This window comes from Xylocopa sonorina, chromosome 8 (assembly GCF_050948175.1).
Source record: "Xylocopa sonorina isolate GNS202 chromosome 8, iyXylSono1_principal, whole genome shotgun sequence".
In the NCBI taxonomy this organism is placed as follows: Eukaryota; Metazoa; Arthropoda; class Insecta; order Hymenoptera; family Apidae; genus Xylocopa; species Xylocopa sonorina.
Window position 1 is genome coordinate 7,605,955 of NC_135200.1, and position 72,089 is coordinate 7,678,043.

Consider the following 72,089-nt stretch of genomic DNA (forward strand, 5'->3'; position numbering starts at 1 on the left):
ATCGGTAAATTTCAAGTAGAAATTACGATGGAAAAGCGGTGGTTGCAGTCGTTGAGCTGATTAATCTAAATTTGATGATGTTTACGTATACGTTTTATGCTTTATGGAGCGCACGAATGTTTGCACTAATTATTATACATGAAAAACTGTTCGCTGCGAAGGAAAATCCCAGCCGTAAGCCTGCGAATAAATGGAAAAGCCGATAGTGGTGAAAAATGCAATTTTTCACGGAAGACGCATACCATTCTTCACCGTTTTGCAAGATTAAAGTCTCTTCCGTTTCTTTTTTCTTCTATTTCCCTCAGCCCCGTGTCAAATAGCTTCCTCGAAGGGAGAAAAATATTCACACTTTCGAATCACGTTTCCAAGTTACGATATAAAAATAAACTGTTCCTTTGAAATCAAATTTTCGGTTCGAGGAGTCACCGAAAAAATACTTGGAGAATTCTACAATAAATTCTTCTCTCTTTATTCTCAAGAAGCTTTCGCTGTAAATTTCAGACGCGAGACGAACAGACTTTTGAGTACGAATCGCGAACCGATTTTTCATCTCGATCGAATGTTTACACCGCGAGAAGTCGCTGGAGGGATCGATCCTCGTTGCCATCGCGAACCAGCCACCCCTTTGCGCCAGAGACGATTCTCAGAGCGCGTCGCGAGGGGTTGGCGGGCGAGCAAAATCAATCTTTTAGAAACGTCTCGCGTTTTTATTCGTTTATTCAGGCTGGCACGGGGCGCCGGTGTATCGAGAGGGAAACGGAAGTCTCGCGCAGACGGAGCGCTGGGTGGTCCCGCTAGGAACTTCCGCTAACGTCTAAGAGTCGCTTGATCAGCGTAAATTCGATTCTCTCGATAAAAATATCTCTCTAACTGGACGGACGGTCGTGTCTGCGTGAAATGTATCGCGTTGTTAAAATTGAAGTCGTGCCATTATTATGCCTCGCCTTTTTTTCAGAACGCTGGATGCTTTGTGAGAGAACGTTGCGATTTTTTAATTCTCGAAATTACGTTTTAATTAATGTTGCAATGGATCTGCGTTCTTACTGGTTCCAATTGATTAATTTGAAATTATTTACTTATGAAATGGTTATTTGTTAATGATTTTATGTACAGATAGATATAGAGTTTGGTGAGTTGTTTTAGTATTTGTACCGATATTTTTAATTCGCATATTATGTGCGATTGAGGCAGTGTATATTTCATTAATTATTATTAAGAGATCATTTGTTATGAGATTATGTTATCTCAATACATATAATTGTATTTACTTTTCATCTGCTAGATCGATTAATACGTTATGGTTATAATACGTTTCAAATTTATTCGAACTTCAATCTCTGCTCTCTTCATACTCTGCACTTTTTCATAATTTTCTGAAATCAAAAAGAAAAGTAACCAGAGCTTAAATTAAAGCCTACGCGCATAAGTTCGAGGGACCATAATGGCGCCTTTTCCCCAGCCACGCGAACATTCCGCACGGCGAAGTAAACGATGACAACGCACCTGTCTCTAGCCAGAAACTAAAACACGATTCTGCAATTCGAAGCAGACGCGTTCCATCTTCTTGCTGCGATGCGAAATGATGGGTCGCCCGTGACGCGGAACGACAGAACGGAAGTCACAGACGCGGCATCCGTCAGTGGCTTGGTCGGTTGAGTATCCTAGAGCGGATCGTTCGCGGCTTATTAGCCTCTGTTCCGTTTCTGTCAGGCCAGGAATGGGACCGCCGTCGTGTGATAAATTATACGGGATTTCGAAAATCGCATTCATCAGCTGCGCTGCGTACTCAGACACGTCGATGATGCAAGCCCCGAATTAATATTCCTGTTTCAATTGCAACTCGTAAACCTCCTCCGTAACACTGACGCGAGTCCTCGTATCTTAGCGATAGTTTCCATTGCTAACATTCGAAGATGCTAGAAACTGTTGCCAACGTCTATCATCGACAGAAAATAACTATTTCAATGGAAAGCTCGAGAGAAACGTGGATTTCTCAAAATTTTAAATTTTGTGTTATAAATTTACCCTACGTAATCACTAATTTATTCTGATCTAATCATCAATTCCGATTGATATCCTGATCTCGCAATATCCCTCTCAGAGAAGACATCCAAGCGCCAAAGGGTTAATAAATAAACCAGTACAGTTAATTCCAATGATTCCAACCCGCATCTCATCTTCCACCACAAATACGATAAGAACCAACGACGAGCATCGCAGAAAATAAGAGGGAGGGCGAAAGATCACGGTGCGACGTCGAAATTTGAAATTATTCGGCGGGTAATGACAGCAATCTAAGAAGATGGAACATTCGAATTGGCGGCCACGGAAATTAGGGGGTTGTTGGGACCGGTACAAGGGAAGGGTAGCATCTGGAGTTGACGTTTCGTCAATACTGGAGGGAAGAGCTACGGGTTCCACGGCTCCTTCGTCGCTGGGGGAAAGTGAGAAGGAGCCAGGTGACAACAGGGCTGGAGGAAGAGGAGCAGAGGGCGACGGGGCCCGTAAATCGGATAGTAAAGGGGCGTTGCGTACACGCGAGCCAAGCGCGCGGCCATCCCATTTCGGCTGAGGATGTCGCGTGATTTATAGGCGGCTGCCGCGGGTAATCACGCGGCGATCGCCGTTTATAATTCATCCTCGATTGCCTCCGCCGCTTAATCCTTTCTCAGCTGCCTGTAATCGATGAAATACGAACAAGAAAATTGAAAGTCCCCGCTTATCGGGCTTAACGAGGTGGAGGTATTACTTTTCGATTTAGAAGCGAGTCTTATTTTCGCGATACGTGTCTTGCGAACGGATCTGAATAAATTTCGATCGACCCGGATAATACGGAATGTCGTTTCGTTTCGCTCAACGTTGCGAGATGCATATATGCATTTTAAGTAAATATTTTAATTACATCTCGCAACTGTTTTCTGATAAATGAATATCGAGGCGCGCCGAGGCAAATGTTTACTGGGCAATTGAGCACGATATAAAGCTACACGCGATTGTACATTTTCTGTCTCTCTCTCTCTCTCTCTCTCTCTCTCGCTCGCTCGTTTAGCTCTGTTTGTTGTCATTTAAAAATCAATTTCTCGATTGCGAGGGAAAAGTGTGCAATTATTTTTTTAATATCGCGAATGACGCATCTGCGCGATCGTCGATCAGACATATTCCCCAGTAGGATACACAGTAACAGTGTACATGACAATTAATGGAAATTCTGTTTAATATCGCGGTTGTCTTGAAATATTTATCAGAACCAAACAAATTTCATTCTCACCTCCACGCGTTTGAACAAAGGTGAATATACTTCATCGAGCTATCATCGTTACAATTAATCCTTCGCATGTAACTAAATAATTCAAAGTTTAACGCGTGTCGTTATTCAAACGTCACTTATATCCTTTTAATATTACAAATATTGGCTGTATTATTTATTATTCCTCCAAAAACGGATATTTTCGCACCAGACAACGTAATATCAATTCGTCGCTGAAATCCGCGTGCACAATCGCTCGAAAGATTACTGCTGTCGCTTTCGTCCGCGCGAACCAGCAGTTTCGTCCAACCAGGGAGCGTGCACGGTACAGCCATTACAATCGGCCACTAACGACACGCGGTTTCTCTCATCGACGCGATTTACCCGCGTAACCGTTTCATTAAGCCCGGTTGGTCCAAGTCGCGCCACGCGTCTACCTCGCGCGCTCGTAATCGCAACCCCCTTGATGGGATTTCGCCTCGCGCGTCTTCGAAATCGGCTCGAAATAGTTGCAACATGTCACCACGAAATTATTAACGCTATTTACTGTGTCATCCCAGCAGTATGGCGCGATTTTTTCTGACTCGCGCGAAGTAATCGCAACCCCCTCGATAGAATTGTGCCTGGCGCACCCTTCGCGGAGGATCTTCGAAATAGTTGCAACATGTCACCACGAAGTCATTAACGCCATTTACTGTGTCATCCCAGCAGTATGGCGCGATTTTTCCTGACTCGCGCGAAATAATCGCAACCCTCTCGATAGAATCTCATCTGGGGCACCCTTTGCGGAGGATCTTCGAAATCGACTCGAAATCGTTGCAACTTGTCACCACGAAATTACGAGCCCGATTTACTGTGTCATTGTAGCAGCGTGGCGCGATTTTTTCTGACTCGCGCGAAATAATCGCAACGCCCTCGATAGAATTTCGTCTGGTGCACCCTCCGCAGAGCATCTTCAAAATTTGGCTCGAAATCAGCTCGAAATCGTTGCAACGTGTCACCACAAAACTATAAACGCGATTTACCATGCCATCTCGGCAATGTGGCGCGATCTTTTCTGACTTTCTTCGAAAACGATACGAGCTACCACCACGGAAGTCCGCTGTCGCGGCACTGACTCGCCAGAGGGGCGTAAACCCTCTTCGACCGATCGATCGTTCGGAGGCACGCTCGCCAGTTTTGGGAGGACTCAGCTCGGGAGGCGACGACCGAGAATACTAATTGCACTGGTGAAGAACTTGGGACCAACGTGTCCGAACATTTTTATGAGGAAAAGTTGAGGGTGCAAGCACTTTTGGGGGACTTCTGTTCGATTGTATTTAGTTTTTTAATTGGGGCGTTTGGAAGAACCGAAAAGAGATTACTGTCGATGGCCGCGGTTCTGGTTAAGTGTTTTGTATGGAAATACAATTTTATGAGACAAATTCGAAACTGGATTGTATATTATAATTTTTAATTGTAACGAAGTTTCATTGGAAAAATGTACTTATTTTATCCTTATGTAGGAATTCTATTGGCAAATACTATTATTTCTTTTCGAAATTCATCGTTAGAAGAAATAAATAGTTACGTCCAACTAATCTTCAAATTCAGATATCTTTTAGAACAAATTTTATCAAATATTTTACATTAATCAGTACATAGCAAAGAAGCAACCCCTTCAATTATAACATCCATCGCGAAGCACGCTTAGAATATTCTTCAAGTAGGAGAATTTTATTATAAACCTTGAGAGTCGTCTGTTTTCATCGGTGTTTCGTATTCCAAGTGGAGAAACACTAGGAAATTCGAGCTGGTTACCCGTGGAAGGAGGCGAGAGGGCCCCGGTATTCGTAATTCAAACGCGCGACGGGGCGGAGGAGTCGGTGAAATAATGTTAGAAAATAAATTCAAGCCCCGGTTATTGTCCAAAGCGGAAAAAGTATGTGGCACGTGGCACATTCCAGTCTGGACTATCTCTCGAGCGGGGATCTCCGTGGGCATTATCCCTCTCATAATTTCGCAGCCAGCTTACACGAGCTTAACTCCCCGGCGCCGTAACCGCGCGTCTACGCGTTTTTCGCTCGACCTCGCAGCTATTTCCCGCGCCCGCCAACCCCCAGCTCCGCCCTCTCATAAACTTAACATAAGGGTTAAGTCTTAACGCGGGCCCCAACCCTCTCTGTTGGCTCCTCTCGTTCCTTTTGTGGCGCGCGCGCGCGTACCCCGTCAAAGGGTCTATATACGTACTTACTTTCCGCTCGTTATTACGCGAAATTACGCGGGGGCTCTGACGTGTAATTTCTCTTTCGACGGACCTTTCGGAAACGCGAGCCGCATTGTTGTACGCGGGGGTGTTCGACCGTGGACGACGAACTCTGAGGGGTTACAGTCACATTCGCGAAACGATCCTCTTGCAGTTGGTCTACGTTTTACTGTCTTGATTAAGGGGTGCGCGTGGTCGTGGATGATCGAACGAAGGTCGAGCAAATTGATTGCTCGTTATTAACCCTTTGGAGCGCTTGTGAGAAAATTTGATTGCTGCGAATGGAGCGTATTACTGAGTAGGTGATGCTGAGGTACGGAATGGTACGAAGTATGTCGTGAAGTATTGTTGATGTTAGCGTCTTCTCGCGATCTGCGAGGGTTATTGAAAAAAAATTCAATACTTTAACACTCAACATATTACCAGAAAGGAAGAAATTGAGTATTTCCCTGTGAGCTATTAAAATTAAACTTAACAAAATTATTCTGGATTTATAAATTCGTTTAAAGGTTCTAATCATCAGTGTTATAAATTTTCGAGACATATATAAATTTTCGACAATACGAGACACTTGGCCCACAGACTGTCGCCATTTCAACGTTATTTCTAATTCTTCTCAATTTCTCCACTCCCCGAAACGATCTTTCTCCATTCACTCTCTAGAAACGTATAAACTTCCACTTTGGGGTGTTCGATGGAAACGGGGACGAATAATTGGTACCGCGTGGCGCCTCTGAGGAACGATCAAACCGTGCGATCGGAATGGAACGCGCGCACAATTCGTGGAAATCGCTCGCTCCTTCCACGGAATTGTTCGCCGCGCGCGTACCACGTAAAGCAAAGAAACAGCCGGGAGAAATGTGCCTCGTGACGTCACATCCGGCGTTCGCCGGATTTTTATCGCGGCTCCATTACTGTTCCACCGCGTTCGAGCCTCCGCGCGCGAGTCGTGTCGTTTTTCAATAAAATTATTCCACCCCAGATACAGGGGAAGTAACGCGCGTTCTTAAACCGCACTTTGCTCTGCGACTTTTTTCTCTCTTTTTTTATTGAAAGATTTCACCCCTCGAAAAAGCGTTTTAAATCGCATTCGAACGACGGCCGCAGGTATGGAAATCTCGCTAGAGCCAACCATCTTGAAACACGCGATCGAAGACGGGGCAATGGTGGACGTTAATGTCGTTCGTTTGATATTCGCTCGCGATTATTTGTACCGCTGTAATTTCTCACATTCGATGCTAATTTTAACTGTTGCTTTATTTTTCGTTACCTCCTTGCTTTACCTCGTGACTGGATCTGAATTTAAAGCAAAAAGTGGAATCGATTCAAGAAATTCTTGTTTCATTAAAACATAGGTTTTATTGCTTGTACGAATTACTGAGAAACGTGAAGTCTAAGGGAAGTCTTATCGACACGATAAGAGTCTTCGTTGCGATGAGCAGTAGCGATTAAACGCAACACCTGTTGAAGAGCATCGTTTATAGTTTCGTTTGAAATCTTGGCGATTGCGTCCGTGCGAAGATCGCGACTTCCGCTACCGTGATTTATTCTTCCATCGCGTATCAGCTGACTTTTATTTATTACACGGTTTTACTTAGTACACTGGTCTCTCGAGTGCTCATAATAGCGGCAAATTGCATCGTTCATGGCGTGTAACTTCATCGCCTCGGAGATCGTGGATTCGGAGAAACGTAATTGCTCGAGGTGGGATTCAACTTGCCCTTTCACGGTGGGGGCGCGGTCTATCGCAAGGAGCAAGCCTGAATGCAACCATGATTTATGACCCCGCGGTCGGCTGGGATCGCTATAAATGCAAGAACATCGCCTGGATAGCGTTCCCGGCGATATCTACAATGAGATACTAAAAACTTGGGTATATACGGTGTAATTGCTCGAAGAAAGGGCTCGTTTATTTCGCTGAAATATGATAACCGTTAAGTACTATATCCGGACATAAACTTGCCGAGTGTGAGCACAGGTTTAGATGGTTGATGGGGCTTTCGCGGTGAAACTACGGCTCGCAGATTCGCTTCTTTCTGTAGCTAAGAATTATTCGAATTACTCTCAGCGTTTCACTTAATTCAGCGATCAGATTAAGTAGACGCATGTAGTTGTTTTGCATGATTACGTAGGTTGTAAAAACAAGTAAGGTTCTTTAGAAACATTTAACTAAATTAAATACTCTCCTTCTTAATATTTTCTCATTTTGTAATCTTTTTTGTTCGAATTCTTTCTTGCTAAAATTTCGCATTCTTCTTCTGTCTCCTCTTTTTCTTTAATAGTCTGCTCGCATCATCTGTCAATAAGTAGACACTACGAATAAATTGCTGTGATACATGGAAACTACGCTATACGAAACTCAAAAGTGACTAAAATATAAATCAGTTTAACTCATGCTACATTATATAAAAATTGCGCTCTCACAGTACCAAGTAATGAGATAAATTCATTAAAAGGACTGTCGCAATTTTATCTTCGCGTTAACGAAAACCACGTTACAAGAAGGGTTGAAAACCACAATAAAAAAAAAATTGTACCACATTACAGAATGATTCACTGTAATACATCGCACATAACTTCAACAATACATCGAACTAAAACCTCGCTTCACATAACAACAACAACCATACCCAACAACGAAGAACAAAACGACGTACACCTGCACCGCAAAAGGCGAGTTGGCCGGCACGAAGCGTTATTGGGCGAAAGAAAAGACCACTCGATGCCTGCTCATTACGCGGCTCATGAAACACCCTTTGTACAGGCGGCCAGGCTCGAGCTCCCCGGTGTATTTTAGCGGAGATTTCCGGTAGACGCGTCCGCGTCCCGCCAGCCCCTATCCAGCCGCCTCGTTATGTATTTTATCCAGCGGCAGTGGAGCCCGCAAACGATTTCCTTGGTAAGTGGCAATTTGCATAAACGAACACCCGGAACGTATTCCTGTCCGCGGCCGCCCCGCGATTCGTCATCTCGGAACCACGGCTTTCCTCCACCGTAACGTCGTTACATCATCCCCTGAGCGCACGATGGCGCGAGTGAAATACTCGCGGACTACGCGTCCGCCGATTTCCTGCGATTCGCGCCAGCTCGTTGATCTCGTAAAACCATACTTGCGATTCGAGCACGGACATTTTTTTTAATTCGAGATACTACTCGTATCTGAGAACGGTGATTTATTTTTATCGACCCATGTGATCGATTGATGCTATTTTATGGGGGTGGTTTGAATCTTTTCGTGTAAGATAATATCGAGTTATTTGTATTTCGTGAATTGAGTTGTGTAATAATGAAGTTTCAATTAAGTGAGAATTAAGGGATGTTCTTCGATTTTATATTTTTATTTGATGTACGTTTCGAGATTAAATGGATCGCGTTGGGTTCGTTTTCGTAAATGGAACGACGCGTCCGTTCGTCGGGGAATAAACGGTTGAATAGCTTTGTCCTTTAAGTACGTATCCGCGGTGTTCGAAAATCGATAAATTTCATTTCGAGCACGTCGAGTATTAACATGCGCCGGCGATTAAATCACCGATTGGAACTCGATAAGTAACGCACTCGCCGGCCGTTTCACACCTGTTAATAAAGCATAAAGAGCCCTCCCGGGTCGGCAATTAAAACTCATTTCTCGGCCAATTACTAATTCCGCGTTTGTCGATAATGCAAATATGGAAATAACGGCCGTTGAACGCGGGACACGCGCCACGGTGCGTCAACGTTGAACCGCGCATACGTTACGCGAAGAAAGTACCAGCGGAGTGAGACAGAACGAACAGCTCGTTTAATTTTTCGCGTATTTTCCGTGGATTTCGGCTGTCAACGAGAGAAGCGATTTCGCGAAATCGAAACGGGACGACGCCTGGGAACAATTCGATGGTAATTACGTTTCAAGCTTTCGAATTATGGGACGCGTGCGCGGATGCAATAATTTTAATCGAATCAAAAATTCGATTATTTACGAACGTAATAAGAAATTGATAATCTCGATGATACTCAGATTTACGACCCGAAAATTCCCTACTTTATCCTCGCAATTAATATCCACAATAATACCAGAATAATTAAAACACATTATTTACCATATTCTTCTCGTAAATACTATATATCGCAACCCCGTCACAAGCTTGCACCCTCAAGAATCGCGAACCCAAAGCAGATCTTTTATTCAGACTCCGTATATCCGCTTGTGTTTAGAAAAGTAACGAACCTGCATAAACATCCACCCGGGAGTCCTGCGTAATTAACCATCCCTTATTTACATCGTTAGCGTAACGCGCAGAGAAAATCCTCCGCCTCAATTACGACCATTTTGCCCGGATCCAGCTCGACGGACGAGCGGCAGAATTTTTTTCCGAACTCCACATCATGCGAAGGCCATAATTGTCCCGTTATTAGTCTCGAACGGTAACCTGCACCGCGCTCCAGGCGAATTTCTCCTCTCCTTTCTCTCCCTCTCTCTCTTCCTCTTTTTTTTTTATTCCACGTCCCAACCCCACGTTCGCCAACGGGCAGCAATTAAGTTCCGCGATCAATGGAACAAGTGTACCGCGTGAAACGCGCAAAACGATCTAATTATCATTACACTGAAAATCCGCTATCTCTGTTTCCATAGTTCCCATTCAACGGCACTAATTACCGGTGATTCAGCCGCGCGTTATGCCATCGTTAGAAAGGTAACGCGCGGCAGAGAGGGTTGAAGGCGTCGGAGGGGGTGGCGGGTTGCCCTCTCGCGGGTCGTCGACGCTAGACGCGCGCCATTTTGACAATGAGACGCGGAAGAACGCGGATAATGGGCCGTCGAGCTGCTTTTTTCGTAGCCGTGCGATCGGGAACGATCGATTAACAACGGACGCGCCTCTGTGTCACGGCGTCCCCTTTCTAGCCGTGAAATGGGGGATCCATAAATTCTCGCGTTCCACGTCGAGGCGCGGAATCAATTTTCTTCTTGATGGACAACTACGTTCGCTGGTCCGCTTGGTTTTTCTTTGTTCGTCTTATCTTCCTTGTGTTTCGTTTTTCTTACTGCCTCCGGGGTGCAGCTTGATAGTTGGAAGGGTTGCGAGAGGGTGGGTGATTCTGGATTGTTGAGGATTTAGGTAGATCGATGCTGTTGTCGTGTTACTTAAGTGCGATATGAGCGAGATTTATATTTGCATCGCGTTGTAATTTAAGGTAAAGAAAATAGAATAGCTTGCATAGTGTAGAATGTGAACGATTCTGTTTTGTAAGCAATTTCTGTTCAGAGTGACTGCGTGCGACTAGGTTCGGGAGGTCGAGGTGTGAAAGAAGTGTGATTCGAAAAAAATAAGTGAAAAATTAAATATTTAGCGAGTAGCAATAGAAAATAAATCAAGGAGTATTTAGCGAACAGTGAACGAGTTAGAGTAGAGCGTCCAGTAACCAAGTATATTAGTTAATAAAGTACACATTTATTTATTAGCAACATCAAAGATCAATTTCTTCTCGAAACAGCCAAACTGAGATTTTCCTACAATTCTTAGAGCTCGTCCAGGATCGCAAAAACTAATCCTACGACAGTTAAGAAAGAAAAGAAATGCATACGTAAGTCAGTTGGAGAACTGACGTTTCACGCGATTGGAACTACAGGTTTATTAACCCCTCGAGTGCCATCGAGATGTTAATATCCATTGAAAGGGATCGCCGGACATAATAAATGGAAAGGCTCTGTAACACTGGGACACCGTGATACGGTTTAACGCACCCCCTTGAACGCGTTTCATGAATTACCCGGGGAGGACAATTATTATCGGGCCACGGGGACAAAGGGTTAGGATCTCGCCGTGTACCTTTGTCCTCCGACGCGGGCAGACGTCCCTTTAAGGGGTCACGAGCGATGGCCCTTCGTCGCGGCTGAACAAAAAACCGATTTGCATCGCATAAAAGAGCGGCTTGATGGAGGGCGCAAATAGTGTAAGATAAAAGCCGCCGTTAGCGAGGCTAGAGACAAGTTCGCCTCGACGATTGTCGGAGAATGGAATTTTCTCCGACAATTATACGACCCTTTCCTCTACGAAACGGTCTTCCTCTCGACTGTCCACGGTTACCTTCTTCGTCTTCTCGTAAACACTTATCGAATTCCAGCTGAAGAAGTTAGGGGTGAGTGATGTATCTTTTTCTCTCGTGGAACTACTGATGTCCACGCGAGTCACGCGTCGAGAAAGTTGTGATTGCGATCCTAATATATCTTTTCGTGATCATCTAGCTAGGTTCTGGTCTCGCATAACTCTTTAACGCGTTATTGTTTTATCGTAGCGACGCTTCGTTTGCAATCGTTGTAACTTTGTAGGCTGATCGTATAAATGTAGGAATTCGTAAGATTGTCACGTTGAAAAATCAGTTGAAATATATTTGTAGCCTATTGAGAAGTCTTGGAATACGAGAAAAGTAGATTGCGAACTATTGGATTGACGATCATCCATTTAAGTAGTAGGTGCCACTAGTAATGGCCAATAATTCACGCGCCTTCTGAAGTAAAACTCAATCGTAACTCATTAATTTAAGCTCCATAAATGTAAATTGTAACAAAGTCTCAGAGTTAGTAAACATAGTTGTTTACAAGTAGCAGTTGAAAGACTATTCTTTAAAATAAATTTCAAATAAAATGCTTAAAACGGTAACAAGTTGTTGGTAACGAAATTAAAAAATAATCCGGAATGCAAAGGGTTAACTCGTCAGTACGCATAGACAGTGATCATAAATCAGTGTATCTTTAAGCCAATTTCACAAGTACCTAAATACAACTGGTGAACAGAAATTTATTGTAAACACTTTCTTCATCCGTTCGACTTGTTGGAATTATTCGATAAAGTGGTTCATCGAAAATTCTTTCTCCCGTTGAAATAACTCACGATCAGAATTCCATCGATCGTCCATCCAGTGGTCCAGCAAAATACTCGGTGACACGGATAGCATGCAACGGAATTGGGAGAGTTTCCTATACGCCTGCTGTACTTTTCTGCGCCGGTTGGAAGTCCGAACAATACAGTCTATGACTCCTTAACTACGAGAAACGGTTCAAACTTGCATATCGCGTTTAAAGTTTCGCTCAAGTAATTGAGAATTCCCCGGGAAAACTCGTGCATCACGGAGGAAAGGGGCCGTGCAATTGTCGGTTCCTGCAGCGGGCAAGATTTTTCCGCGACCAACTTGCTCGACGCGAACACGAAGATCCGTGTACTCCTTTTGTCGTATTACCAACAGTGTTACCACCTCGTGTAAATTCTATTTCTGCGCAAACTCTAGAAGAATCAAATTCGAGACATCTTATGTAATCGATCTCCAACGGATTACTTCGAGGCGACAATAAACTAAATTTCAACGAGGAATAAAATTCAATGTCCGCTGTTAAATTCGCCAAAACTTTCCATTAAGAAAGCGTCGTGTCCATTCGCGAAGCTTATGAAAAATCCCACCCTCGAGTCGCTTCGTGAGTTACTCTCGTGTCGAGCATCGATTTCTTCGTTGGCAACACGACGCCCCTGATAATAGGACTGTCTCTTTAACCTTTTTTTTTTCGACTCGACCAGGCAATCGCCTATCCCTTCGTTCCTCTCCCTGCTGAATAAGCCGAACAGAGGCGAAGTTAAATAATGACTCTGAGAACAGGACACGCTTGCTCAGCCACGCCTTCGAATAAGATAACGTAGTTGAGCGATGAGCCAATAATTTCGGATTGCCCCGCGAGAGGATTGTTCGTCGCCCTTCGCGGATGGCGGACCGTGACGGGGGCCATTTCTTTGAGAATCCGTCTGCGCGACGTTCCACCCTTTCGACGAGGAGACGTTTTGTGATACGTGCTCGCTCAGCTGCTTCGAGTCAACGAGATTCGTCCATCCTCGTTAGATCGAGGCGAGGAATGACTCTCGTCAAGGACGACGTTACCATTTCCACTGTCGATGGTGAACGAAATCGATCTGTTTCGAAGCGGTGCGTGGAGAAGGGTTGGCTGGAATTGTTATTGACAGAGTGTTTCTGATTTGAAACATTGCGCGATGGTTCGATGTGTGAAATTGTAATGGGGAGATCGAGGGTTTTGTAATATTTTTTTTACAGTAAAGATTTGTTTAATAACGAAGAAAGTGAATTTTGTTAAGGTTTTGAAGCTTATCAGATATTCGATAATGTTTAATTTAAGTTTGAGTAATACATTTAACTTTATTTTTGGGGGGATTCTAAAATTCTACCCGACACTTTCTAGTTACGCGAAAGTTTTATTAGCCTGTCAAGAGTTTCGAATTTCTTAAATAAAGATCCACCTCTCGCTGCGACTATAAGAACCAACAGCAAGAAAGGGACAAGGTACAAATAAACTTTCCAAGTATCTTTCGCAAGTGGCATAAAAATGTTCGTTATTACCTCTGTTCCTCAAAAAGAGCGCGTTATTTCCGCGGCTGGAACGCGCGATGCACACGCGCGCGTTACACCGTTTCATATTGTGTATTTCCCGAACACGGCGAAGCCAAAAACGTACTTACGTTAGTGGACTTTTCTTGTACACCCCGGTCGTCATAAATATTCACGTGAAATACGATAACAAGAAAAAACGCGAGCAGTCCGACCAATATAGCACTTTCGTACGCATTATCCCCCTCGCGCGATATTTATCCGACGCCGCCTCTCGCCTTCGCCGCGAGGCATAAATCCACCCCTCTCCGCGACTAAATAATACGAGACTCGACAGTGTGGCTCGACAAAGTGCGAAAATCGATTCCCCGCCCCGCACCACGAATGAAAACTTCCGGCGTTTAAAGAGCCTCATTATTTTCCTGTCAGAAGCGATCGTTTCTAGTCGAATTCGACCACCCCCTCTCGCTCTCTCACCACTCTTCACCCCTTCCATGGTCCTCATCGACGCGACGCCTCGGTTGATCGAGGGGCCAGAATCGACGAAGGTGGACGAGATTGATAAATTATCGGCTTTGAAAAATGCAAAACCGATACCCGCGCGCTCGTGCGCGCGCTAGGGTGAGTGCGAGCGGGGGTTGGAGCGCCCATGGGAGCACCCATCGCCCGGCGTATGTACGCGCGAGGCGAACTCGTGTACCCCGCATAAATTCCGACACGCTGCCGCGTCGGCTGTCATACGGAGGCCCGCTGAAAAACTGCAGGCTGTATCGCGAGTGCGTTCTTCATTTTTGCCCGCCACGCCGCCGGGTGATTAAATGCCGGCCGACTTCGAGCCCGCTGACAGTGCTGCCTGGCCACCGTGAATTTTAATGTTATTGCCGAATTCTTGTTATTTTCTGCACACGTCCACGGGGGATGGGGGTTGCTACGTAAACTGGGGCACGTCGCTAGTTCTACTAGCGATACTTGCAGGTAGTATCTGTATCTGACGAGTAGTGTTAGCGTTTCATTGGCAGCCATAGCGAGGATCGCGATTCAGTTTCGATTATTAGCGAAGCGCTATGGTCGTGTGGTTTTTAGTCAATAATTTCCTTCACTTTTACTTGCGATTTAAGATCAATTTTGATTCGCGATTCTCTTCTTTCTTGGATAGTTTGTATGCATCGTAATGCGATACCTCGCGAGTGTTTATCTTGCGGGGAATCCAAAATCCGTCGATATCGGATCAAACTAGTTTCATTCAAGCTTTAAGCCTCTCCGTAGGTACTATGGCTTGGCTATATTTGGTTAGTTTGAAGCTAGCGAACTCGAGGAAGCTGTTTCAATCGACTGATCTCAATCAATATTTGATCGAATTAATCGAAGGTTGATAGTGTACTAATTTTTGGTACTAACTGATGGTTTGCAAATAGTTGCATACTATCCATGTTAAGATTATTTAGCTGACGTGTAAATGCAACGTGTCAATATCTTACTGTCAATGGACTCATCAGTAAGGCTGTCCCAATAGATTCGTGCCACAGACGCGGGGGATGTTGAAGACAAGTCGAAACTTATGTTTTGCAGCATCCAAGCTGAAAACTGAGCGCTTACGAGGATTCCTAAATGTAGTGTCCCTCTAATGGCAAGTGTTAAAAATCTGACACAGTACTGAAGCAATTAGCATCCCTCGTAGCCACAAGAAACACAAGTTGCATTTGTACTAAATTTTGAAAACCACCCCGATTAGAAAAAGAAAGAGGAATATCTCGAAACTCGAAGTGAAACGTTCGCGTCGCAGCTGAAAATAATATCGAAGCCATCGAAACGCGTCGTTACCAAGGCAAAGCTAATCAAGACGAAAGGAAATGGAAATGTTCGAACGGTCGAAATGGCGCCCAAAACGTCCCTCCACGGCTAGCGCCCGGTTAATTCGTGGCTCGCGTTGATTATTGTCATAAACAGGATTCCGAACGTTCGCAATCCCCGGCGGGATTTCAGCCGGGACGATAAAACTTTGGCAACGGCTGGCGAAAAAGAAAGGAGAGGCAAGAAGTTAATTAAACGCGGGGATGGCCACGGTGGTGCGCGTACGCGCGCGTCCACGATCGAGAGCTCAAGGATAAGCTGATTTATAAAAACGACGCCGCGCGCCCTATGTTGTTAATGGCCCCGCGTAATTTGTATAAATCGTCGGGCGATTTACGGCTTCCCGTTGGCACGCGGTTCTCGAGAACGGTTTATTTAATCGAACGAGGGCGCATTTTTCCCGCGCCCTCTTTCGTTCTTCCTCCCCTTCTTTTCTCTTCGACAGCCACGTATTAAACTGTTCAGTGAAAGCTGCAATTTTTATTTTAGAAGAATTTTAAACAATTAAAAAACCCAATAATTATTTCAATGCATTCTTTACACCTCGCGTTACAATAATTATTTATTTATCCTATGAGAAGTTCAACTTTTATCGCGCGAAGTCGACGAAAGAAACGAAATAGGTGAAAAGAAATTTGTTCGTTGATCTTTCCTCTGGTTACAGCAAATTTGTTCGAGCGAGGCAAAAATGGAGCAAAAATGGAGCAAGCTGCGTAAATAGGGCGCGCTGCGTGCACATCCGGTACGCGGGCCATTGAGATATCAAAGAGAAAGTTGGCGAGGCTTCATCGATACCGCTCTTCCGTATCGTCGCTGCATTATGAACGTATCACGGGCATGTCGAGGCCCGCGGCTTCAAAAGACACTGACAACGAGCTTCTTTCAACCGGCGAACGGGCCGATACGTCGAAAGGGAACGCGGCGAAGATCATTTATTGTTTCCGGGGGTGGTGGATCCGCGAGCGCGTACGCGATTCGAACGCGCTCGATGGTAATCGATAACGGCTTTGCGCGGCAATTTATGTGACCCCGACATTTTCGAGCGAAACCAGTCCGCGAAAATGAAAAATCCGTGATACGACCGTGAACGATCATCGCGTATCTATGACGTGACTGTAATCGAAAGACAGAATCGGATCGATGAGACTTTCCATCGCGTGAAATACCAAATCTTGTGAATTTTGGATTTCTATTTTCATTGTTTAGCTTTTGAAGCAATATGTGCTAGGTCATATTCAACAAAAAACAGTCCATTACTAGTATTAAATGCATCATCCCCTTTCACAGAGCATAAAATACGAAATCTTGTAAATCTCAAATTTCTATTTTAATTATCCAGCTTTTGAAACGATATACACTAGTTTATATTCAACAAAAAACAGTCCATTCCCAGTATTAAACGCATCATCCCCTTTTACAGAGCATGAAATACGAAATCTTGTAAATTTCAAGTTTCTATTTTGATTATTTAGCTTTCGGAACAATATACACTAGTTTATATTCAACAAAAAACAGTCCATTTCTAGAGTGAAACGAAGCATCCCTTAACATACCATCCCCTCTACAGATCGCGAACAAAACGCGATAAAAAGAACACGAATAACATTTGGAACTTTCCACGATTCTAAACGCGAGAGGGAGAAAAGGGTGGCTCGAAACGTCCCCGTTAAAAATGTCGTTACCTCGTCGACTGGACTTTCCGCGAGATTCGCGTCACGCCCAGAGCACAAGGGGTTGGTTTCGTTTCGACCGCGCAGTTAGCAGCCGCCACGTTCGACGGCGATAAACGAATCGGACGAAACGCCTCGTAATTCGATTTAGCCATCCTGTGCTCGATGAAACGGTTCCACCTCTCGTCTTTCCATCGCGACGTGTTCCCACGGGTTACGCGCCACGCAACGTCGAGGCTCTGCTCCTCGTAATTCATCGTAACGGGCTACCAGAGGAGATAATAACTCTAAAACTGGCGCTCGTGACATCGAGCGACCGGTTCCACCCGCGATTTCGAGCTAATTTTGATAAACACCGGCTGAGTGTATCCCAGCGATAACAGGGGTTGATCCGCGCACCCTTTATTACACGGATTGATCGCGTTCCAGTCGTTCGCTCGCTGATATCGACGAACGAATTATGCGGACTGATTCCTCGAATGCTTCATTGTCAGAATGTTTCGAGTTTGTTTAAAAATGCATCGTTGGTTCTGTAACTCGTTTCGATGGACTGCTTTCAATCAATTAAATTATCGTGTATTTTCAAACGCAGTTAGATGCATCTTTCTTAACGTTGAGTCAATTGTAAGAACTTTTTAAGGACTCTTCATTTGAATTTTAAAATGTACGTGTGCCTTCATTTCGTGTAACTGTTGATTACCCTAAAATCCAGGCTTTCACGTGAATCTGGAAACAAAACTTGAATTTCAATTAACCTCGCATCTAATTACTTGACATATTTAATACATGCATGATGATTTTTATCGAATTTCATTTCAACGCTTCTCGAAACGAATTCAATCCAAGCAAGCATTCGAATATTAAATACACTCGCGTGAAACACATTCGTACAGAAATTCGTCAGAAATTGCACGCTCAGTCCAAGCCTATAAACGGTTTACCAAATTCGCACGTTCGATTCGTGGAACCGTGGCATAATTAACGAGCAGCGGTGAACGAGTCGCGTAAACGAACTACTTGCGAAGTCAGCGAGTTCCAGGCAGGCTGTTTCAAGTCACCCCGTCAGTCGCAGGTGGAATCTTAAAAGGCTCGAGCCAAGGTTGCGTATCGCTGGTACGCAGCGGCGGGTCAAACGTCGCCCTCGGTCGGTTTAATTTGGGGCAACGCGAGCGAATGGTCTCGTAACACCCGTAGCGAAGTGGAGTGTCCTCGTAAACCGAGAAGAGCTCGGCTGGCCAATACGCGAGTGTCCTGCGATCGAAACCATCCCTGGCACGGCTGCTCATTAAAATAGTTCAACTCTATTACGGACTGGCAACCCTCTCTAGCGTCTAATGTAACACACCGTGCGATATATTCGCACCTTGTGCTCGAACTCTTTCTCCACGATGCTTCTCATCGAGTCGAATATATTTTTCTGTATGAAATATCTCTTTACTTCACCATAAGTTGCTCTCCAACGTTATATGAAGATTTACGTTACATTAAATTAGTAGAATTCGTTGAAACGCTCACAGATGCAATAGCTCAACTATCACCCTCTTGAAACCAAGAACTGTTTATCAATTAAAAAACCAGTGAATTTATTCCAATTTGTCTTCGTTTTTATTAACAAACATCGAATCATTTATTTCCAACTAAGAGCGGCGAGAAGAACCGGAAACACGCCTGCTGTAAATTAACCATTACATGACTGTAACGCGTTTACAAAAATCTGTTCAGCAAATTTCAGATTTAAATGTAGAAATCCTTCCTGCATCGAAAGTCACTTATCCAAATCGAGGCTTAGATTATGCGATATACAAAACTCGAACCCTCGTTCTAGCAGCCGTCAGAGTCGCGCAGAAGTCGAGGATCGCACGGGGGCGCAATAACACGGATACCGCCGCGATTACACGCGATATCGTAAAACTCTGGAACAGGAGGCGAGGCGGTAGTAGCCGCGGTGGTGTCGAAACGCGTCGCGACGCTCGACAGGGACGGTTTTGTCGCGATGGAGGAACCCAAAAACGCACCCCCGCGCGATAGCCGTCGGTGGTGTTCGCGCTTGGCCTCTGGCCGCAACGAAAAACCGACACGCCGCGCGAAACCGGTCGAAACGACGGGACCAAACGCGGCCACGGCTGATAACGACCATTCGGGGGCCACGAAAATAAAAACAGCGGCGAGGACGACGCCGCAGAATGCACCGCGAGCCACTTTCAGCTGTCTCCGGCACGCGAGCACCCGCGAAAACCACGGCGCCCTGTCGCGCTACCACCTTCTCGCCTGCGACTCGCCAGGTCGCGCCGTTTGCGCCGGAAGGAGCCCCGATTTATGCCCCGTTACGACCACCCCCCGTGGAAACCGCGAGCGCGATAAATGCGCGCGGCTTTCGAGTGCCTTGAACGTCACCTCGACGCTGGATTAAGGCGAGCATCGAGCACGCGAGGCGCGGGGCTGTTTGGTACTTTGCGAGGGGTGAGCTTTGGAGGCGCTTGGTATCATTTTGAAAGGTGAATTTTTACACACTTTCACGTAAATGACGGTTATAGCCGTCGTGAATATCTTAATCAATAAAAAAAGAACAGCGTTAGTATATGTGATAATTTTCATTAGAAACACGCAAACAATCGAAAAAAAGAAATGTGTTTCTGAGGGCGATCGTAAAGCCAAAAATGTGCGTCAAAGTGTGAAGTATGTAGGAAGAGAATGTATTTTGTGATTTACTTTATTTGTATCAGAGGAAGTTGTGACTTCGATGTTTGTTCTTGATAGGTTTGTCATCGGAAATGTTAAACGGAAAATTAAAATTCGTTATCGAAGAACGCATAGAGGAATGGAATTTTTTACATAAATCGTAATTCATAGTGTTTACTTTGCTTTCGATATTATTAAATCGCGTGACCATAAGACATTAGCAAAAATCTGTTCGGCGAATTTCAGATTTGAATGGAAAATCATTCCTACATCGAGAGCGACTTATACGCGAATCGAGGCTTAGATTATGCTAGGATTTATGTCTTAAAGCCTCTCGAAAGCCAGATCGCACGAAAGGAAAGGAATGTAAATACTCTCTCTCTCTTTCTCTCTCTCTCTCTCTCTCTCTCTCTCTGGTTGTTCCCCAAAACATGCAAATCTTTTCGAGGGATGTAGGTAATATTATTTCAACTCCGCGGATAGTCGCTTGAGATTCGCTAACTTTCACGAGTTCCCGCGGACTCTTTGAAAAAGTTTAATCGCCGTTCCGCGCCGCCATTCCCTATGCTCTTTCAGCGCGGCTGCTTTCCAGATATTCCCCGAGCCTTCGAGATTTAAGTCGGCCCAGGCTTGTCGAGTATGTCCTTGCGATTGTTATTTCAAGACCGTCCGAGGCAATCGTTATTCGTGTTATTTCAGGACCTCTCCCTGGTTCCTGGTCCCCGTCTTCCTACGAAATCTCACGATATTTCCACGGCTCTAGCCTTTGCGACCAGAGACACCCCGCGTTTTAAAATTAAACTCCGATAAACGCGCCTATTATCCTACTGTAAATTATTCATTTCTTACCGCCAGTTTCAATCGAACCAAGTGCTCTTACTTTATAATCCACTCGATGATATAATTTCGCTGGAAGAACAACGAACGTTATTTTTTCTTAATATCGTAGAAAAATTAGATTCGTTGATCTCTTCGAAACTGGAGATGCATTAATTTCATCCGTTTCTTCGTTGAAATATTAAACATTTTATAAGATGAAAATTAAGGTATGGAAATTGAAATTTCTTGAACAACTGAAACGTAAATTCATCTGAGAAGGGAAACTACCCTTCTGTTATACTTTTATCACGTGTACGGTTACCGTTAATAACGTTGATCATGGCGGTACTGTTCGTTAGAGTAATACACTGAACCGCAGTGGTCGTGTTACGAGTGAATTATCAACTATTAGTTACAGTTACGATAATTGACGATACGGTTGTTACGCGATGTAGGCAATGATTAAGGGTAAATGATAATAATTGAATCGTCGTTGCTGTGGATAGAATTATGCCTTGTAGAATATGTCTAATTACAAACGCATTAGTTAGTTTAACCAATGTCCATTTTGCACGTTTCGTTTACTGATCCATATTCGAATCGAAAGAGTATCTCTTCGTTCGACGCGCATTTTGCAAAGGCTCGATAACGAGGAATTTATCCAGCTAAAAAGGCTGTTTTGAACGCGTACATTTAATCAGAGGCGACGAAGCACGGCGCGAAAAGTGGCGTGATGTAACGGTGACAAATTCCCGTGCTTTCTACGTGCACGCATCGATCAATCAATCGCGTCAACGCCAGATCTTGCTATTCCAACCTGTATCGGTTTTTGTCAAACAAAACTTTTCCTGTTTTATAAATATTCTCTGGCAAATATCATTCATGGTATTCGAGCTCTCTCTCTTTTGATTGATCTACACACAGACACCAATCGATACGTATCCAACGCGTTGCAGAAGACACAAAACGCGGAGATAATAAAATCGAAAAAAGAAAAGCAAAATAGAACACATTTTACGTTATATTTTTTCGAGTACACCGACAAAGTAATTTCTCTCTCGACGAGATCCATTCACCTATCAGTTTCGTCGCAGAATTGCACTGGTTGCTGTCGAAAACGCCTGGCGAACCTCGAGGGTAATTAAAAAATGAGAAGCGATGAAGAAGCGCAAGTTCATGGCAATGGAAAAAGAGCGCACACTCGAGCAACTATAAATAAGACGCGACGCACAGGGGAGAGAGCGACGATGAGATCAGGGATTAACGCGTAACAGCGAGATCTCACCCCCGTGTCGGCCGTTGGGGTGGCAAAGTACACTCGCGCGTAAATCATGCAATAGAAATGGACGATAATTTATCGGGCACGGGTGCCGCGGGACGTAAATCGAGAAGATTGTGACAATGATTCAGCGCAGCTTTATGGCTCCGCGTGTAATTAAGTCGTATCCAACGAGCATTACGTATGCAAACGCGAGCCGGATCCTCGTTTCGTACCAGAGCCCCGTTGCTATTCGCCGTCCGCGATTGGATCTCGTTTCGGTTACCGCGATACCGTTGCGAGGATTGATCGATTTTTATTTACGACGGTAATTCATTTCTTTCGAGAGAGAGTAGATCGTATCCACATAATAATCTGTTGGTGTTATTATACGCGATGCTCGACTCCTCGAAGGGGTTAATTCTACGGGAGGAAACGAAGCGAGAATTAGAAGCGATGAAATTATTCGTTAAAATAAATCGTTTCGAAAATGTTCCGTCAGCAAAGGAGGATCGATAAATAATCAATGCCTTTTTAGTAGATTTCTTAAATTCTGTTCTTCAAAATATCGTATTATCTGTTAAGTCCGCTGTTCCTCTAGTAGCGAATTTTGGAAGCTTTCTCTCCATTTTGTCTTATTCTTACTTCTGAAAAAGCATCTCTACAACTTTCACGAACAGGTTGCTCTGCCTGCGACCAAATTACGCATTTCATAATGAGCTCGCAGTTATTTCCTGTTTCAAGTTACCAATTCAGTCGCCAGGATAGAAATTCGCAGCTGATGAGGGATAAAACGGCGATCGCCAAGCGGGGGCCAGCGTTCCTTCTAATCAATCATTTTCTTCGCTCGTCGGCTGAAAAAGGATCCGTATTAATAGACTCACGGAACGGTAAGTTCCCACGGTTTTTAATTTCGCGAAGTAACGAGGCTTTAATTCGTAAAGGGCCGCCTCCGACTGGCTGGGACTTTAACGAGGACATTAAAGCGGTTTCGAGCCACGCCGGAACTGGCACGCATTTACGTCCGTCACGGTGGCTGCCGGCTGTGTTTAACATTGCACGAAGGAATTTTTTTCACGCGACGAATGAACTCTTTTAATTTCGTGTAATGAAACGCGCGAACTGTCACTCGGTATTAAAACTGGCCTCGCGTTATTTTACAGGCTGTCAGCTGCCCCAGACGCTCACGAATCGGTCGCCATTTTGGCGAACGAGCGAATCGAGACTCAATCGCTGAACGCTAACTCTCTCCCCTGAATCGCACGCTTCGATCGAGCGAACAACGTTTGCGTTTTGCAAGCACGGAAATTAGAGACACGTTTTCGTATACCGTTTCGACGTTAAACGCGAACGTGTCTGGAATAATTCTGCGCTCGAGCGAACTTAACCGAGCGCGTTAAAAATTCACAACCGATCCCCGCGTTTATGCGCGGCCGTTTCAACGTTTATTAACACTTGAACATTTTACATTACCTCAAAATTGCTGAAAGTTAAACGAGGTTACAGCGAAACTCTTGGGCTCCACGCGGCCGTTTATCCTTTCTTCGTCGCGCCGGACGAGGGATCATTAGGCAAATTAAATTTCGCGTCACGGAGTTTTTATTTTATTATATTTGCGAAACGATTATGGGCACTGTGACAAGAAGTTTGACGAGGGCAACTCGGCGGAAGTTGGAGCCAGCCTGGGGACCAAACCGCCCCCGGAAACTACCCTACTTAAAAGCGCCAACAGCGGCTCGTAATTCTTCCTTTCTCGAAGTAACACCGCTACGCGCGGATATAAATTTTTCTATTATTATAAGAGTACCCTTGCAACGCCATATTGAAGCATACCTAAAACGTATTCTACGCGCTGTTAATAAATTATATATAAGTTATTCTATATACTGTAGCGATATACTTTGCGTTAAATTGAAAAATCTTTCTCACAAATCTCTGTTCTCATCCTAACGTTATTCAAATCTTTGTAATTATCTATATGGCTGCTTTTAAATCGCGAAGAATTGCATTTTGTTCTCTTTCATAGTTCAATAGCCTTATTTTATTTTTTTTTAGATTCTTTACTTTCTAAAAATTAGATAATTCCTTCGCGTCGCGAGGCAAAAATTGCGTATAAATTTTCCCGAGGATTAAAAAGTTCGCTTCGAGCGACGAAGAACTACCCGCCGCCTATTCGATATCGCTGAGCAACGATGGTGAATTTTCCGCCTCGAAAGTCGCGGTGCTTTTAACTCGAGTGGGATAACTTGCGCCACGGACAATATCTCTTTGCGAACGTCTTGTAAACGTAATAAGGCTCGCCTCTTCTCTAAAGAGCGTTGCGTTTACGTACGCCATCGGCGACTGTGTGGATCGAGTCTCTCGTCTTCCCACGCGAAGGTACATACGTATTTTTCAAACTTCCAAAGCACATACCATTAACCATTAACCAGTGTTTACCTTTGATCCGTTACATTGATATTGCGAGGTTAAAATTTCAGATTTTAGATTTATCAGTTTAAACAAAATCGTCTACGATATAAAAACTGTAAACCCTTTCCTCGATTAAGCTGTAGATTATGAGCTTCTGTGCATTCAGTGAAAAAGTTATAAATTATATTCAAAACGCAAAGTTTCTATTTTTTATTTCTCCAAATAGAAAAGTAACGAAGCAAAGTTAGATGGTAATTAATAGATACGATTATTTCTATTTTTTGGCTCTGTGTCTATTAATTTAGGTACACGTGGCACGTGAAATTCTTAGAACGATAATTCGAGCGGAGATTAGGAAATTATTTGCATTATGCATCCCCGTGAAATACGAGTTTAGGGATGCTTCGAGGTTGCCCCGTTGCGAATCGATGTTTATCAACGATTGTCGTTAACTATGCCGTAACTTGGTATTCCCAAACGGTTCTACACCCCTAAATTACCAATTGTTACGCATTAGCGACATAAACTCCTCCCAGGGGCGCATGCAAATGTTCCCCTTAGCGAACACCGGCGAGATCAATGAATACGACTGTACCACCTTGTCGATACATTTTCGTTCCCATTGTCGCATCATATTTTTAACCTACAACTCCATCTTTACCGAGAACCAAAACCAGTAACCCCCAAACTCGACCATTCCTCCGTATCAAACAACCTCTCTGTGAACTTGGTACAATATCAAAATAACACGACAAAATCTAGGATACGAATCAACCGAAGCGGACGTGAAACGCGCCACAGAACGGCGTCCTCCATCGTCCTTGATCGACAACGGTACGATTACCCATCAAGTTCGAGGAGTTCGTACAGTTCGTACGAACGAACCCACGAACGTGGAAGCGTTACACTGGCCCTCACGGAAACGGTGGCTGAAAATTACAAGCGGTCCCGCCCTCGAATTACAACGGTTAAGACGTTCCCCTTAATGGCATTCCCCGGGTCCGCTCGTTCGCCAGGAAGCAACCCCCTTAAAGGTGATGAACAATGACTTTCGCCCGTTCCGGTGTTGATTCAACGTTAGCCGCCGACCTTTTTCCGTTCCCACCCGTTCCTTTACCACCTCGTGCTCACCTGCCATCCCTCTCCATCGTTCGCCATTCCATCCAGCCGAGGTCTTTCCTCGCGCGGCGTCGCCCGCGTACCGGAAGCACGCCTTGGCTGACCCACATTCGCCGCACAATGGCCACACTCAACTGGCTCCGCTCACCTCGACGGCGTGGCTGCGGCAAAAGTTGCCTCGTTCCGGTCTCGATTTTCCAAACGACTTTCCATTCTCCCTACCACCTGACTCTCTCGAGCTTTCTCCCTCGCACTTTGCGATTTTAGATCGCTTTATCTTCTTCTCTCTCTCTCTCTCTCTCTCTCGAGCTCTTTCTTATCGTTGGTTTTCACTGTGAATGGCCACCGCCAGCTCGCGCCCCTATTTTTCAATAACTTAAAACGCGCCCCGCCTAATTCGAATCCCCTTCCTCGTCGAGAACGAACTTCCTCCGGTTCTACGAGAATTGATTCCGCCCGCGCATTCTTCGGCACCGGAAGCCTCCACTTTAAGCTCGTTCGTCCCACCGGGAAATCTCCTGACCGACAGCTAAGCCCGTTACTCGCGAAGATGTACTTAACTGGAATTAAAAGAGTTTCAGCATCGTTGAAATTGACGGATGGTGTGCCATTTCCGTTCGTGATTGACTGTTACTTCGTGGTTGGTCAGAGTTCGTCCCTCTTATTTACCGCGTCTCGCGTACGCGAGACTTTCTCGCTCGATGGCTGACTTCTTCATCGACGAGAAGTTGAATTTTTTTTTTATTGACATCGAGATACTTGGGCCGTGAAAACGAGACGAACTGTACCCGGTGGGAGAATTTTCAGACAGCCACGCGCGTTCTACGTGACACGGTTTAATTGTCAACGGCAGCTTGCGGGATCCACCAATGGCGGCGGGTTTTATATTTTGTCGCTCGGTCGGCGGCCAGCGATTTTTCACAACATGGCGACAGAACAGTTTACACACTCGAGTGAAACGCACAAAGCGTTCCGCACCCTCGAGTGAACAGCGCGAACACTCTGTCACATCACGGCCACTGTTTCGGCCCCGCGCGGCTAAAGTGAATTTTGTATATGCCATTCTTTTTTATAGTTTGAATAATTTCGACTTTTTACTCGCAGGGAATCGATTAGATAGTTTGATAATTACTTTGAACGTTCTGCGAATGTTATATGCTTTTTTATTATGAATTTCTTCGTCCTCTTCTCTTCTGTCCTCTTTGGTACGCGCTACGCCATTTTCTTATCTTTACTTCTTCATTATTCGTTTCACAATCGATTATTTTCTTCTTCGTTTAATTGCCAACAGAAGATTTATAAGTTAATTCGATAGGACGCACGGTTGAACGTAATATTTTCATGGAGAAAGAGAATCGAGCAGGTTTCATAGTTGCGTATTAGCACGTCGGACATTTAACATCCCCGCATTCTAAATTATCCTATTCCTCTCCTGCTCCTATCTTTCTTCTGAATAATTCACTTCTTCCCCTAACTCATCGTCACCGTTTCTCTCCGCTGTACTTCCTTTCCCTCTACTTTATCTGGTTCTCCAAGTTTCTCATCTCTTTTTCCATTTCAGTCTTGCTTCTCTCTTTCTCTGTTATCGTGTTTCCTCTTATTGTTCCTTTCTGAATTACTCTTATAATTTCGCCATACTTTCATTACTTACGCGCGGACACGACGAACAACTATTTTTCTTTCCAAATCTCAATTCTATTCAGTTGTACAACAAAAATAAATCAACAAAATTAAATCATTAACCTTCTTTTTAACGTTTGTAAAAATAGTAACGAAAACGGTCCCATCGAATCCATCCTCTACACCTCCGTCTCCTCCGTTTTAACGTGATCGATAATCGATACTCGCGCAAATTGCAACACGCGGAGCCAACCAGTGCCAATTAAAATAAATTGCGACCGATAATACCAGTAACATTAAACATAACACACGTGGACCCAATTCTAACAACCAACACGCGCGATCTTCGCGACAGAAACGCGCGAGATTCGAGGCCCAAGGGTAGCTCGCGAGGGGGTGGTAGCAGCGAATATAAATGCTGATAAAGCGCGACGCGTGGTTGTTGATTAAAGAACAGCTTCGCGTCGACGCGACGATGAGCAAGCAAGCATCCCAGAATACGTCAGCCAGGGTGGCTGGTGAATTATCGCGGACGGAAGCGCGATATGTATATATATATACGTACGACATTATTCGTGGACACGACCCCAGCATTCAACCCCTCCACGACGAGGAGCAGAACGCAGTCGACTTCGCCAGCCACTCGATCCTAGCTGGTGACTTAGGCGCGCACTCTTTGGCAGACTCTCGTCTTATCAGCCGCGCAGAGGCACTTTTCGTGCGTTTCGAATCGGCTGGAATTAAATCGGGGGATGATGCGCCGTAAATTGGCTGCCTTTGCCCCGTCCGCGCGGTCGTTCGCGCGAGGATTTATCGTCCCATTAATTTGACATTTAATTTTCCGCGATAACGTTGCGTCGTTGCCCGCGGCAATTCGCGGCGCCCACCCCCATCGCTGCTGACGCCCGCCGAGCCAGGCGTCCACTTCTGAATTATTCGCCGGCGAATTTGTCGCCGACAATTCGTTCGCCGTGCAATTTCGTTTCGTATTATCGACGTAGCGGAGCTGGCTCGCTTGGGATACGGCTGACTCTCTGAATTTACCTTGGCCAACGTTTCGACGACGCCCATCCACCCCTGACGCAGCCGTCCAGCCGCTTTTAGGCAGCGTCGATCAGACTATCGACTGGTTCTGACGCTGGAGACGACGCTCTGCGTGTAATCCACGCGTCGCATCGTGGTTCGTGTTGATGCAAAGTCGATTGATAAGAATGGATATTGTATTTCTTTTTTTTTTATTTGTATTGTTTAGCGTTGCGTATTATTCGTAAGCTGGAGACGACGCTCTGCGCGTAATGCACGCGTTGCTTTGTGGTCCAATTGACCACGTTGAAACTGGCGAAGTCGATTGATGAGATTGGGTATTGTATTTTTCTTTTCATTTGTATTGTTCAACGTCGCGCCTTTTGTTTGATTGCCCAAATTATTCGTGTATTAATAAATTTTGCAAAGTGTTTCGTTATTAAAGCGCGTTCGAAATAATTTCTATAACATTGTGTACACTTTCTCTCGCAAATTGATTAGAATTTAGGAATTCTAAATGCATGGACAATTTGTATAACATATTATTAATTATCAGTAAAATGTTTATCGATGCTGTCGAGCGTGTAGTCTCTCGCATTCTGCGTTTTACTGAGAGCATTCGCGATTTTTCACGTCGAAGTTGTGTACCGCATATCAGCAACAATATTTCAAAGTGGAGCACGCCCTGTCCGTTATAGGAAATTCATAGTATATTGAAACAGTTTTATGTTTAACTTTCTCGCGGAACTTTCGCGTGTAAAAACGCGCAACTAGTTCAGCAGAAATTGTTCGACCCACAATATAACGGATATAGTATAGAATAAAAACTATTACAATACACAAATACCAAAGAGAGCACACTTTGAATATTATTTTTGATTACACATCGTTGCAGAGAACTAACCAAAAAAAAAGTTACAGTGAATCCAAGAAAAAACATTTCTCACACCAAAACCAATTACCACACGAAAATCTCAATAAATTCAAGGAACCTCCATAAACGTAGCAACTCGCTCGAACCGCTTCGATAGTTTTTGCACACACACAGAGAGTGTCTCCGAACAAATTGCTCGTCCGTTCGCTCGCAGACTCTGTCGACACGCCAACAATCCATGCGCGAGAAATTCACTGGCTCCACTTGGAACGCCGTCCACGCGCGAGTGTCGCCCTTCCTGTCCTCGCCCGCGCTTCATCGTCGGTTTAATTAAATTTTAAAACGTAAACGAGCCAAAACGATGCCCGGGGTACGAGCCACGCCGGAAGCCCGCAGCCAGCCCGTCCTTGGGCCGCGCGAGTTCAACGCTCGAGGCCACCCTGGCCGCTGCACCCTGCATGTCCACCCCGACGTCCTCGTCCGTGGAATTGTTCGTGACTCCGGCTCGAAGCTCCCGGAAGCACGTCGCCGTGAAATGATCACCGCGATTCGAGACGTGATCCGGAAGCTGAGGAACAGGACTGGCCCGCAAATTTCCCCTACTTTTCGTCCGCCATTATCGCCGTTGCTTCGCGAAATATCGCTTACGCGCGATCGTTGAAATCTCCGTGACGAGCTGTCGGTTAAATCGTGAGCGATTGTGGAACGGATGAGATGGAACTGGCGATCTGATGATTTTCATGTATTTCTTGGGGACTTTTATGATTTTTTTAGCGATTGATTTGAAAATGGGTTCACTAGTGGCGAGTAATTTGGAATGATTGTGTGTCTTGAGGATATAAGTGGAGGTGGACTTAAAAGTGTATCGTGACATAAATCTGATATCGTGTCATGTATTTCTTGGGGACTTTTATGATTTTTTTAGCGATTGGTTTGAAAATGGGTACACTAGTGGCGAATGATTTGGAATGATTGTGTGTTTTGAGGATGTAAGTGGGGGTGGACTTAAAAGTGTATCGTGACAGTGATCTGCAATGATTTAGGGTTGTCGAGTTGCGGGATAAAGATAGTTTGGGTAATCAGCAGTTCTCGCGAAGCAACGATCGAATTAATTCTTAAATACAAAATCAGCTTACTTACTCACTTATCGATTTCACAGTTGAACTTTGAAAATAGATGTATTTGTCACGTTGTTATTTATTAAAAGAAAGTTCTAGCGGGTAAATAGGAATCGACAAAGAAGATGGATGTTGATTTATTGTTCGAAAAATTCGACGAATCCCTGGCGAAATTTTTCCACCCACAATTTTCGTTTCCTAAAGCAAATCAAGAAAAATATACCACGCGCGGTTAATAACAGAACCGAATGAATTTCAACTCAATTTGTCTTCGTTACCCTTTTTTTTTTCTTCGATTCGATGGACAGAATGATTGATTGGGATTTGCGGTGGATGTTAACGAATTTGCGTGAACGAAATGTTACCAACGCTGGAAATATCAGATTTATGACGCGCCGATGATTCGCCTGTGTTTATAGTTCCGTTTACGCGCGCATGTGCCTGGAATATTTTTACACCAGCAGAACTCGAAATTCCCAATTTTTCATATGATATTCCCGTCCAGTAATTGTTTCGTTAAATTCGACGCGTTTCTACCCGAATCAAGAGTTGTTACATCATTCGTTGCATCAGTTTCATCGCGCATTCCGTAACTCTCTATTTATTCATACATCGAATTCAACTGTAAAACGAAATGAATTCAAAAATTTCAATCATTCTATCAAAAGATAACCATCCTATAAATTCTAAATCAAAATTCTAAATAAGTACATTGGAGGTTCGTCTCGATGCATGATGGTGCATTGAACATCCTTGGCGGGAGTTTCAAATTCAAATTCAGCGCACTAGCGTAGAGGCGACGAACGATAATAAATCAAGATTGCAAAACGCTCCTTCACTGTATTAAACGACGAACATTTATCAAAGTAGCAGTGAAAAGCATCTTCGTTTCCATCTGTACCAATTATGCTGTGACTGCCAAACATTTGAATAACCAGGAAAGTAACGCGTGTTGCATACAGACACGTATATATCGCAGATTTCTAATGAAAATATGACCGTTTCAATTAATATTTTACGTGTCGTCGAGCAATGAGCGTGATCGACGACCCTCGATGGCGGGGCAAAGTCGTCGCGGGGTTTATTAGCCGTCCGCGTAATCCGCGACGGCGACGACATCTTCCACCCGCGGCGAAGGGATTGTCGCGGGCGTAATTGATGCGCGCTCGATGGCACTGCTCTCGCTCCAAAATTTTCTTCCCCCGTCGTGACCTAATTGCTCCGACCTGGGAGATTAATTACGGCCGGAGTAACGAGGCGCGCGCGGCGTTCTGAAAATGTTGGACCTTCAAACGCTGCGCGATTGAACAATCTCGACCAATTATTTTTATCGATCGTTAACAGAAGCGAATACACCGTGTTTCCTCTGTACACGCGTTCGCGTCGCTCGCGCAGAATTTCTAGGAAATACGAGCCATTAATTTCGCGGTAGCGACCGCCTCTGCATAGACCAACTTTACAATCCTCCATCGCGATATTGTTTCTTTTTCTCTCGGTAATTGAAACATTTCCTTTCGCAAACTCCATTCAGCGTAGTTCTGTATGAAATTTCATTGCACTCGTTTACGACATCACTTTGCGTAATTAATAATCTGCGAAAACGTAAGTTTGAAATTTAAATCGCAGAGAATCGTGCCAAGGAATAAAAATGATGCTGTTAAATATAATAGAGATAATGTCGAATTTTATTCGTGGAAAGTATCTCGTCCTCTCGAAAGTTTATAAATCCTTTTCCGAAGGCACACGTGTCGCTCGCTAAAATAGTTCCCTCTGTCCAACGCGGTACAATCGTCGGTGACAATCGAGGGGGAATAAATGCCTGGAACTCTCGAAAAGCTTCCCTCTCGTCCCGTAGTATCCGCGCTTTGAACGATAGGGGGGCTCGTATCGCGTTGAAAAGGATAACCGCGTCCGAGGAATAAGGGAGGACCGTCTTCAAAGGCTTCCCTCCGAAAACTGGGTCGTGCTCGTTACACGTTCGATTGATTTACAGCTACGCGCCCATTTCGCGAACCAGCACCACACCCCCATCCCTCTTTTTCGCCCGCCACTTTGTCGTTTTCTCCCGGCTGCTCGCCCTAATTCCGATCTGGCGACGGTCGGATCGGTGAAAAGGAGCCCCGTGGAGTCCCGCGGACGCATTGTCCGCGGTGAATTCAAGAGTTAAGACGCGGCCAGTATCCGGCCACTCGCATTTTACAAGTTTCGAAGCTCGCTAATGCGACTGAATCTCCGCTACGTTCGATAGTTTTATTTTTTTTCGAATTATTCTACTCGAAAGCAAATCATTCTCGACCAGGACCACTTTGAGTCGAGCCCGTTTCGCCGTTTCCTGCGAAAAATAAGGTCGCATCTGCGAGCGTGTATTCTCTCATTATTCCATTTTTCGTATCGCACGCCTCGCGACTCGTCTCGTTAGAACGCGTTTCAGCGCGACGCTTTAATAAACCAACGACCCGACATTCAACACAGCCCCAGTTATAAGCAGGACCGCGAGCGTAAACCCCCGAATTCCCTCGTAACAAATCCATCGGCATTGACGGCTCGAACGGCACGTATGCGGGCTGTGTTGGCTCGCTTCGAACTTAGTTTCGAGCACGTACCGCGTATAACTTTAAAGTAGCCGCTATTAATACAGGGATCCGGTCGTTTTTCAAATGGTTCCTCGTGGCTGCGGAAGGTGGGAGGAAGGTCGTCGCCCAGGAACGTGGGAACGGAAGTTCCATCGCGCACCCCCATACATTGCCAGCCTGGGTGCTATTAATTTGTTGCACCCCGGTATGTATAATTCCTAATCTAAATATCAGACGCATTTGTACGCGTTCGCGAGTATTCTGAATTTATTGCTCAAACGGAATTTTTTGTTCTCGCAGATTTAGCTCAGAGTTTATCTTTTTTTTTTTTTTTTACTGTTCCACTGTATGATAATAAGAATTTTAATCTGTGCATCGTGGTAAAAAATTGCATTCACGGTAATATGTTGAATTTTTGGACATAGATTTCATTTTAGAAGCAATAATATTTCGATTCGATGAAAAATAAAGGCATTGCCACTCGAGTTTAAATTGAATTATTTATTATTTGGAGAAAGTAAGTTTGAGTGGATTCAATTTGAAATAATTTCTCTTCTTACCTCTGCATTAATCTCTCTCTCTCTCCCTCGTTAGTTCGATGCTTTAATTCGAACGATCTTGGGAGCACGAACTCGCGATCGAACGCCGCTCATTTACTCCCACAGTTACGGTCCACCGTCCTAATTAATATTCATACGTCCAAGCACACAAATCACATTATGTGAAACACTCCATTACAATTCGGCCGTGCACTTGATATTCATGACCCTGAGTCGTAATCAATATAACTCAATTGTCGTGTCCTATCGGTTCTTCGAAATGGCGATTGCGCGATACGATAATCGCGTTCCCCATTGCAACACGCGAGGACATCCGTTCTCGCCTCGTTGCTCGCGCGCGTGTCGTCGAGACGACAAAAGAGCGCGCGTCGATCGTTCGAGATACCAGTTTGCGATTGGCTGGACGCGTCGCGTGTGTTCTCCGTTCGCCAGGCTCCGAAATTTCCACGCGAACCGCCTTCCTCCTCTCGCATCTGCACGAATGACGATCGTCTCGCGTGAAAAAATGCAAATAAGCGGCACGCCAAAGTAAATCATCGTACAGTTTAACGTTTACTGAGGGGGGGCGCGTGATGTTTCATCGTAAACGGGAAGGAATCGCGGGGATAATGCACGTACGCGAATCGTAAAACTAAATCAAGCGAAAATGTTGGACAATAAAGCGTTATCAACATTCAGCGTTACGCGAATGCTTGTTCCGATATACCCGTACGTGCAATGTACACGCGTTATTGCTTTGGTATATCTTTCCGCTTCAACTTTTATCTTCGCCATTTTTATTTATACGCGCGAGCGATAAATTCAAGAGAGAGGGAAATGTTATTATTCTTGGGTTCCTCGAACTTAAAAAAAAAGCAATCTCACGCGATATTACATCGCATACCATGCAACGCGACGATTCATAATCAAGTTTACTAAAAAATCGTTACGGTACAAAGACTAATTCTCCGCTAATCACGCTTCAACCGTTTGAAATACAATTTTCTCGATAAAACACGATGGCTGCAAAAAAGAAGAAACGTTGTCGCACATTCTAAACGCGTGTTTGTGCACAGAATAATCTCCCTCGCCGGGTCCCTCGTGGTACACTTAAATAACCGATACAACCGAAATCGTGGACGATACCCTCGAAAGGGGGCGAGGATAAAAATGTTTAAGGCGCAACGGGATCGACTTACGAAATGGCCGTAGTTTGACGGCGGAACGATCGCGAGAACCGTGGATAACATTCTATCTCGGTCGGTTGCTCGCGATAGTTCGGAAAGTGAACGAGACTTTACAGGTACTTCGCTGGATAAGTGGGATTCTGCGCGTTTCTTCGACAACCCCTTCCGGAGGGGACGCCGGGACGTTGTAAAATGCCTGCGAAGTTTCAACATCGGCGACGATCTATTTATTCGCGCCGGTGAAATCTGCCGGGATTGAAAGCAGACGACGGTGGACACTTTTTCATTTTCCGTTCGCTACTTTTTACGTCCTCGCGGCTGTCAACCTGTAAAGCCTCCAGGATTCATCTCGCGACGTTTCTCCAACCTTTTCCGTTGTTCTTTTGTATCCATTGCGTGTTGCTGGTTCATATTCATTGCTAGAATTTCAGGTAATCGCGATTCCTTTGGTCTCGTCATTTTTACATTAATCGCTGGCTGTCGCGATCAGACAAGGATTACAGAAAAATATTTGCTCGAAAAGTGAAGACGCAAGTAAGCAAGCAAACGTTCGCGTGTAATTGTGAGAAAAGTTTCGCAAGGTTTCTCACGCTTCGCGACGCGAATAATTCTCAGCGACGAGTTCTAAAATCGCGAGAAAAATGTTTTCGATAACGACTTGGTAGAAGTTTCTCGAGACCGTGGTAACGAAGGTGGTGGTGGTAAACTCGGGCGTTAAATTAGCATTACAAAGGGCCGCGACAATTTCTGGAGAGGGTCGGCCGTGGAATCTTGGTCGGTTGATAACGATAAGGAATACACGGCCACGTTGCAGGCGAACCTCTATTATCCGTACGGATCCACCATCCGAACGGTTCCATTATCCGAGCATTCTATTATCCTAACGTTTCTGCAACGTCACATTCTGTCTACCCCCTCGAAACAGGGAACGTTACTCACGGTTTTGATTACGATGTGTGCGCGCGCGCGCACCTACACGATTTAATATGAGCCTCCAGTCGCTATTATGTTAGCAGCATCTGGTTTATCAGCTCTGTTTACGCGTCGCCCCATCTGGAAGGAAACCCTGGACAGTAGAGCGCGGTGGAGACCCTTAAGTGGTTGCTCACCCTCGCGAACCATCGTTGCCTCCTCTACGATCCTTTTCTTTTTCTCTTCTTCCTCGAATTTCTCTTCTATTCTCGAATTAATGTTTGCGATGGATCGAGGAAGCGCGTTAAATTTCATCGATCTTTCAATGTCTTCTGAGCAGTCATTTGTGGGGGTTGCTTCTAATTCGATTTCAGAGTAGGAATATATTTGTCTTCGACGAGAAATAATTTAGAAAAAACACTACTATATCTATGTCTGAAGCACAGATCTACGATATAAGTAATTATATCGAAAAATCGTCTAGTAGCAGAAGAACGAAGCGATCCTCCTCCTTTTTCACCCTTCACAGCACCCACGCGTTACACGAAGCACCCTGACTTAACATAACTATGCAATGATATCCTAAAGTCTCGCAAAGTGAGGATAATATTGCGAATGACGCTAAAATGTTAAAGAAAGATCTCTCTCTCTCTCCTGTATCTCTTCTATGAAAAAAAAAAGTTTTCACATAATCGAGATTTTTGCTCCGTAATAACGACGCACGTAAAAATGAAGACACTGTTTTGGCTGAAGAGGCTGAATTTTTCATTGCTGATTAAAGGTTTCTCCCCAAAATCGTACGATCGTTCGCCAAGCCATCCGAGCGAACAGAGCCAATTATCCCCCGTATTTCGAATCCCAATTTAACGAACAACGAGCGACGCGAGCCGTTGTTTGGCAATCTTAATAAATGCTCAACTTCCTTAATTAATAAGACGGGGCCACGGTGAAGTATCTGCCGACGAATACACCGTAGCCGCTTTCGGTGGCAAACATCGTTAGGAACTGCGTTTAATTCGATTCCCTCGAACGTTAACGTCTGCTTGGCGCCACATTAAGCGAGTGTTAATACTGGTAACTTATAACGAAAACAAACGCTTTGGGGGGGCGAAAATTTCCATACGGTCGAAATGTTACGTTCTTGGTGGTTGTTTCTCGCGTCGACGTCTTGATTGAACTAGAATGGATATCTTCGATGATTTTTCAACGCAAACGACACTCATTGCTTCTATATATATGATACCTCCAACTTTGAGGGTCGATTTCACCCTTCAAACATTGACCATCGCTAATAAACAAAGATACGTGTCTAATATTTTTAATTACTCTACAAGTCCACTATATCTCGATAAAATTAGCGAGTAACACAAGAGCAGATTCTATATTTACTATTTTAGTTTGTTAGAAGAGATACTCTCACCCTGGATGAAATTATAATCCATATACATATATACATAAAGTTATTTCGATCCAACTGTCAGACACTTGCGTCGAGAAAAAAATGTCATTTGTCGCAGAGAACGCGTATAACCTCGTGTAGAGAAGGATATCTGAAACGAATCACTGCCGCGTGCGTATTAATACCACCGGAAATGGGAGGAACCCGCGGAGCCATCGTCAAAAGACTTCCTTTACGTATAGCAGTCAAAGAGCGTCGGCTTCGAGCGTTTCTTCTAGGTTGATTTTCAAACGGGAGTATCGGTAGATTCGAATTGTTCGCGTTTCATGATTATCGAGCCTTTGAGGATCGCGATACTATTTTCCTTCCGATCGATCGCTTCGAATTGATGCGAGATCGGTCGTCGTAGAAACTAACGAATTCCTCGCATTCAAATAGCAAAAGTATTATGACAACGAAGGATAATGAAATTATTTTTATTTAAAAATTAATCAGTAATTCAGGTTTCAAATGTTATGTGCGTGGAATATTCTAGAATGCGAGCGAATGTGCAAAATAAACGAGCTTTTCGTGTGAATGTTTTAAAACGATGAAGCAGTTGTTCATTAGCGGTCTTTGAAGTAACATCCCAGTCGAGAAGAACTATTTAATAATCTCGTAATTGTCTTTAATTAATAAATTTCGATACTAGGTTAATTGTGTATTAATTCTAGTCTTCCATATCCGCGTGCATTCTGCGTTAACAGGTTCGCAGACGTGAATGCTATAGCATTTATTTTTATGACGATGCAGAATGACGTGAACGCATTTCAATCTTAAAGTGAATTATTTTGAATTTAATTTTATATAACTGTATTATCTGTATTGTCGTGGGCGCTATAGAATACATTGTACATAACGATTAAAATATAACAACTTGACTACCCTTATAAAATATGTTTAATCAAATTTCGTATGTCACGAGCAATTTAAAATAAAATGACTTTGTCAACTTTCGCATCTCGCTGAAACTTCTACTGTCCGCGAGCCTGTTAAACAATTTCTAGCGCAAACATACATTTCTCATTAGTTCACCGAAATTCTTACCGCAGGAAGCAACGACCGCGTTCTCCTCTTTCTTACGAACCCCTGTTCGCGATTATCTGTGTCGCGAAATTACGTCGCACCCATAAAACCGAGCCATTCGTTACTCCGATAATGCTGAAACACGTCCGAACCGACAGAATTAACGCGCGAGAGGGGGTGGCTGATAAAAAACTGTAATTAATTTCGAGTTTCGTGGCAGAAAAAAAATTCTACCCAAATTATTCGACCAACTATTCGTCCTTGGCCATCAATCGTCCCAAACGAGAACTCTGCTAAGTCGCGTACAGTTGGATCCGCGTTATTAGCCTCTTTCACAGAGAGAAAGGGACGAAGCGTGTTATCTGCGTATCGTTGGTCCCTCGATCCATCGTGCTAGAAAAGTTTCTCGACGGAGATTTCGACGGTTCGAAAGGATCAGAGTCCGCGAGTGAACTCGGCACCGCGGACGAAAGGGGTCGTTTCGCCGCGAACTGGCTTCGAGTATCCTCGGATTTCTCCTCGCGGCAATGGAAATATCGATTCCAGACTGGAGTAATGGAATTCCGTGGGCAAATTTGTGAACCAGCGAACAACAAGCGAGTTTTCAAGCTCGTGAAGAAAGAACAGAGTGGAACTTAATGATCATAGAGAGTCGCGAGTCCTCCTATCGATTTTTTTAATACCTCGAGATTGTCTTTTATTGATAAATATCGATTCTGGCTGGGAGTAATGGGATTCCGTGGGCAAATTTGTGAACCAGCGAACAACAAGCGAGTTTTCAAGCCCGCGAAGAAACAGTAAGATGAAACTTAATGATCATAGAGCTCGAAATTGTCTTTAATTAATAAATATCCTACTGTGGCGGCCACCATAGTCGCCTTTGCACCCTCTGGCGCAGGGTGGAAGAAAATACTTGACCCTCGAAGCGAAGAGATAGGAGACATTGAACATATGTTTGACCACAAACTTTCTAATCGTTTTCGAGGGTTAAGAAGGAGGTTTTTCGCGAACGTACCTCCTCCTTCTCGACATCGAAATGAGGGGGCAAGAATAGACGCAATGCGAAGAAAAGGAACCCTCAGAAAATTAAGTTAAATTTTGAGCGATAGAGCGAGCACAGAGTTTAAGTTTGGTGTATCCGTTGAAATAAACTATTTGTTTTGTTATTTCGGACGATCATTCTTCAACTTCGCCCACGTAGGTTTCTCAAACTACATTTAAAGCACTAAACAGGAAGCAATGAGTATTCTTTTTAAGTACCTCAGAAATTTGGAAAAAAGAACTTGGAATTGACGATTAAATGTAGTCACCATCGCGTGTACTAACGCGTTCGCTCACCCCAGCGAGCCTCCACCCTTTAATCGTAAACCAAATCAATTTCTCACGATAAAACCGTGATCGCTGCTGCTTTTCCGCTCCGCTGAAGAGTAGCGAAAATAAACTGGGATTAATCCGGCTGTTATCGCCGAAATCCTCGAGTACATCGACCTAGAGGCAGTCGCTCGTAAACTTCGATTAATTTACTTTTAGGATCGCCATATTACGTAGGCAAGTACACAGAAAGCGCTGTGAAACGTGCGTTAGAGCCAAGTTGCTGCGTGCAGAACTTGAGTACAGCCTCCAACTCACGGATTAAAGGCTCGTCTGCGTAGACAACGTGATGAGAAAATCGCAGCAGGTAGCAGTCAGTCGAATTTTTCCTCCTTTCTATCATTCGTCTGTCAATTTTCTGATGACTAAACGCGAATTGGAAATTTGTAGTTTTTTTTTTTTGTTATAAATTCGTGTTGCTTTGAAATTGTTGAACGCAGCATAGAATCACACTCGTCTCTTTCCTTAGCTTCCACTTAGCGTTACCTGCGTCGTTAATCTTCCAGAGGCACTCCAGAGGATTCATCAACTATAGCCAGCAGCAGCCAGTAGCTGGAGTCAGACCGGAAATCCGACTGTACACGCGTTTTTCCACCCTCGCCGTCGAGCAAAACCGAAACTCCCCGGCGCTCTTTATTTCCCTCCCTTCGTCGCCGCTTTTTCTCGCCGTCTCGCTAAAAGCTAATCTCTCGACCATTGAAAACGCGGAATAATCGAATTTTACCTCGAGCCATTTCTCTTCTCCCCGCGTCTTCGTTTTGGATTTTAGTTTTTTGTTTAAACGTAGACGATGTTTGTATCGAGAACGATTAAGTATTGCTTCGTTTAATTGCGATGCAATTCTTAGGCGCGAAGATGAATGAATTTAGAGTGATTTGTGAGAAAATTATTTCAGGGAAAATTTCATAGAAAAGAATTTCTCGCGTGATGCATGCTGGTTCGTTTGCGAAGCAGTTGAAATTTTCGAGGACGACGTTTGTAAATTCGCGTTCAGAATTTTTAATAAAAATTATTCCCTTTATTCTCCAGTCTCTTTATCTCTCATTGTTATTACATTCTTCATTAAATTCCTCAACTGAGTGCAACCTCTCAATGCAGCGATACGAGTTTAATTAATTTCACGAACAGCACTGATGTCCTCTACTGTTCCTCTACAAATATAATTTCTTCTGAAGAAAAAGACCATTGAATGCTACCAGCGACGCCCATTTTGAGAAATGTTGCGAAAAAAGTGATAAGCGTACTTTTCTTATCGACAAATTGTGAATTACTAATTACAAGCTTCGAGAACGGCTCAGACTACGTCATTAAAGTGATAAGTACCTCAATCGATAACTCGAAACGCGGCCCTTACCTCTGCTAATTAACCTCTTAAGCTTAAATCTTTGTGCGTTAACGAGGTGAAAAAAATTCACTGTTTCATAACGTCTGAAATTATTCAGAAGTATTAACATGCAAATATTGTTCGCGATCGTCGACAGAATTCGTTGTCCATCTTGGTTACTTCCTCGTCGCCATGTTTGATTTTAAACAGCGACCAAAGAGGAGCGTATTCGTTGCCAGTGGCGGTGGAAAAAGCGAGGAACAAAATAGTTATAGTCTTTTAATGGAATTTCCCGCGTGTACACCGAGTGACGTTAACGAGACTCGAATCAGCAAGAAACTCTCTCTCTCTCTACAAGGACGATAAGGATTCCGCTAATGAGCGAGGCTCTCGAAACTTCCGGTCCGGGCACAAGTCGCGGGGCTACAAGTTGCTTACAATAATGAGTAAAATATGATCGTTATCGAAGGAGTCGTGTCCTTTTTTCTGTTGCTTTTTATCGGTCCTCTGGCGTTGTCCAATTCATCGGTGACTTAACGAGTAAAGGACTCGAACCGATTTCAATTCGTTTTACTCCCTCTTGCTCGCTGCTCGTCCTCGAAACGACTCGTTGATCCTCGTCAGCGAGTAATCACTGTAATGGAATTGTTTAAAGCGAATAAAATTCCTCAGAACCCTCAGAAACACATTTTTTTTTCAATTGTTTATGACTGCTAGATGAAATAGCTTCTTGACAGCTTGTTCAAGATAGAAGAGAATGTATAAGAATTGTACGATAACTTTGATGTATTTCACGTGGGTAATTTGATGACGATTGAAGTTCGAGAAATTATAAAAATCACTGAAATTATCACTGAAATCGCTTAAATTAGAATACTGAATTTTTATCCCACGAATTCTCACTCGTATCTTAAGTAAAATCGTCGAGACGCAAAGGTAACGAAGTATGCTCGAGCCCCTCCGACGTTCCATCAACTTTCGTCCGTTTTATTCGCTCTAACGACGACCCCGTCACGGAACATCTAAACTCCCGAGGAATAGCAGAATTGAAGGAAACCACCCACCCTAACTCCCGGATCTTAACGCGCCTAACTACGTCCCGTGCAATTGTTTTGCGCCGCGAAACCGCGACGTTAACTTATTCTATGAATATGAAAGCGTCGAGGAACTGAAAGAATGCAGCAGCGAGAGGGTAAGTGCGAGCATCGCGTCTGATAACGCGTCACGCTCTTGGGAGAATCTGGGGTGTCTGTTGTCAGATGAATTTAAATAAACAGTAATTATTATTATATCAATATGAATTTAATTAAAATATATAATTAAATCATTATTAGTTATATGTTAAATCGATATAATATGAATTTAAATAAATAGTAATAATTAACCTATTTCATGAATATCCTCTCTGACTTTCAACCCAAAAATCAAAAAGATTGTATTAAACTACCCTTGAACAGAAATGAAAATAATGCTGCTTCTTGAACAGATACTACGCGTATTTTATAAGAGAAAGGTTAATATTAACGCAGATATTCGTGTTTAATTAACAAAATAAACAATAATAATTTACTTGCCAGAAGAGGTAATTGTTAATTTCTATCGTCAATTTCCGCGAACGAGATATTCCTGTTCCAAGTCATTGGCAGGGTCGTCTCAACGAAGAGCAAGCCCCAGGAAGTGGGAGCAGATATTTTTCAAGCAAGCAAAGTCGTTTCGAACTCTTTCTCGGGAGCTCGCGTAGCTATAATTAAAGTTGCTCTTGTCGGAGTTTAACTTCGCGGACGATCCTTAATTCAGACGAAAAACCGGGACGCCTCGCGACGTGTCCAGCGGAGGAGAGTTAAAAGAAACCGAAAGTCGCTCGAACAGGGGATTAATCAGGTCAAAAGAAGTTGCTGGCTTGCGCAAACCTACCCTCCGCCCTTCGCGCTCGCAACCACTGTATAATTGCGCTTCATTTAGATCGCGACTCGCCTCTCTCGCTTCTATACAAAATCACGTGCACAGTACTCCCTGCTGTCCGCCATAATGAATTTTACTAATACTCTAAACGTTAGAATACTCTACAAAATCTTTAAAAGTTTTATTCAAACACGACGTCTACGTCAACTATAGAAAATATGAAATATATCACAAATAAAAATAATTGTTTAACGGAAAACGCGTTACTTTCTCCACGATGCATATTATGCGAAACTTCTCGTGATGCAAGGTCAATTTTACTAATTTTACTAGACATTGAAATACTACGAAATCGTGAAAAGTTTTATTCAAACACGACGTCTACGTCGACTATAAAAAATATAAAATATCTCACGAATAAACATAACAATTATTTAACGAAAAACGCGTTACTTCTTCGCGATGCGTATTATGAGAAGCTTCTCGTGACGCAAGGTCAAGGAGATCTGATCGTTGAGGTTGTTCGAGAGGTAGCGTTTCCACAGCGCGAAAGAGTATACCAAACACTTCGTAGGAGGATGTTGATTGAATCCAGGAACCGTTCCCTCGAAGCCAGCGAAGAACAACCAGACGAGCTTCCTTGCAGTTAGGCGTACCGTGAACGACTGTTCCGCGAGAGTCGGACGCAACCAACCCCCAACCCGGTCTCCGCGATAGCGCAGAGTGAAATTCCATTGCGACGTCATATTTTCACCCGGACGCGGCGAAGTACACTGTCTCGTCAGATAAAACTTGTCGAGCTTCTCTTTCTCACGGTTGCCCCGGAAAAATTCTATTTCCCTGTTTACACTTTGACGTTTACGACGTTCGGATTACCTCACGCGCTCCACTTTGTTCCATCGAGTGCGTTCCGCCACCGCGAGGGAAGTTATGCAGGCGGTGGATGGTGGCGGTCGGTTATTTCGCTAATTGGCTGAGCGAAACACTCGTTGCGTGCGTTTGTTTGCGCCGCCGATTTCGCCACTTTGAAATTAATTGTTCGACCAGCGCCGCTGAGCCGACCAGCGGTTCAACAACGATTTAATACTCTAATAATTATGAGAGGCACTTTGCTCGATTAATTAAATCGCGATTCGGCGTCTCGATTTTTCGAACGCCCGCTTCAACTACCGCTTGCTCGCCTCTGCGGGTCCCATACGCGAGTCCGTTTATTTAAATACGCCTAGCGCGGTATTTTGACGTGGAAACGGTTTCGAACGAACGAAAATTTCGAAGAGAAGACCCGCTGTTCCGTATCCGTGCAGCTCGCAAAGCTCCACGCGCGAGCAATAATTTCGTCCAAAAAAAACCACCCTGGGAGAGAGTCGTTAGTCCGAACGTCCGCAGTTAAACGCCTCTCGCGAATTCTCGCCAACCACCTAAAAACGTATACGTCGATTAACACCGCGATCGTTCGAAAAAAAAGGAGAAAAATGGAACAAGAAGACCGACAAACGCCAGGTTATATTTTCGAATTTCACGTTCGAGCAGCCGGCCGTGTAGTTTCCTTTCAGAGAATTCATTTGACGCGGAATGTAACGAAGTGAACGGTATAAATCACCGTGGCGGGCGAAGCGTTCGTTTCTATTTTCCCAGCAGCCGCGTTTTCCCTACTTTTTCTTCTTTTTTTTTTTTTTTTTTTACGTGGCGCACTTGAGTTGTACATAACTTACCAGCGTTATAATATCGCGAAAAATCCATCCATCCAGCCAGGCGCGTCCGTCCGTGGAAACAGCGACGCGGTGTCGTTCGAATTAATGCGGACGGGACAGGGAACGCGCGGACTTCATTTATTGTTTGTAAAAGCTCTCTATTCGTCATTGTCGCGTGTACCTTCGAAACAATGTACGCGTTCAGCCTGGCGCTGGGGGATGGAGGGTTGGAGAGAGGGTGGCGTGACGAGCAACGAGATCGCTGGAAAACAGGGACTGCAGGGTGATGTATAAATCAACGAATCGCTGGATGGACCCTTGCGATTTCTCTCGAGCGCAGGGGGTTTATTAGCCTGCGAGCAGGGTGGTTCTTGGCGATGGAGCTGTCGAAAAGCTGCCTCGTATATTTTTACGTGTCTACGCGGAATGTTTGTCGAGTAATCGTGTAACGATTGAAATTGGGGATTTAAATCGAGTGGAAAGAACTCGAGATATGTGATGGCAGAAGTTGGAATGCGAAGCAGAGTGGAGTTTTGTAGGAGATGGTTCTCTTGTAAGAGAGAAGGTTTTGTTGGACGTCGATTCAGTATTTCATGACATCGCTATTTTTTATAAATACCCTAAATATCACTTATCCCCTGAGTCGTTTGTAACGTATGTTTACTCGCATTGAACATAAAATATGCGAATAAATAACAATCTGACCAAGTCGACTGAGCGTAACAATAATCTGTGTCTCGTTCCTTTAATTTAAATGGAAAATTGCAATCCACGATATAATCTTGTTCTCGTTACGTAAAGCGAAACGCGGAAATAAGGAACGGGATTATATTATTTTCCTTTTTAAACGGACCTCTTCCTCGGCAGGTGAAAAAGAATTCGGTTTACAGACGCTCGAGCGGGCAGCGGGTCTTGAGAGCGAGCGGTTCGAAGTCGTGTAATGAAAAAAACCGTCCCTCCGCGGTGGCTAACGAATACACACTCTACGTAATTAAATTACAAACCACTTAACCCGTTCCTGAACTCGAGATTAATCCGAGATTACTTTGCAACAGGGAGGAACAGCATTAAATCTAATACCCCGGTTATTGTTTCCCCGATCTCGCGGCCACGCTCGTTTCCGTTTCACCCTGTATGATATAATAATTGAACAACCCTGTCCGGCTTTGGGCCACGCCTCCCGCCGCGATTTTTCCTTTGACCAAGCACCGCACACTTCCGCCGGCTCTATCGTCGTACAAAGTAAATTAAATTCGTCTCATTGCGTTAATTAAATCCACGCTTACACATTTTAATTAAAACGCATCTCTAACAGCAGAAAAAACAGCGAACGGTACACGTTTCACAAATCTAAATGGCAAGAGGGGTGCTTCTCCAAGAACGAGCATAAAAATTCTGGAAAGGAAAAAAGTATCTCTACCCACGTCACGCGCTGAAAAAAAGTGTTTCGAAAATAAAATCGCGTTCCCCCTCGCTAATATAATTCTCGGTGCGTCCCAAAGTTCCCACGGAATCTGTTAGCCGCGCAGAGTCACGTAGAACGGTAATTCGGCGAAAGAAAAGCGAACAATTGCAAGTTGGTCGGGTTCCACGACAAATTCCGTTGCATGTTTCATCAAACGGGCACCAACCGGCGGGGTACAGAGAAGTTGCTTTCTGATCGTCAACCTAAATTCACCCCGTCGAGCGCAACCCCCCCCCCCCCCCCCTGGTTGATCCGTTCGCCCGGTGGCGTCTCCTTAATTCTGCAGGGGCGTTGCAGTAGAAAGTTTCGCTGGCGCAGCCAGGCAGGTTTCACGAGCGTTTATTTTCGGATCCTTCAGAGCCTGCGACGTCCTCCGTGCTCCCCCTTTTCTTTGCTGTTTGCTAAATCCGTAATAACGACGCGCCACGTTCGAGGCGACCCCGGCTCGATGCCAAACGGGGGTGGCGCTGGTCCCGTCGCTGGAATACGTGGCGGGGCAAACGCGAAGCGATCGTAACCCTAGCGAATCGACCTCGATCGCTGACGAATTTTTTCCAACAACGCATTCTTTACGCGCTCTTGTTCGCGAGAACGTTCGCCTTTATTTTTTCCTCTTCACTGGGTTTTGCTGGCCTTCTCTCCGTTACGGATGATACTTGGTTCCTCGTTTACTTTATCAGCACGCTTCGAGGGTACGCCCTTCGAGACTCTTTCTCTGTCTTTCGCGTAGTACTTTCTGACTTTTTCCCTGCAACTTTCTCGAGCCACGGATCCTCGTTTAGACAGCGTAGCTTCGTCTTGCTTACACATGCGTTGCTTCGAGAGGAGCGAGAGGGCGAGTCTCGAATCGAGGAGCGTTGTTTCTTTGCGGTTGCGAATTTTCTGTGCAGATCGCCGAGGGGGTGATGTAGTACTCGCGTGGACGGTATCGTTTCGATTAATTCCAATATTTTTTTTGTTCCGTTGGTCGCTTTTGTCGTTGTTTTTATCACGTTCCGACGATGTTTGTAGAATATTGAATTGTGCGGCAGACTAGGAAAATTTAGTTAAATGTTTTAACCGACAATATAGGAATGCAATATTATTTCGAAAATATCTGTACACATTTGTATCGATTGATCTATTTGAAACAGATATTGTATTTCTTCGTGGGAAATTCTATACCCAAAACAAATGTAATCAAAACACGATGATCTTCTGTTACACATAAAGTTTAATGTATATAAAAAAATATATTCGCGACAATTTCTTTTTACGAAAGAAATTTCTTCTAATGAAACAAATTCTCGCGAATATATTTTTGTATGCACATTAACTTTTACGTATAATAGATCATCGTGTTTGATTACACTTGTTTTAGAATACAATTTTTTAAGGTGCCATTTCTCTATAAAAATACAATCAACATTCAAAACGACAAAAACCAACAGTTCACCACAACAGCAACTACTCTTCGACAGCCCATGGAAGCTCGAAGCAAACAAAAACCAAAACCCAGTAAAAGAAAAATCACCAACCGGATTCCACACCTTCCAGCTACGAAATCCAACCAACCTAGCGCCCCGGTTCCCGTCAAAGACGTCGAAACAAGCGGTCCCAGCAGACGGTTCGCAGGGACGGAATTGAATTCCAGCGATACCTCAGCGATCTCGCGTAATACCCCCATCGAGGCGTCGTCCGAGCGTTAACGCCTCAACGAGTACACGGAGAGGCACTCCTCGCGTGCGCCGCCGTCTCCTGGAGGACTTAACAAGCCCGTCGAACGTTAGCGCGACGCCGGACAGAGGCGAATTCCGCGGCTTATTAAGAGAATTAGACGACCGTTCCACTGGCGGACTCCATTTAACCGAGTCTGTAACTGGGAACTCGTGCCGCGTGTCACTATTCATCGTCGGCTGCTGCGGTTCTCCAACTATTCCCGAAGCGACAGGTGCCACTCGTTGGATAAGCTCGACCGTGCAGAGCAACTGCCGACGAACGGACCATAATTCTCGAGTGGCATTCCCCGTCCAACGGGAGAGAAGGGCCAGGTACTCGCCACTTATGGATCCTTATTGATTCGCCGATCGTCCCCGCGTGATATTCATACCTCGAGCCTTGGGAGGGATGCTGGCCGTGCCAGGCGTTTAATTTTATCGATCGAACGATTTTATTTATGGTAACGTCGATTAGGAAATTGTTTATTTTGTTTACTGCTAATTCTGAGACACGTAACGATTGGAGAAAGTATAACTTTAGCGTGGCGAGTTTGTCGAAAGTATTGTTAAACATTGCTGGCGTCGATTAGAAAATTGTTTACTCGCCACTTATGGATCCTTATTGATTCATCGATCGTTCCCGCGTGATATTCATACCTCGAGCCTTGGGAGGGATGCTGGCCGTGCCAGGCGTTCAATTTCATCGATCGAACGATTTTATTTATGGTAACGTCGATTAGGAAATTGTTTATTTTGTTTACTGCTAATTCTGAGACACGTAACGATTGGAGAAAGTATAACTTTAACGTGGTGAGTTTGTCGAAAGTATTGTTAAACATTGCTGGCGTCGATTAGAAAATTGTTTACTGCTAATTCTGAGACACGTAACGATCAGAGGAAATATGAGTTTAGTGCAGTGAGTATGTTGAAGTGTTGTTAAAAATTGCTGAATTATTGAATTTGCACAGCAATGTTTCATTTTAAAAATGAATGCGAGAGACGTTTCGATCCTTCATCATTCTTTCCTTTCAACATACATGTGCTTCGAATATCTGCAAGCTACGAGTAACTCTGCTAAGCAACGTAAGAACAATTTACTAGCAATTATCATTACGGCATACAAATCACGATCCAACACAAGACGTTCCACTAACGACTAACAAAACGCACCCAACTCACATCACAGAAACAACAGTGCCAAGCACTGCGTCATCGTCAAACTTTTCACAGCTCCATTCCGCCTGGCCCGATCACCGCCTTCGCCCATTAATTCGTCGGACGTAACGCGTAATGAATACACGCGTTGGCATGAGTTATAGCGTTGCCCGCTCATTCAACGTATCCCCAAACACCGTCGTCCCGCTATCAGCGACCACAAATCTCTCCGCGTTGTCACGGCCCTCAAGGTCCATTAAAGGTAACCGTCGCGACGTCCCAGCCGCCTCGAAACGTACCCGTGTCCACGACGAGTCCACGACGGGTCCACGACGGTTCCCCCTCGCACGAGACGCTCAAAAGCCAGAGCCGCGAGATTAGCCTTGGAACCGCTGGCGACAAAAGCTGGCACATCCTGCTCGTATGGCCCCAACCGTCGCCTAATGGTATCTGTGTAATCCCAACGAAAGCTGTTTGAAACAGGAACGTCATTATCCGCCAATGAACTCGCTCGAGCAGAGGTTCGAACGGATTCGAGGTAAGCGACGGGGACTAGGGTGGCTAGCGGCGCCTGAGTTAGCTGGATCAACCGGAAACGCTTCTGTCTCGTCGCTAACGCGATCCATGGACGAGGGTAACTCGCGTCGCGTTCGAATTCCCAATTAATTTCCACGGGACGAGTTCGCTTGGGTTGCTCCTCTTCTCTGTGGGTGGTTCGTGCAACTGTTAGGACGCAGAGCCTTCGTATGCTGGGTCGCGACGCGCCGAATCATCGTTTCTGGGGTAAATATTAATTCCGACGCGTTATTTGAATGTAAAACGAGCTACGAAGCGTGTCGAACGAGGAGATACTTTTTAGTTGAAAGTCTCAACGGTGATTATCCTTTCATCTCGAATTCGAGACTCGATGCAGAGTCGCAAGCTGTTTTTTGTTCAGCGTTCAACGTGTTCGACATTCAATTTCGTTACGTCGAAATGTCATCTGGGTTTTATACGGTTGTCGCAGAGTACGGATAGATGTCTCGATGGACGTACATCGCTGTCGATTTATTACTTATGTCGTAACATTCTACAATAAGAATCGTCGCATTGCGAACTGTATATAGAGATATCGAGGATATCGAATTGGGATTTATGGAGTTTCTATGGTAAGAAGGGGTTTACAGAACGTCTTATCGAAAGCACACAATTATATTTCGTGGTCTTCGTAAGGGGCCTCCTTCAGTGGATTCCTTCGTCCTATTAGCAACATCGATATTATCGCAAATCGTCGTAATCGATACCAGAGAACGAAAAGATGAATGAAAATGAAATTTCTTTAGCTGGCGAGATCATTTCTGCACCCCCTGCTGTTCTCCACCGCTACCAAAGTCACCGTGGTTATTCGTTAACTACGAATTGCCAGTGGATTCCTTCGTCCTATTAGCAACCTCGATATTATCGCGAATTTGTCGTAATCGATAATGGAGAACGAGAAAGATGAATGAAAATGAAATTTCTTTAGCTAGCGAGATCATTTTTGCACCCCCTGCTGTTCTCCACCGCGACCAAAGTCGCCATGGTTATTCGTTAACTACGAATTTAATACGGGCCACGTTTGTTATTCATAGCGGGAATTCGAAAAGGGAAGAAAAGTGGAAAACTTGGCACTGTTACGGCGGAAAGTTCCGCGGCGCGGCTTGCATATAAACGTGGGGCTGGTTTACGCGATATGAGGGCAAACAGCGAAATAAGCAAGTAAGAATACAACTGCGGGCGGCTTACGCGTATAATACCGGTACGGAATTTTTCGACGTTCAACCTGGCAATTACGTACGACTTAAAATTGGACAAGTTTCTCCACCGTTCCACGCAGGCGGCAACGCGAAATTTAGTTCCCACGCGTTCCAACGTTACGATTGTTTCGCGCGTTCCCTATATTTTTCCTACGAATATCGATACGCGTACCACGAGACCACGGCTCGCTACGGGGTTTTCTGTTACGAGTACGAATAAAAAGAAGGAATAATCTGGGGAATAATTTAGCGCTTAGAAAAAAAGATAATAGTAGATAGGATATAACTGTGCCACGTATTGTACCTTTAAACGTCCTGAATTTGATACGGTCTGAAATATTTAAAAGTTTCGTGCGTTCGCTTGTTTTTGCATAACAATAGGTCGCATAGAAAACTTTTCTCTGTTCCAACGTTACATTTTGGATATATTTTTGTACAAAAAGGCGGCAAGTTAATGAAAATTATTCTCAGAAATCAATAAGTTGAAATAGTACATTCGCTCCTAATATTATTCTCACTATTTAACGTATTTTATAATTTATAAATTATTGCAAGTGTTTGATGTCTTTGCTACCAAACACTGGGATCAATTTAAAGTTGTCGCGACGCGCCAGTGAACGAAAGCAAGGGCAGCCATTTTGGTTCTCTCGCGTGACTAACGCATTCACGCCTGTCTGACCACACGCAGAGACTACCACCACTTCCGTCGCGTCTTACTCCAGTATCTATCCCAGAATTACATCCTCGCGGAAACTCGACGTTACTTATCAAACCACCAAAATACTTATCCTTGTTACACACGAACGTCCTCGAAAATACGCCAGCTATAACGTGCGAACGAAATTCAGCAGCAACCCCCTTGCAAGCACGCTCCATCGACGCTTCAACCTCCTTCAAGTATCTCCTGCTATACTTAAAAACTAAAATCGTCATTTCTCTTTACAATTATTTCACAAGAAAACGAAATTCATCGGCAACCCCCTTGTGAATACGCTTCATCGACGCTTCAACCTCCTTCAAGTACCTCCTTATTGTACTCGAAAAATAAAATCGTCATATCTCTCTACAATTATTTCACAAGAAATTGCCCACGTCCTCAGGCACGATCGAACTGTCATCACCTTGAGTCGAAGTATAGAATTACAACGCAGAAACGACTGATTAAAAAAAAGAAAAAATGAAGAGAGAAAGGAAAAAATGATAAAAATAGAAGGAAAGTGAAAAATCTGGGTAAAGTTGAAGACTTTGGATTCCGATCACTGTCCTCGACCCTCTCTCCCTTTCTCCACAGTGGCTCGCGGTAATTAACGATCGAACCTCCGGAAACGTGAGCGAAGTGGCGGCGGGAGGGGCGGTAATTGTACCCCGGCTGATTGTAACCACGTCGGAACGGTGTCGCGAGCGTAACGTGTTGCGCGATTGCCGCGTTCAGCTTCCGTCCCGTTTCTCGACACCCTCGTCCACGATTCCCGAGCCCACTTCGCCCTGTCGCCGCTCAAAGGGACGAAATAAACACTCGGAACACGGCCTTTCACCGGCCGCTCGACGACGCCGCTCGAGGGAAACAATCAGGCGGTCGGTCGCGTCGCGACGCCGCGAAAGAATGCTCGTTCGAATAATTAACGAGCCGCCATCGCGTTACTTCAACGAAACAGGAACGACGATGATTGCTTTCGAAGTAGTGCCTGCGTGCCGCGTTTGTATTTCATCGATGGATGGGGGTGCGAGAATTTGTTCTCGAGGATGGTTTAAGGGATGATTTTCAGTAAGCTAGAGCACGCAAAGATGAACACGATGAAGCTTCGTTTCGGAGAGTATTAATTTTGATAATTGAATGCAAAGGAGCATCTAGTTTCTGTTTCTTAAGTGCAAAGATGCACCTGAGAATTTCGATTATTAGCTAAAACAATAAGGGTAGTTCATAATTATTAAATCTGGTGTTACATAAAAACCACATTTTCAGTGTACCTAGTTCCATAAATATTCTCCCGCTACCACTTCGAGCCGCAAACCACCGTATAACTAACTCGTTACCCACTTTACGACCCCCTCCTTCTTTCCTCGTAATTAAATCCAGCGGAAACATTAAAGCGATAAAGCAGCCCACGGCTGTTGGCCCGTCAGGGACGCTTCTCGCGGAATAACGTACGCGTTCGATCGAACACGTATCACCGCAGTTATTGGCTTGTAATGCACCGGTTACCGCTCGTGTTCGCGGCGTATCGATGATCTTTACACGGCTGCGCGAGGTTTACTTGGTGTCGTTGCCACGATCGAGGCCAAACGCCGCACCCCCGGATAATCAGCCGTCGACGGAAGCCGTCGCGATTCGTTCGCGACAGGCCCCGTTGCCCGTGACGAACGCGCGATCGAGGTCTTCGTTTCGCCAGGTCTCTTCCGGTCCTACTTGTTGAACCGGCTCGATCGGATTTTTGCGTATCGACAGCCGTCCCCGTGACCGATGACGTCGCGACCGAGCGTGACAAATTATCAGCAGATTGGCCCTCCGCGGGGAGACCGATGGCAAGTGTCATCGGCGTGGCTGTTGTTGCTGTTTCACGATCAATTTGCTGACGTTTAAAAGCCGTTTTATTGCCACCGCTGGTGTGTAGCTCGCGTCAGTGGAGCTTTGGTACACGGGTCGGAGGACCCACCCTTGTAACTGACGGACGACGCCATCGAGCATGAGGTATCGTCGATTATGCGGGGGGCTTCGCGCGTTTCGTACACGCGACTGATATAAATAAACGAAGCGCGAGCGTTTGATTTGTAATTCGTCACTTTTAAACATCGACGTATTGTGGGATCGATAGGTTGGTTTATTGTGTATATTGCGGGCTGTTGATTTGCTTCTTAATTGAGCTTGTGGTTTTCGCACACGTCATTCGCACACGAATTTTCGCATGTATTTCTCCGTTTTCAGCAGAGTCACTTATGTACATTATTATGCATAAAGTTGGAATATTTTTCAATATTGATTATTCGCGATTACATCCTAAGCTTTACGCGTGCTACGATATTTATTTGTTGAGAGAAATTTGTTGTAATTTCTATTTTTCTTTCCTTCATTATTCTCGAATGTCGTATTGCATTTCGTGCATTACAATGCACGATGCTATTGATTAACTACCGACAGCGTCGCAGTATTCGATTACACGGGTGTGCATGTATAATTGCTTAATGTTTCCGTAATCATGCTCGAGTATTTCAGAACGATTGTATTCTGTTTTCAAAGTGGATACCGTAGAGAGATAGTATATCTGCATATGTTACACGTAGCACGGTACAGAATCTACTTTAGGACTACACAATACGTGAAAGTGAATATAATGAAAGGAATTGCGAATAAATGATTCTTAATTGAAAACTACTTTAATCAATGTCGCTGCCTTAAAAAATATATTATCAACAAATATCATCGAGAGTCCATATTGTCCAAATTTTTATTTGAACCACTGCGTGCACGAGTTAAAAAAGACCAAATGAAATAAAAAAAAGTATACTAAAGCACAAGATACGACATCGTTCGATCTCCTCCGCCCTCAACTTCAACGCAGCGCAAACGCACCCGCGAGGTGCAGAGCGTTCTCCGCGTCCTCAGCCGGAAGTAAGACTAAAGCGGGTAAATGGTTAATTTCCCCGTTAAAATACGGGCGTATTAATCGAAACGCGAGCAAATAGCGAAGGAAATCCATTTATTCCCGGGGGGGATACGAGCTGCTCGGTAATGGAACGTAGCTCGTTCGCTTTGGACGTGTGAGAGAGAGAGAGAGAGAGAGAGAGAGAGAGAGAGAGAGAGAGAGAGAGAGAGAAAGAGACCGCGTTCCTTTTTCCCCGCGAATCATGGACCGAAGAATTTAATCGAGCTTTGACTACCCGGGGGCTCGCTGTAATGGCACCGGGTGAAGAAGATGGGACGGCTGGATAAGCCGAAAACTCAAAGAGAAGATGGAGAACGCGGCGCGGCTCGAGTCTACCATCCGAAGACGAGAAGAGGACGCGATGACGGATAAAGAGAGAGAGAGAGAGAGGGCGCGCGAAATGGCGGGAGGAAGGGTGGAATGCACCGTGAAGCAGTGCAAAGAAAACGCAAGAAGAACGAGGCAGAAGATGAACGGATATCGCGTCGGCGATCTTATTAGAGATCCTTCAGCGCGGTCTGCCAAACGAGTTATTTAAGTTGGACGGGGGGATGAGAGTCGACGCGAGAGCGAGGGAGGCGGAAACGAAGACGATGATGAAGATAAAGGAGAACGGAAGGACGGCGTGGGTCGGAATTAATGCCCCGTGGGCGAGGGCGGGACCGAATACAGGGCACTAGCGTCATAAAGGGGCAGGGCTCTTTTCTCTCTTCGTCTCTTTATCAGCAGCGCCGCCGCCGCCGCCGTCGACGCGTTTCAAGGGATATATTAATTAAGAGGCTGTATGATTTAATAACGTCGCAATTACCGAAGTGGCGAGCCCGCCCACCATAACGTATACCGGTTCATGGACCCCGGGTATATTCCTCTGGCCAATCTTCATGCAAATTGCTAACCCCTGCGGATCTCCCAAGGGCTGGTTACAACCGTGCCGAGTCCTCGGCTGCGGCCGCCGTTAAGCACCTCGAGACGCCCCGTTTCGACGCGGACCGCGTTTAGTTCAGACCTGCTTTTCGCCACGAAATGGGCAGAGCACGATTAAACAGAGAGAGGGTCAAATCTTTTCATCGATCTTTCCATTGGTCAGATGTCACGAGTGGTTGACTGAGTCCAGTTCAAAATTTGTAAAAAAATTGCAATCTGAACGCGAACCATGTAATTGGAAATGAGATTTATTCATTTTTTGTTCGTACGTTTCATCCAATCCCAAAGAAAATTCTCTCAAAGGTAGAAAACTGAGAGGTCGATTAAGAAAAAGATACGCGGCGATCTCATTAAACTAGCGAAGTTCCCGCAACCGTCTTAAGACGAGGAAGTCCATCCAGCGGTACGCAAGTCAAACAAGCCATCGGACTCCGCATCGAATCGAAGACCGCCTCTTTCAGCCATAAGGCGACCTTACCCCGTCAAAGAGCCAAACCAAATCATCCAGGACTTAAAGGAGTCGCGATCCAAGAGACTCTGGATGCGGTTAGCCAAGAAACGACAAACCATTGTCGTCTGTAGCGGCGGGCCAGAGAAATCCGCGGATTAGCCCGGCCCAAGGCTTTCTGATCTTTGAACACCGCGCTTCCTTATCTGTCGTGCTAATATTGGCGCAGCAAACTGTTTGTCCCGTGAAAAGGGGGGCGCGATACCCTTTGCCTCGTCCCGTTGCTCCGGCAGGACCCGTAACGTCCTCCGCGGAGGATTCGCGCAGCCACCCCTCCTCGACCTCCGCGTTTCTCTCGATGTCCCCTCCGTCGAAGAACTTGGCCTCGACTGACTCGCGCCACCGCTTCGTCGCCTCTTCTCTCCCTCGCTTGTGCCATCAGGGTACCCTTCAACTTCCGTGAAGTGAAATTTGCAGCACGCTCGATGGCTCGTCTCGCGCTTCCATCGCGCCAGAGGGCGTTACGATCTTGCTTGACATCAGCTGCGTCCCCAGGGTTATCCTGTCTGCGAGAAAGTCTGGCTGAACGCGACTGGTGACGCGACGAATTCTCCCTCTTCGCGTGGATGCTGGTTGACGATTTTTTTCAGCGACTTACATGGAATTTTTTAGTGTCTTAACAAAGCGTATCGTTGTATTACGTTGGCGTCCTCGATTTGTGTGTATCTTTAGGTATTTGTAGACGTACATTTGAGAATTTTTTCAATTTCGACTTCGAGTCGAAAACCGCGAACAGCGTACGCGGCGGTAAAGCACGATCGAAATGAAATGTCGGGATGAAATATTCCATTGCTTTCGGGCGATACTCTTTCTCGACTGGAGTTCGATAGAAAATACGCAGACAATTTCTACCTTAATTCAAGAATGATCGAGTGAAAATTCCAGCCGCCATACTGGAGGCGGAACTTTCCAATAAAACGGTGAACAATCAGAAACGAAAGTAAATTGAGGAAAATGAAGATGGGCCAGGGGCAACACAAGTCGATCGGGTATTACACAAGAGGGATACTTTCTTTCTTCCCTTCTCTCTCTCTCTTTTTCTCTCTTTCTCCATTCTGGTTTCCTTCGGGAAGCTATCAAGACAAGTTCTTTTCAGACGAAAAGGGGTGAAGTTTGGAAATTGATCAGGATGAGTATAAATAAAATTGTTGTAACGGCAGAATTTCCTCGGGGATTCGTCGAAGGAGGCGTTCGACGGCCTCGAGATAATAGACGCCGATATAACGAAAGCAATTTTATTAAGACGTCGAACCGTACGATTCGATTTACGGCGCAATTCAAACTCCTCTCGCGGGCCGTTTTATACGGTGACCACCGGGGTTGATTTAAGGAGATTTTTAATAGCTCGACTAACGGACAATCGAGCCGAATTTATGTCCGACTTTATTTCGAGGCTGCGCCGCGAAGTTAAGTTGAACGCGCGGAATCCTGACGAACGAGCCGCTGATAAAACCGCCGCCCCCCATAGAAATCGCGCGAACGAGCGTCGTTCTTTATACTCGAGGGCGCGGACGTATCGTTTCTCACAATTATTTCAACCAGCAAATTTCTGCACGCGTTAACATTGTTCTGTAGAAATATTTATTTCATTCTTCTCGACGATGCCGCGGGAAGTTATCTCCACGATTCCACACTTTTAACACAACCGCCATTTCAATTCGCGCAACATTCCAATCCCGATGTTAGAATCGAGCACGCGCTGACAAATATCCAAAGTTCAGCAAATACTTTACTCGATGCGAGCAATCTATCTCAGCCCCGAAGAAACACGCTCCCCTCTTCAATTTTTCAAGGCAACGAATCCTCGCTGCTCGACGACGTACATATACGTGGACCGTTTATTTTGAAAATGGTGTAAGTCCTTTTTTTAAGAAAAGTGAGATATGACGTAATTTATGCTTAATTTAGTGCAGACTTTTTGTTTGTAACTGGTCAGCATTTGATGTCTTGAAAAATGGCAATTTGTTCAATTTAAATGTTGTATCACGATGCCAAGTCTATTGCATACGGAAAATATAAGGATATTCAGTAGCTATTACCTTCTATACCTCCTGTGCATCATAAATAGTTAATAATACCAGTATCTTGTGTTAAGTTTAAAATATATAAATATAATTAACGTTAATCCTATTTTATGTCTCGTTATTATTTTAAGCGATATTTGTTATTTCAAAATTGAATTGAATGATATTTACGATTGACTAATTATGAGAGTGGAACAAGTCCATTCGCAGCCTGGAAATCGTCAATTATTCTAGTCAAATTCGCGTAGAAGAGATTTGTATAATCAAATTACATATCGATAAATTAATACAAACATTCCCAGACTTCACACGATTAGCCCATATCTTTTGATTGTCAGATCTGCTAGCATTCAATTATCTCGAAACAGAAGAGAATGGACTTGCGCCACTTTCAAAGTATATATCGCGATTCAGCGTTTCCTAGTCGGAAGGGATTCATAACGCGATGCAACAGAACGAAACGAACCGAGTGAATGGACGGCCTCCCGAATTTACCCTTGACGGATCAGCCCAGCTGTGATCCCTTTGGAAGGAATCGAAATTCCTTCGTTAGCGTCAAGACCCGGGCCACGAATAATCCCGAGATAATTAACGGCACGGAATTCGATGAGTCGGCTTTGATCGGACGAGCTTACGTGCGTCGAGTATGCGCCTGGGTACAAGGTCGATAAAAAGAGCCCGATAAAGGCGCATAAAGGGAGAGGAGGAGCTTTGCCTGGTTCAATCTCCTCGTATGGAAACTGATATTCCATAAAGCGCGCTGCATCGCTAGTACACTCTTTCAGCCCTTTGGAGAACGCATCTGTAACGCGTCGCGACAAAGAAACGGAATTACATCGAACGAGGGTGGTAAGAGAGGGTGGTCGGGTTTTCGAGGGGAAAATAAGTGTAAAACGAGAGACGAATAACGATAGTGGCCGGAGGGAGTCTCCTCTCTTCTCTCGTTTCAACCTCGCCTGTTCCTTCCTACTTTTTCAATCGTCACGCGGGACATCGTTTTCGCGTTTATTTACGCGTCTCGCGGACAGTTTTATTCGAGCCTCCTAGGATGTACCCGCGCCATTTTACGCGCGCGTAACGCCCGCTGTCCTATTCCTTCTCTGGCTTGTTTGGCTGCACGTTTCACGCTGCGCTTTTCACGGTTCAGCGTTTGTTATTTGCTTATCGTCGCGTTCGCTGCTCGTTTTCATTTTCTTGAATCACTCTGTTCAGTTGAACGCAGAGGGGTAGAAGAAGCTGCCGTGACGCTTGGGACAGGTCTTTTAGATGTTCGTTGGCTGAATCGCGGTTCTGATATTGGAATGTTTTACGTCGACTGGGAATTTCTTGAACGCCTCGTTGTGTTTCATCAGCACGTTGAGATACGTGCGAGCATTAACTCGTGATCAGTTCGTATTATTTCACAAGAAGCACAAACCTGAGGAACGAAGGTGGCTCGCATGTATTCATTGCGTTATATGTTTTTCAAATAATTCCATAATAAAAAGCATCTTGATCATAAGAACGTATTTTATTTTACAACTATTCTATCCCAATTCCACGAAAAGGTTAGCGTCTAATTTCTACCCTCCAAACGCGTTTCAATCGCCTTCTGCTCTCACCCAAGACTTAATCAATTAAAATAAATTTAATTTGCGAAGAAACCACGAATAGAAACAAATAACCTGCATTCGAGAGGCCGCAAAGCACATAAAACGAAAGCGGAGAAAAAAATAGAGAGAAAAATTTCAGTTAACGTATAGCATTACGATCGAAACGTTCTAAACGGTCCAGCAACATATGCTGGTTACATCGCTTTCAGGTGCAGGCGCAGGCGTGCACACTTATGCATCGTCGGTGACATTATATCCAGTATCGGGGTAAATACACGCGGCCGTGGCACGCCTTGTTCGATGCACGGACTCGTCGATGCACCGTTACGAGTTATTATGTGACTCGTGGAAACGCTTGTGCATGCACGCGTGTGCGTACCGCATGCAGAATTTCGGTACGCCCCGTAATGTACTGCGTAACGTGCATCTGCCGGTACAACCCCTGAGACGGGGCTGCGACCCCGTCGAGAGGTTAGACACAGAGTCGCGTCGCGCTGAAGGCTAAATTCGAATACACGCGAATTTCCACTATGGCTGGGAACGACGTTGCATTAATAAAAGGACGCGAGACAGCTGACACTGGATTCGCCCCAGACTGACCTCAAGATTTTCTCAAATGGTCACTGATTCTTCTTGTTTCGCTTCGAGGGGATAGTTTTTCGACGAAATTTCTTGCGACTTTTTTCAACGGATAATTTTTCGACGAAATTTCTTACGACTTTTCGATCTTCTTTTATTTCGCGAAGAACTGACATTTGAATGATTGCTTTTAGTAAGATTTTGTACAGCGTCATATTGACTATTTCTTTTTTTTAATGGAATATTCTTTTACGAATATTTAAGGGTGTTAAACAAGCATAATAGAAAGTATCCTGGAGATTCTATCCCGATAAAATTGAAAATTGCCTGAACCACCCCTTTGAATCGAGGTTGATTTCTCTTAATCAGTTACTGATCGCCTTTTCACCGCATGCACATCGCTGAGAGTGCGAACCTTCGTGCCTTTCAACGCTTTCAAAAGGGTAATCTACGTCTTTTCATCATCTTTCATACATCAATGGCATAATTAACAGAACGAGTAAAGTGCACAAATATGCACTTGATTACCAATTACATCTGATTCTTCGCCATTAATAAATCAATTTGAAACCGACATACCTCAAGCACGAGTAACAATTTCCAACACGAAGAAAGAATTTATTCAAACCAGAACTTCATTTAACTTTGCACATTCCAATTTCGTGTAAACAGGAAAAATTGAGAAACCAAAGATTTCGTCGTTTCGTGTTATAAATTAGAAAACGAGCAATTTTAACGTACACTGGGATCAGAGAATCCCAAGATAACATTAGCAACAAATTATTCCGTTGACGTCTCGAAGGCAAACACGAGCCAAGGAATTTTCCGACCGGATTCAACGCGAAGCTGGTACAACCGAGTCTTTACCGCGTCGTCGACCCTCGCCGATCTTCCCCTATTTCAGGCGATCTTTCTCCACCGACGATCATCCCTTACCTTCCAAAGCGTCGCGGTGAACGCGGATTTAGCAGCGATTCCTCGAACTCTCGAGCCCGCCATCCGAACGACCGCAACCGGTTAAGAGTTTCGATGACAAACGACTCTGCCGCGAACGCTAAAAACCGACCACCCCCGCCTCGACCGCGTTTCAGTTTTTAGCATTGTCCTCGTTCGAGCATGAAAAATTGTTGAAGAGAGAAGTCTCGTCTGATGGAGAGTTCCGATGATTAATTTATTTCGTTGATATTTCAAGGTGCCTCGTTCTGTTGGATTTAAGGGATGTTTAGAGGATGAATATAGCTTGGAACACTTAGCGTGAAATTCTATGTAATTAGGAATCGATACGAGCGTGCATGGATTATTGATTAACCGCGTCTGAGTGTGACTAAAGGGCAAAAGTACAATATGAAACAGAGAGTAGTTTAATGGTGCATTAAAGCTTAAAAACATTCCACAGCAAGAACCACAGCATCAACCCTTTATTCTCATCAGTATCAAAGAAATCTTCCAAAAAAGAGATACCCATTTTTGCAACCATTTCCTCCGAATTTCTCTACAGTCACCACGTCCAATATTTCTCTAGAAAAATTTACGATCGCGTCTCATAATAGGAATATCTCGAACCAGCGTTCCTCGAATGCTCCACGACCACGCAGTTCCCCTTGCGGCGACTGAAGCGGTCCGTTTACCCTCGAATTTCGATCGAAAAATCGAGCCCACCGTCGAAAGTATCTTGTGACGCGCCGCTTGGTGGCCGTGGCGTTCATCCGCCCACCTAATGGAATAAAGTAACTCGGGAAGTAGCTTTGAGCGAAACGTCAATACGTACGGTTGCGGCAACGAAGCGTCCGTATCATTGAACCAGCGGCCCAGCTCGTCTCGAGCGGGCGTTCGTACTCGTTTCGCGATCGGTCGCAAACAAACCGTAACTACGGGTACATGGACACGCACGCTCGTGGCTGGCTGGTCGGTAGAGCAATTGGTTACACCGGGAACTAAGTTAGACCCGAAGACCCTCGAAATGGAGTTACCTTTCACCTGCGTTCCCGAATTCGCCCCCACGGTCGGCCTCGGTGCTTGCAATCCTTTATTTGCGCTGACAACTCGCTCGAACGTAACTGGTCTTCGTGTTTATTTCGCTGCGGGACCGTCTGCGGTTACTTTCCCACCGTTTTCGTTTTAAATCGAGAAATTTTAATGCGACAGAGAGCGTTCGAAAATTTCAAGAACAAAAGTCACGAGCTAGAAATTTAATATTCCCCGAAACGTTCGAACTTCCTAATCAATCCGAACTTCGCACTGCAGATTCGAAAGTTCAATCATTCTCAAATCACAACTCACCCTACCGAGACAATCGATTACCAGAATCCACGTTATCTACTAGCCCCCAAATAAACCTTCAATCTTAATCGCAATCATATTTCATTCACTACAATTACTAAAACAACTAAACGCTTTCCCTTACCAAAGAATCACATAATTTCACTAACTAACACACAATCACAAATCAACGCTGCAAAAAACTACCCCAGAACACCCCAGCTTTCAATAAAAACAAAATCCCTCCAACGAAAGCCCAGCAATTCCAGACATCCTCAACGCCAACCGACTGATTTATCGCAGGAGTAAAATTCCCGCCCTCGCAGTCGTAATTAAAATATCTGAATTGCCCGCGTTGAACGCTCGACACGGCTCGCGCGGCCGAGTTGCCACGGCCGTTTCAGCAATAACGTCAGACCCGTAGAAAGATGAGATTAATTCGATGTAAATACCCCTGAGGGGGATGATCTGAACGCTCAGGAACGAAGGATACCATCGAAACGAGCGATCGACGCGCAAAGTCGAGCTGCTCGTGCACTCGAGCGATCGCGATCCCCTAATGAACATCCCCTGGCAAGATCGAGCGAAATGATCCCTAAACGATGAGCGGCATCCGCGAGTGGCATTCCCGGCACGAGGACGGAGCATCGGTATTCATCCGTCGGCACGTGTTCGTCGGCAAGTAGATTGACCTCTCGAGAAAAATCACGGCCCTCCTCCGTGACTATATTCCAACCTCGAGCCGAGTGAAACCAGCCCCTCCACTCGAGGCGCCACTCGCTGAGGGAGCCGCGGCGAACCGCCATTGCCTGTCGCGTCGTGACTCTCTTAGCGATTCAATTTTCTTGGGATAGCACGCGCGGACGTGTCCCCCAGAATGGCTTGGATAAGTGATATGTACGTGTACGTATATATATATTTTTGTCGACCAAAAGTCACTGTACCGTTCCATCCTATTCGCCTTCTATTCGTCTCGAGTCGGAGGGAAGGGTAGAAGATGCGAACTGAACGAATGGAAAAGATTCGTGGTTAGACACTGGCGTATAAGTTGTATCGTTTTTTAGGGTTGTTGGTGTTGGAACGTTCGATGATTGTAAAGGATTCTAGGGTGATTATAGAAATAGAGATTCGATGAATATATTGATTGGATAAGAATTGGGATCGATGGATCTGTGGCGACCACCGTAGTCGACTTTGCACCCCCTGGCGTTCTTAAGGGTTGTTGGTTTTGAAACGTTTGATGATTGTGAATGATTCAAGGGTGATTATTGAAATAGAGATTCGATGAATATATTGATTGGATCAGAATAGGGATCGATGGATCTGTGGCGACCACCGTAGTCGACTTTGCATCCCGTGGTGCAGGGTAGAAGAAAATACTTAACCCTTGAAGCGAAGAGACTGGGGACATTAAACATATGCTTGACTCCAAACTTTCTCTTCGTCTTCGAGGGTTAAGGACGTTTTCTGCGAACGTGCCCCCTCCTGTTCGACATTGAAATGAGGGGGCGAAAACAGATATAATGTGAGGAAAAGGAGCCCTCAGGAGTTAGTTAGTAGTTGCGTTCCAACCAGCATAGCGTCGATACCTTGATTGGTTATTTATTACTTGTTAAAATTAATTATTTTGTTACGTATTTCCGAACGAATATAATCTACCTCGCCCACGTAGGTTTTCCAAGGATCAAAAAATCGAACGATGACGAAGAAGTTATGGAGAGGAAAAAATGGAGAGAGCTGAGTTCTGCGATGTTACTAATTCAAAGATAGAATGGAAGAATTTATATGATAATGAAAGAGACGAGAAGAGATTGGCCGCGATACATCCAGCTGGAATAGCTATACATATAAATCATCTCGGCAGTAGGAATTACACTGAGTGTAATGAATATTTCAGGATATTATACTGAACTTGGAGTATTGAAAGGGGGAAAAGAAATGGGATCCTTCGATGACGCCGCGGAGGGGGCGAAACTTGATTGAACTTAAACTATAGATTAACCTATTAGACTATCTGTAACCCAATTCGAAGTTTCAGAGTCCCGTGAAGGAGTTGGAAAATTTGAATTGAATTACAAATGACTCAACGGTAGAACTACCCGCGATAAAAGCAATCTAACTTCCAGCAATGGTCATTTTGATAGATTTGATAGTCCCAACGTTAAGTCTACAACTGTGTTTAAGTCTAGATACGTAGTCCTTAGCTTGATATCGTTTTCGAGAGCGCGATCTCTCGAAAACGTTACCAAGGAGCCAGGTCCACCCCGTGGAGGTGACTACGCAGGGACCCATTCCTGAGAACCCTAATCCCATCCACCCTCCATTGATTCTCTATGTTCTCTATGTGTTCTCAGTACAGAAGGTACCAAGGACTGACTCTACTTGCGAATTTCAAACCAAAATCCATAATACATTTTCTAAAATCTGACATAGATTTCAGAAATTGCAGTGTGGACTTTACGAGAGGGATGACAAGGAATGCAATAATCTTATCGAAAGTGAAATTCTTTGAAGTGACTTTGCATACATTTTAGTAAAATTAAAGTCTTTCAGAAAAGGGATTTTACAACCTAAACATCGATGTAGCCAAAAATATATGCATTGATATATATTTCCTACATAATTATTTTACCATCATCGAGACAGACAAGTCCATCTATATAATTTCACATAAAATTCCGATCAATCACCCTAAACGCACTACAAATCTCAACCACCACCAGAAATCGCACGTATTACCAACTCGCACGATTTCACCAGCTGAAACGTGAAACCAGCATCGATAGAATAGTCATCAACACTTGACCGCAGAAGACTCCGTCCGTGCACGAAGACGTCGTTGAATTTACCGCTTACTCGACCGTTTTAAATCCTCCGGTCCCGACGAGTGCACCCAACGTTTGTCCTTTCCTTCGTCAGCCGTTTCTCACCCCCTGCCAGCCGATTCTTCTTCAGCCCCGACACGGCGCTCTTCGAGGGGCGCACCGCGATGGCCGACCCTCCGTCTTGTCTCCACGCTCGATTAATATTCCTCGCGGGTCGAACAGGTCCACGGAGCGTCCCGTCGCGGTCGCATCTTTTTGCCAGCCGCCGATTAGCCCGCGAAACCGAGTCGAAGACCCACCCTCGCCGTCCAAGGCTCGCGCTAATCGATCCTGCGAACGTTGCTAATGGATTCAGGGGTCGCGGACAAGACGCGGGGGGCCTTCGCTATGAATATTAAGTCCGAGATTTCGGTAAGGCGTCCCAGAACGGTTGAACGCCGCCTGGGGATCATCCGGGAGTTGAATAATTTCGCGGTCGGTGCGCTTTCGCGCGGGAAATTTGTTAATACGCCGTGGGACTCGCCCGTTTCGATTTAAACGTTCCGCTTGTTCCCGTGTAACGGCCCTGCGATTAATTCTGATGGCCACTTGGGCTCTCGCGCGGGTACTGACGCCATTGCACGCTTCTCGCCCTTTCAGTGTGTCTGAGTTTTATTTCGTAGTAAATTTTCCAATCGTTTCGTGTGGAATTAGAGACAATACACGATACTTATGATTATTTACACTATTTCGAGTCCTTGTGGCGTTGGATGTCTTTTTTATTTAGCAGCAAAGAGAAAGGAAGCTTTCTATCCCCTTCAAGTGGAATTACGCGTCCGTTTTATGCGGATCGAGTCTGACATATTTCGCGCGCGGTGGTATACGCGATGTTAAAAAATTAATACTTCGCGAGACGTTTCTCGGTTTTCTTCCTCCGTTTGTCGCGAGCTTCTTCTGTCTGGGTGGTTTTTAAATAAACCGTGACGGGTTTGTTGAAAATAGAAATATATTCCGTCGTGTCGCGGGTGGAAACGGAAAATGGTGAGAATGGTAAAACTCGATGGGAACGTATGCTTGTTCAGCGATGGGGTGCGCGATTATTTCGAAACGCTGGGGGATAAATCATTTGCGGGCATTATAGCACAATTAACGATTATCTGAATAATAACATTTTGATAAACGACGACACGGGAGACCCCGATACGCGGTGCACTATAAAGTGCGTTAAACCCTCGTAAATTTGTATGTAACTGCAGCGATTGATAAAGCGCGTGGAACAATCGCAAATCAGGGCTATAATTTTAACCGTGTCAAATGTTTCGAGATTAAGCGGTTCCCGGTTAGAAAAATTCAATTATCGACCGTTCCTTTTAAATTGCACTTGTCCATACGCGCGAATATATTTGCGCGGTTCTGTTGCACGCGAATGTTACGATACTTTTTCATCTGAAAAAGCATTCGATGTTATTTCTATGCGAGTCCAATCGATTTCATTTCTTTTTTTTTTTACGTTTCGAATTTTACGTTTGATACTTTATGCCGCGACCATTGAGGGTTGAAAGTATGAATTCATCAGCAGGGTTGTTCTACCTTTCTTTGTAGTGCTTGTGTCAATAACAACGAACTACCAGTTGCGCGACGAGTGAAATAAAAATATACCACAAAAGTGCAGAATTGAACCCTGGAAAATGATGTAAACTAATGGTTGGGAACGGAAGGTAATTGGGAATTTCGACTCCAGTATTTGCGTCACGTCATCTCACGTACACGGAGTGGCATTTAAACGAAAGCGTCTAATTGCCAAGCATCTCTATTCCTCACGCGTGTACCTTCTGGATGAAGACCTCGAGGCGGTGCTGGGTAATTTTTCCAATGGGATATTGGCTACAGACAGTTCGACAATGTAATTTACATGCATGACTGCGCAAATGAAAAACGTTGCTTCTAAATAAGCTTAGAAATGGTAATGGATCTGTTCAAAAAAATTTCTAATTGGTACTATGAATTTGTTATTAAGTTAGAGAAAGTTGAGAAGAACTATGGATCATAACAAAGTAGATTTTCAGTACACATTTCCATCCAAATGTAACCGTGTCTCCCTAAATTAAAATAGGACAGATTTTTTGATCGAGCCAAATCTAAGAATGAAATGTCTCGAACACAGGGTATGGAGCATTGTAAAATCATAAAGCTTATTTGAATTCCCATTCGAGACGCGGATGCAATTTCAAGGGCTGTGATGGAAGAATCATTTTATGCAAGCCCTACGCGGTACTAACTCGCAGAAGATACTGCAAATTTGGGGGTGGAATTGCACCACACTTGTGCCATTAATTCTAACATTAATAACAAAAAAAAACAATTAAATATTTATCATTCGTTTAAATAATACTTTTCATATAATTACTATTCGAGAATATTCGATATTAACCAATTCAATTACAAGTCCATTGTCCATACACCAATTCAATTAATAAAAATACCCAACCGCACCTTTCACTTCACCCTAATTTTTCCTTCCACTTCATTTGGCTTCTCTAATCACTGCTGAGTTAGATAAATTAAACAATTTCCACGATTAAAGAGTTAGCCTCTCGGTGGAAGTCACTACGTCCAGTAGTGGACTGCAAGAGTTAAGAGTGAAGCTAAAGTCAACTCGCATTGAACTGTGGAAGCACTGGTAGCGGTCGTACGACAGTAACTTCCTGTGTCGATTAAAAATTCATTAAGCGGATTCGATAGATCGGATCTACGCGAATTACGCTCGAGAGCGTGTTCCACAGGGAACAACCACGTAGTGTCATTACTGTTAAGGGAGTATGCTCATTGGGGAAACACTGCGTGACATATGCGGTGCATATCGCGCAACACGTCACTATGGATACTGTTCAAAGCTTCGTTTGCATCGGTCTAGCTATTTAATTTCAAGTGACTTGACTTCAACTTAAATCAACCTAACGTGACGTCCGTTTTTACTTACCCTTTATGAACATGGTATCACTTTTCATACACAGTGTACATTTTCACAACGTTCTTTTACATTCATACTGTACAATTTACTTATATTCACTGAACTCAAAATATATGCCAGCTCGCAGTATACTGCTATGTTCGGACGCATTCAAATTCTACTGATTAAAAATCCAGTAACCAGACTGTACGCATCAGGTGGCGAATTAAAATCGAAGCGAAGCAGCTTGTCCAAGCAAAGCACCGAACAACTTCCACCCGACCGAGCCGAAGTCCAAGCGACTCGACTAATCCAAACGAGATTTAAGACCGATTATTACAGAACAGTTGCCAAACGAACTTGCTCGTTCAGTTTCGCTCGTTTACGGGCCCTGTCCAGGTTCCTTGGCGTTCCAAGGCGCCCAGACCAACGTCCGCCGCCCCTCTAGCAGGTATCGTTAGCCTCGTCGCATCGAAGGCACGTTCCTCTCACACCCTCAACCCCAGCGGGACTCAGCTGTCGGCTGGAGAACGCAAACCTGGCGAACGACCGCCCCCGCAAGATACAGGCATCCGCTCCGTCGCTTCCTGCCGGGTGGATCCGGTTTTCCCCCGTCTTTCGTCGTGCCTTCGATCGTACGCGAAGTTCAGCTGGCATCCGGTCGACGAGGGAACTCGGCAAACTGTCGAGTTGCAAATGCGTATCGGCCGCGCGTCCGGACGTGCCGTGTCGGTTCGAACTTTCAGCTGAAACTACCCCCCCAAACGCGACCCGCTGTCGCGTTCGCCAGCGTCCCTCGCGGACACGTGTTTAGCGGGCCACTTTCGAAAGTTTATTTTAATACCGCGTTCGATACTTGTGGGATCCTCTTTTGGGGAGATGGAACGGTAAAATGAACGCTTTGATGTGGGTGCTGTTGGTTTTTTAAATATCTGGAGGAGTTTGAATTGTCTTTGGTATTTTTAGTTGTTTAGAATGGCTGTTGTGATTTAGTTTCTATTTGTGGGATTAATTCGTTTTATGGTACCGTAGTTCGACAGCGTCCCTCGCGGATATGTGTTTAGCGAGACGCTTTCGAAAGTTTATTTTAATACCGCGTTCGATACCTATGGGATCCTCTTTTGAGATGGTATGGAGAAACGAACGTTTTGATGTGGGTGCTGTTGGTTTTTCAAGTATCTGGAGGAGTTTGAACTGTCTTTGGTATTTGTAGTTGTTTGGAATGGCGTGTTGTGATTTATTTTTTATTTTTGAAATTAATATATAATTAACAATTTGTGGAGTAATAAGTTTTATGGTATTTAAATATGTCGAGTTTAAAATGAAAAAAATCGCGTAACATTTGTGGATGATATTTCTATACGAAGAGTTCTTCTTGTAAATAAATATTGCCTCGCGAATGTTTGTAATTGGCGATAGAAATAACAGATGAGAATTTACTTTGCAATTCGAAAGAATAGTGTTCATTACGGGATTTTAAAATAAAAGAAAGTTACTCGCGAGGGTAATTTGTATTAGCTGTCGTAGTCTGTGAGCAAACGAAGAATCGGACGCGAGAAAGGAGTGAACAGTGGTGAATAAACTTCTGCGTTATTTATCCGCAAACGTATCAATAAGAGGGTAGCGGGGAACGAAGGAAGGGGTTAAATTCTCGCGGGAAATTTCAGTTACCGAGCATGATTGTTTAAAGGGTCTTTGTCGAGCATCTCGATAAGCGCTCTGACATATTACGTCTCAGGAGAGTATCTGGGTTCCCAAGTATACTTCAGGACGTATCTCGCGAAATAGAAACTTCGATTTATCGAGCGTATACTCGTCTGTTATCGTCTTATCTTCGACGACACGCACAGTGTTTTCCTTTACAAGCTGTTCTAGCATCGCGACTGATTTATATCGCGAATTTTACCATTTTCTAGCTTACATATTTTTGTACCACAGATATCTGCAGCTCCGTTAAAAATAATTAAGTAGTACAAGCAGCTACTCAATCTTAATGCATTCCTCTTTTTCTAAACTTCTTCATTTGCTATGAATACTTACTGAATAATCCTACAGATTCCATTTTATAAATATTAACTCAGGCATCAAATTAATTAAAAAAAAAATTCCACCACACACTACCAAATGACTAACACTAGCTAATTTCATACTTGAAAAAAGTTCAAGTCGATTAGCTCAATTCTGAGATCCCCAACAACACACATCCTTTCGCTCACTTGTCGACGTAGCACTCGCGCGCCTCCACGAAATAACACCCTCCAGAATCTCGAAGGAGCTTCCCAGGACGCGTACAAATTTCTCGGAGGCGCCCATTGGCGGAAAAGTTCGCTGAATCGTCGTTACGGATCACAATGGTCGGAACGTGGCGGAATCGGACGCCGTGGAAGATCTGAGAAAACCTCCCGTGCCACTGGCTTGGACGTCGCGCGATGGCAACCCTCCTCCGCGTTCGTTTCAACGAGGGGTTGTTTGTCGCGAGATGTCAACCAGATTTGTAAACCAGCCTGTTCGAATCGGTCGAATTATTCCTCGAACCGCGGGATAATTAAGGAAGTTTCAGCGAGGACAATCCGTCTTGGTTGGCTGGCGTCCTGGTCGAGGCTCATCCTGTTTCAGCGAGGGGTTGCAGAGGACAGGGTTGGTTCGCGCGGTAGCCTCAAATCAACGCTATCTCGCTTGCCTTCTATCTTTGGTTCTTCTTTTTTTTTTCGACTTTTCTCTAGTCCATTTTGTGTCTCATTGCATGTTCTTTCTCTTTTAATTATGTGGGAACTGGAGAGTTAATTTTATTTTTACTTAAGGCAGCACGTCGTTGCTCTTTTTAAATTAAACTCGTGCTCCATACACACATCCTTTTACAGATAAAAAATAGTAAATAGTTAAAAATATTCACGATTGCACCTTTGAAATTATAATCGTCCACGTCTCGTTCAATTGAAATACTCATTCCTTCATTTCACGCACCCTACAGTTATTATTATATTAAAACTCATTGACAAAGACGTATTGGTTATAATATAAATATATTATTGGCTAATGGTGTCCTATGCTTTATGTTGAAGAATTCCGCGGATTAGAAATAGTAAATCTAACCCTTATTATCTGACCCTCTTGACATAATATAAACTTAACACTTGTCTCACCCTCTTGACAGTCAAATATTATTATATTTCTTCACTCTCTCGTGTTAGTTTTCAGCACATAATAGGCTAATCAATCAATCCGTCATTGCATCCATTCGTCTTCCTGTCTCCAACCCTGTTCAACACTCTGTCTGCTCGATACGGTTTTACGTCTGACCAGGTTCGACCCGCTGGAGGACAGACAAGACAGAATCAGGAACTTCTTGAGATCTGTCCCGAACAATAGCGTCTTACCTCTTGCCTCGCAATTTCGCCCCCTCAACTCTCTCTCTCTCTCTCTCTCTCTCTCTCTCTCTCTCTTTCTCTCTTGCAAACGAGCAAAGAGGATCCTCTCGAGGAAGTCCGTGAAATGTACAATTGTGGTGTTATGACGAGGTTTCGTAGCTGGCCACAGAGGGTCGTACGTTTGATGAACCGAGTTGGTGGACCGGAAATGCACCTTGTCGCGAATTCGAAACACCGTCTCTGAACAAATTAACTTCGACGCGTGTAATTACTACCTGTCACACTTGAGACGTTCATATGGTAATTCGATGGCGAGACGTTTTTGGTACCCTGCGATTTACGACGCGTGTAATCACTACGCTAAAATAGTCATTCGAAAACGGGACGTTTTTGGTACCCTGCGATTTTACCACCGAATCGCTATCGATTTCTCTAGTCTGATGAAAGGGACTCTTGTTTCTCCGCTTGGACTCTGTTTTTCTAAAGTTTGATAGGAAACAGACCGCAATGTCGGAGGCAAGGAACGAGGCGAGCGACATACCGCATCGAAAATTGATTTCGAGCCATCGTCCAAGTTAGTTTCCTGATGAGGCGACCATTTCAATCTGAAAAGTGTGCGTAGAGGAAAAAATGCACAAAGGCGATACTCGATAAAACGTTCGATACGACTCTGCACATTTGTTTGCTCGAACGTTATAAACCCAAAATAACTATCTGCATACGTATGATTGAAAAATAGAACTGGTAAAACAGCATACAAACGAAAAATAAAAAATATTCTACTGAAACTGACAAAGAAAATATTTCTGTTATTCCTGAATAATTATTCTAAATAAACTCGAGCTATCCACTTGTAATCCTTAAAAAAAAAAAGAACCACGATATCATTTTTTTATTAACCCAAGGTTATCCAAACCAAGATTGAATATAAAATTCTCAACGAGTTTGAGAATTTCTCAATTCTTCATCCACGGAATTTCCATTAAACACTCGATTATGGGCAGCGAAAGACCAAGGTGAAGCCAGGTTTCTTCTATCCGTGGCTGGTTATGGAAGGCAAAAGAAAAAAAAAATAAAATAAAATAAACA